Consider the following 71414-nt stretch of genomic DNA (forward strand, 5'->3'; position numbering starts at 1 on the left):
TGTAGGGTAGGGTAGGGTAGTGTAGGGTAGGGTAGGGTAGGATAAATGGAACAGAACAGAATCTAACAGAACAGATTAGATAAAAAGAACATATAATGGAATGGAATGGGACGAAGCAGAGTGAAACAGAAGGGAATGGAATGGAATGGAGTAGAACAGAATGGAATGGAACAGAGCAGAATGAAGAATAGAATTACAGAATAGAATAGAATAAAAGAATGGAATGGAATAGAATAGAATAAGAATACAATACAATACAATAGAATGGAATGGAGCGGAATGGAACGGAATGTAGAATAGAATAGAATTACAGAATGGAATAGAATAGAAAAGAATGGAATGGAGTAGAACAGAATGGAATGGAACAAAGCAGAATGTAGAATAGAATAGAACAGAATTACAGAATAGAATAATAGAATGGAATGGAATAGATAGCAATAGCAATAGCCGTTAGACTTACATACCGCTTCATAGGGCTTTCAGCCCTCTCTAAGCGGTTTACAGAGTCAGCATATCGCCCCCAACAACAATCCGGGTCCTCATTTTACCCACCTCGGAAGGATGGAAGGCTCTGAGCCAGTGAGATTTGAACCGCTGAACTGCAGAACTGCAGTCAGCTGAAGTAGCCTGCAGTGCTGCATTTAACCACTGCGCCACCTTGGCTCTATATTGTATTCTATTCTATAAGAATAGAATACAATAGAATAGAATGGAATGGAGCGGAATGCAGAATAGAATAGAATAGAATTACAGAATGGAATGGAATAGAATAGAACAGAATAATAGAGTTGGAGGAGACCTTGGAGGTCTTCTATTCCAGCACCCCTGCTCAGGTAGGAAATCCTATACCATTTCAGACAAATGGCTATCCAGCATCTTCCTAAAGACGTCCAGTATTGGAGCATCCATAACTTCTGGAGGCAACTTCTGTTCCACTGATTCATTGTTCTCACTGTCAGGAAATTTCTCCTTTGTTCTAAGTTGCTTCTCTCCCTGATTAGTTTCCACCCATTGCTTCTTCTCCTGCCCTCAGGTGCCCTGGAGAACAGCTCGACTCCCTTTTCTTTGGGGCAGCCCCTGAGGTATTGGAAGCCAAGGTGGCGCAGTGGTTAAATGCAGCACTGCAGGCTACTTCAGCTGACTGCAGTTCTGCAGTTCGGCTGTTCAAATCTCACCAGGCTCAAGGTTGACTCAGCCTTCCATCCTTCCGAGGTGGGTAAAATGAGGATCCGGATTGTTGTTGGGGGCGATATGCTGACTCTGTAAACCGCTTAGAGAGGGCTGAAAGCCCTATGAAGCGGTATATAAGTCTAACTGCTATTGCTAACCGGTAGTAAAAAAAAAAAAAAACTGAATCCCACCACTGGCCGGTTACCAAGCATCCAAAATGTAATGTTGTGATGCTGGGAAGGGTCATTGGAACTTTGAACCCGGGTCTAAAGTAGCTCTGGTAAAGTCCAGCATCAACTTTGAATAGTTGCTAAGCAACCGGTCATAGGTTAAGGACTATCTATAATCCTCCCTTTTTTTTCCCTTATAACTTTGCAAATCCTCTGTCCTTTGCTGTTATCTTGTTTTCTGTGTGAAGTTCTTGATCCTTCAGATCTTCTGTGGTTTACAGGAAAATATTTACTGGAGTTTATTACAATTTTAAGAGGAGCTTTTTTGCCCCACATTGGATGCACGATTTTGGGCCATAAATCTCAGTTGCTACTGACTCAAGACAAACTTCCAAGAAAAAAGAGGAAATTATTGTGAGAAGACTGCCCTCTGGTGGTCCTCCTAATACATGGCAGCCCCTCAAATATCCTGTGTTAGGAATGCAGGTAGTTCTCGGTTTATGACTACCACTGAGCCCAAAATGTATATTGCTTCTTGAAAAAAAGCACCTTTGGGCCAACCATGACCTGGACGGCTGAGAATCTCCATAGACATTCAGGCCCAAAATTTCTGTTGCTAAGCGAGGCAGTTGTTAAGTGAGTTTTGCCCTCTTTTACGACTTTTCTTGCCAGAGTTGTTAAGTGAATCCCTGCAGTTGTCAAATTAGTCACATGGTTGTTATGGGAATCCAGCTTCCCCATTGACTTTGCTTGTGAAGACAGTCGCGAAAATCACGTGACTCCAAGACAATGCAACCGTCATAAATGTGAGTCAGTTGTCAAGCGCCTTAATTTTTGACCAGGTGGCCACAAGGAACAGCCAGACGTCTTCTGGATGGAGGGGGGTGTCATGTGGTCACCTTTTGCAGCCTCCCCAGCTGGCTTCTGACAAGCAAGGTCAATGGGAGAAATGCTGGGTTCGGTTAACGACCATGAGTTTCACTTAACAACTGCAGTGATTCGTTTAACATCGATGGCAACAAAAAAAAGATCAGATGAAACTCTCATAACCACTATCTTGATTAAAAATGGAAGGTACCGTATTTTTCAGAGTGTAAGACGCACCAAGATTTTGAAGAGGCAAAAAAAAAGGGTTTTGCACTCTGCAGAACTCCCAAAAATGGCTTGTTTTTTCAAAAATGGACCTCTTTTTTGTCAAAAGAAGAAAGGCATGCATAGCTGGCTGCGTCACGGGCCGAATCCTGCAAGTGCCTGGGAGGGCTGAGAGGGAATATAGATAGTTTTCCACAATTGGGATATACTGTGTTTTTCGGAGTATAAGATGCACCTTTTCCCCCAAAAAAGAGGGTGAAAATCTGGGTGCGTCTTATACACTGAATGCAGCATTTTTGGCCTCACAAAACCCCACCCACTTCACAAAAATGGCCGGGGATAGCCTTTAGGAGGCTTCCAGAGTACTCCTGAGGGCTGGGGAGGGCAGAAATGAGTAAAAAACAGACTGTTTTTTGCTCGTTTTTGTCCCCCCCACCCCAAGACTCCAGGAGCACTTTGGAAGCCTCCTAAAGGCTATCCCCGGCCATTTTTGTGAAGCGGGTGGGGTTTTGTGAGGCCAAAAATGCTGCATTCAGTGTATAAGACGCACCCAGATTTTCACCCTCTTTTGGGGGGGAAAGGTGCGTCTTATACTCCGAAAAACACAGTATATCCCAATTGTGGAAAACTACCTATATTCCCTCTCAGCCTTCCCAGGCACTTGTAGGATTCGACCTGTGATGCAGCCAGCTGCATTGTCCAGTAGCACCCAACTGACCCTGTTGGTGTTTTGCATAGGGTTTTTGGGTCCATGCAGTGCAAGGGTCAGATTCCTCGTAGAGGAGGGGTGTGAAACTCAAAGCTTGCCGGATCTCATCTGTAGAATGTTTAGATCTTGCCCGCGTTGCCTCTGGCAGTGAAAATGGAGCTCGGGGAAGGGGCGGATGTGTGCCCCCAGCTCCATTTTCAGTGGCAGAGGCCTGCAGGAGGCTGTCCCGGATGAAAGTGGAGTCCAGGGCAGGCCACGCACGAGTTCCCCCTCGAGCTCCTTTTTCACTGGCAGAAGGCTAGCAAAACAATCTGAAAGCAAAACAAAAGGAGAAATGTTTCCCCTTTGGCATTCAAGCATCCAAGAAGGGTTAGATTTAGATTTATTAACATTTATTAACATAGGAAAGGAGAAAGGGAAAGAGGAAAGACAAAGGAAAAGAAGGAAAGATGGGAAGAGAGGAAGGAAGGAAAGAGGGAGGAAAGAGGGGAAGGAAGGGTTGGTTCCTCCCCTCGCGCATATGTGTATAGTGAAGGCTAATCTTTTTCCCCCTCGCGTGCCAAAAATGGGGGGAGTGCAGGGGGGTTGCGCGCGGGTGTGCCCACACCCATAATTCTATGTGCGTGACCCCTGCCCTCCCCCCACACACACTTTTGGTGCAGGATGGACCTGTTTTTCGCTCCGTGGCACGACAAAACCGCGCTAGGCTAAGCCGCGCCCAATTAAACCGCGTCGCTGATGTCATCAACAGGGCGACAACAGCGAGCGCGGAGAAAGAAGGGCACTTTAAATAGCGCTTTGAAAGCAAGCCGATTCAACTTAAGGTAAGTGTTAGGTTTAGGGTTAGGTTAAGGCTTAGGGTTAGGTTTAGGGTTAGCTTTAGGGTTAGGTTAAGGATTAGGTTTAGGGTTAGGTTTAGGGTTAGGTTTAGGGTTAGGTTTAGGGTTAGGTTTAGGGTTAGGTTTAGGGTTAGGTTTAGGGTTAGGTTTAGGGGTTAATTTTAGGTTTAGCGTTTACAGCGTGCTTCTGTCTCCGTGCTGTTGATGACGTCAGCTACACGGTTTCGTCGAGCGCGGTTTAGTCGAACGCGGTTTTGTGGTGGAACCTTTCGCTCTCCCCAGGCTCCAGGGGCTTTCTAGGAGCCGGGGAGGGCAGGCGGAAGCCTCCTGAAGGCTCTGGAGGGCGAAAAACGGCCCTACGAGCAAACCGGAAGTCACTCTCCTGAACTTCCCTACTGATATCCGACTCCAAAGGCAGCTGATAACTGTCGGACGGCCCTGGCCCCCTCTCTGCCTCCGACACAGAGCCCTCATCAGAGCCTTCCCCAGACTCCAGGACTGGCCCAGGTTTCCCCTCAGCCTCCTCACTGCCCGAATCTGCTGCCAGCTCCGTTGGCCGCTGGTGGGCCACAACAATGCCACTGTAACTTCAAACCGTCACTAAATGAACAGTTGTTAAGTCGAGGGCCTGTATTCCTTATGGGAAAAATTTGTTTGGTATTCATTGTTTTTGGTACTCATTGCTCTCCTTAAATAATAGGTTCGCTGGAAGCCCTACCTCGACTTTCACCTATTCATTCAGTGACCATTCAAACTTACAACAGCACTGAAAGAATGACTTATGACCATTATTCACACTTAGCAGCGTCCCTGCAGTCACGTGATCAAAATTCAGATGCTTGGCAACTGGCATGTACTTATGACCGTTGCAATGTCCCGGGGTCACGCGATCCCCTTTTGCAGCCTTCGTACAAGCAGGACTCACTTAACAGCCATCTTGCTTAGCAGCACAAACTTTGGGGCTCAATTGTGGTCGTAAGTCAAGGACTACCTCTGCTTGCTTGCAGAAAAACTGGTGGCAGCCAACTATGGCAATTTTACGACTTCAAGAATTTCGTACACAAGTGTTTCATGCGCACAGCCCCGTGTGAGTTCTCAGCCAGGTGTGTTACATGCATGCCTACATTTAAAAAAACAAAAACGCTTCACTTAACAGAAATCTCACTGGGAGCTGACCTGATGTCTGTAAACGAGGAATCATTTTTCTGCGAGGACTTCACAACACTCCGATTTCCCGCCGCCGTTTCCTTCCGGAAAACCTCCACCGGGCGCCGTTTTTCATCGCCGGATGCATTTTTCTTTCCTTCAGCCGGCCTTTCTAGGACCGTCTTGGTCAAGGGGTCATCTCCAGAACTGGCTGCATTTCGGATTGTTGAATCGTCTTTCTTGGCACACTGAGTGGAGGGGGAGTTGGGAGAACTGTTCTGACGAAGGTTGAGTGGACACTCCGCGAGGGCAGACAGGAGTTCGTCCCACTGTCTGGGAGTTGTGGTTTTCTCGAAGGAGTGAGCCGGAAGGACTGTAGAACTCTTAAAAGTGGCTTCCTGGCCAGATTCGGCCGGGCTGCAAATTCCAGATAGCCGCCTCTGGTGCCTTCTTTTTAAGGAATCCTGTAGGAAACACCAAAGTCTCATGGAAGGTACCAGCTCAAAACATTATGTTTGAGTACAAAAAGACAGACAGCAATTGGTTGGAGGTGTAATAAGGGTAGTGCTTCTTTAAAACATATGCTTTTAAAAGGTACGTCAGCGCAAAAGAGGTCGTGACTTGGAAGAGACATGGTAACAAGATCAGCCAATGAATAGACGTGGCAACTGCGTCAGCCAATGAGGGCTGTTTGGAAACTGAAACAGTATTTGCTGTGTGAGCAACAAGGAGACAGCAAGGAGCCTGGGCATGGCTTAGCTCTGCAGTTCTGAGTCTGTGCTGAGCTCTAAACAGGTCTGCTGCTCTGAAGTGAAACTGAAAACTGTTCTCTCCTCTGCCTGTGTCTGCTTGGATTTACTACCATATTGGAAAAACCTGCTTTTAGTATTGTATATTTACTTCAAGTGTCATATTATATATAGAGAGACTGAATGCTGCTGAATCAGTTACGTGTGTGTGCTTTCTGGATGTGATTGCTGCAGCAAACTCTGACAAGGTAGTCCTCCACTTACAACAGTTTCTTTAAAGACCGGAGTTACTAGGATACAGGTAGTCCTCAAATTACAACAGTTCATTTAATGAACTGTTCGCTAAAGTTGAAGTTACAATGGCACTGAAAAAAAGTGACTTAGGACCATTTTTGCACTTATGACGGTTGAAGCATCCCCAAGGTCACGTGATTTACATTTTGATGCTTGACAACTGGTTCATGTTTATGACGGTGGCAGTGTCCCAGGGTCACATGATCATCTTTTGTAACCTTCTGATAAGCAAAGTCAAAGGGGGAAGCTAGATTCACTTAAGGACTGGTTAGAAATTTAACGAGGGCAGTGTTTAATGTAAATGTATGGCCCCTTTTACCCAATGGATTGAAGAGAGCCAATCTGTTGTATTGTAGGGCTGGCCCAGAAACCAGGAGTTGGTGAGTTCTAGTTCTGCATTAAGCATGAAAGCTGGCTAGGTGATTTAGGGCCAATCACTGGGAGATGGTGAGTTCTAATCTCGCATTAGGGAGTAAAAGCCAACTCCTGGTGATTGGCCCAAAAATCACCCACCCGGCTTTCATACTTAAGGCAGGACTAGAACTCATAGACACCTGGTGACTGGCCCAAAGTTACCCAGCTAACCTTTGTCCCTCTGGCAGGGCTAGAATTTAGCATCTCCTTGTGTCTTGTTCCAGATCAAATCAATCTATTATAGTCAAAGACTAGCCTAAGGATAGTGGCGTACAGAAAAAAAATTAAATATAAAAAATGTAAGTATTAAATTGGATAAAACCATAAAAAAATCTAAAACAAACAAATGCGGATTAAAAACAAAAAATGGACATATAAAAAAATACGGTGAACTGGGGGGAAAAGGAGCTGATGTCGCGCAGGTACGACGTGCGATCTCGGAGCTCTGAGATTGCAGTCAGCATTTTTGCCGCTGGATGGTCCATTCGGACCTAAACCGTCCCGAAGAAATGGTGACAGGGAAGAGTATGTCTTGCTGATCTCAGGGACACCGAAAAGTCCCTGATTGATCCAAGAGAATCTCTTCTTGCTGGCGACAATAAGCATAGCCTCAAGCTGCTGAAGTCGGGACAGCTCCGCAACGGGAGGAAAGCGGAATGAGAAAGTGTGTCCATCTGGTGAGGAAATCTTATTTTTATAAAAGACTGCCCAAAAAAGATTGAACTTAAATTAAACTGGTAAAGAAAAGGAAATAAGCGGCAAAATTAAGCATTATTGGACAGTGTGTTATCTTTTTTTTTTTCCTATGGGTGGAAGTTTTGTAAACATTTTTTACTTTTCAAAGTGAAAGTATCGGATTGTTTTCTTCTATTTCTGTTTTTACCTATGGATTAAATCTTTTCCTTTATTTCTACAATACTGGTTGTGATAGATTTTTTCTTTTTATTTTGTTTCATTTAAGAATTTTGTTTCTTCTAAGCCTGAAACATAAAGAAGATATAAAAGGAATATAAAAAGGGCAGTAATCTTAGAGGGAAAAGAAGTTACACTGCCACTTGGAGGTTGGAGGTTGAGACCTGGAAACATTGCTTTTTCTTTTTTCCCTTTGATCATTTTGACCTTGCACTTCAAAGGCTTCAGCTTGTTTATAGAAGAAATAAGGAGAAGAGCATGGGTTGTTTACACAGGTGCTCTTTGGATGCTTGTTGGTAACTGGAAAGAAGTGAAAACAAAGATTTGTTTTTAAACTAGAGTGGCAGTGTTTACTAATTGGAAGGATGGCATGACATCAAAAAGAAACCATAACATTACAACAGATCAGAGACGTGCAGTCACTGGAGGCAGGGGAGGCGGGGCCTCACCAGTCTCATGAGGAAAAGGGAAGATTTTTTTTTAAATAATTAAAAAGGCCAAGGTAGTTGCTGCCAGACTCCAAGTCACAGTGACTCTGAGTCTGCTTCGTGCTAACTGTAGGGGGAGGCGAGAGAACTATGGGCCTCCTTTGCATAAGGAATTTTTCGCCTTTTAAGAGTTAAGCAAGGGTTAAGAAGCGAAAAATTCCTTATGCAAAGGAGGCACGTGATTCTATCGCCTCCTCCTGCAGAGGGCACTTTGTTTAGAGGCTTTTTAAAAACATTTAAGCAGAGTCATCCACATGGTGACTCTAGCAGCAACTATCCTAGCCTGTCTGGCCCTGGCTAGACCAAATCTTGCATTTTTGATGCAGCTGGAAGGTATGTGGGTCAGAGGGAGGGGGCAGGGGGGAAGTGTGTGTGTGTGTATGTGTGTGTGCGTTATTTTTTAAAGTGCCTTCCGGGCCGAGTGAAGCAACAACCTTCGGACAGGAAAGCATACAGCTTGTTAGAGAGGTAGTTTTTAAGGGGGGGGGGGTTTGAAACAATAGCAATCTTACAAGCTCAAAGTTGGCACATTAATACAAAGTTTCTGTACAGGCTCCAAGCCATCTTGTTTCATTTCCATATTCAACATAATCAGCTAGGAAAAGTTGTTAGATCAAATCAGAGAAAAGAACAGACTTTCTGTGGTCTGAATGGATTTGTACTTGATGAAACGCCTGTTAATAAAGGATCGTGATGTGCATTTTGAAGGCAAAACTGCTTCAGATCAGCTGCAGCTTGGGGAAAGCCAGGGCTTGTGAGTTTGCCAATCGTGTGTGTGTGTGTTTGTGTGTGTGTGTGTGTGTGTGTGTGTGTGTGTGTGTGTGTGTGTGTGGCGTCGGGAGAGACTCTGACCCTCCGACAACCTAGCTGGAAAAGGGTGGGGGGGAGTGGAAAAACAAGAAGCGGTTTGAGCCCAATCTAACGGGTTGTGGGGACGAGGAGGAGAGTCGCCTGTTCCTTTAATTTGCTCTGTTTCCTCCCCGCTCCATAATTGGCAAACCGCATCTTCACAAGCCAGGACCGCGTGGTTCTCTCAGGGAGAGAGAGGGAGAGAGGGAGAGAGAGGAGGGAGCCTTTGGAAAGGGGGCTGCTGACGCAGAAATCCTCCCTCCCATCTCTCAGGTCTCTTTCCCCACCCCATTTCATTTCATTTCATTTTATTATATTTATATGCCGCCCTTTTCCCCCGAAGGGGACTCAGGGCGGCTAACAAATCAAATCAGGGAAGGGGGGGTACAGACAAAAAATAAAAAAACGAAACATAACAATACATAATTTAAAAACACACAACAGTTATACCATTTGAAACGGGGGCAGCAGCTCTTTAGCCCCCGGCCTGTCGGAACAGCCAGATTTTAACGGCTTTGCGGAAGGCCTGAGGGTGGTGAGGGTTCGAATCTCCACGGGGAGTTTGTTCCAAAGGGTCAGAGCAGCCACAGAGAAGGCTCTCCTCCGGGTAGTCGCCAGTCGACACTGGCCGGCGGATGGAATTCGGAGGAGGCCTAATCTGTGGAATCTAATCGGTCTAGTGGAGGTGATTGGCAGCAGGCGGTCTCTCAAGTACCCAGGTCCAATACCATGAAGGGCTTTATAAGTGATGACTAGCACCTTGAAGCGTATCCGGAGACCAACAGGCAGCCAGTGCAGCTCGTGGAGGATAGGTGTTACGTGGGTGAACCGAGGTGCACCCACAATTGCTCGCGCGGCTGCATTCTGGACAAGCTGAAGTCTCCGAATGCTCTTCAAGGGCTGCCCCATGTAGAGCACGTTGCATCCATCCCTCCGCTCCCCCCAAAATCCACCCTCCGCCTTGCCAAGCTGCCGCGATGTCCTCGGAGAAAACAGGTGAAGAAGCGCCCTGGAGGCATGAGGGGGGGCAGAGTGGGAAAAAGCACGCGGGGGAGGGAATTGCACGTGTGTGCGTGTGCCACAGAAGACCCCCATCTCCATCCACCCTCTCCAAACCCGGAAGGGGGGTGGGGTAAACCAGCCGGAGTGTGCAGGGCTAGCAAAAATGCCACGCGTTAATTCCCACGCAAGTCCGGAGATGCATTGGTGAGGGAGGAGAGGAGAGAGAGCTTGCACAAGGGGAAAGAGGCGATGCTGAGTTGCAAAAGGGTGCATTTGAAGTGGGATTGGGAAGAGGGGGGCCCATCTGCTAAATGCCCCGTAAAGGGAAGGGATCGACTCTCGGTCCCGCAGACGGTTTGGGATGCAGCTACGTTGCATCTCTGCAAGGATTGCATCTCTGCAAGGATGTGCCGCACGTGGCTGTGCAGGGATGTCACCCCAGGGAAAGCGGCTTGGGGTGTGTGTATGTGGAGTGCAGGATATCGGCCAGCCGCCTCCACCCCCCTCCTCCGAAAAACCAGGATCTGCGAAATGGATAAGGCCCAACCAAGTGGGGAGGGGCGAGGGGTGTTTTGGCCAGATCTGGAGCAGGAAAGTTTTTGTGTGGTGCGAGGGGCAAAGTTGAAGTCTTTGGGAAGGGGGTGGGTTGGGGTGAGGGAGGGAGGGAAAGAAGAGCCGCGTTTTTTCTTTCTCATTCTCTCTGCCTCACCGGCCATGAAACTCACCGCACATTACTGTAACAGATTATGTTTGGAATTCAAAAATTATTAGAAACAACAGAGAGAATTGAGAAGAGATGGGAAAATATTGAAAATATAAATTGTAATGTGATAAAAGCTGATGGAAAAATGGAAGATATCCAGCAAATGGAAAAAGTGGAGGCTAGAGTCCTAAAAACCCAAGGGAAAAATGAACAGAGGCAAGATAATCGTGGATATTGACAGTGAACTGAGTGTGGTTGGAGAAGGAAAGAATGGAACAAGGAAAGGGAAGATAGATGGAAAGGTGCTTTACTCCAGATTTCAAGGTATAGAAGAAGAAAAAAAGAGAAGAATTGATGGACTTAAGGAGAGAAACTTTGACAAAAACACTACTGATAACTAAAGATAAGCTGATTAAAGAAGCTGATGGAGGATTTCGAGATTTTACAAGATATGTAACAAGCAACAAGTTGCGAAGAGAAGTCCAAACAAATTTGATTAAGGAAATAACCAGAGTAATTCCACAAATGGCAAAAGAAAAAGGACTACACTATTACGTGTATATAAGACATAGATTGAGATATGAAAATTAATAATAAAACACTAGTTAAATTTAGTTAAAATTAGAGCAATATATTAAAAATGTAGTGATAATGGATAAAGTTAGATAAATAATTGATAATGATAACAATGTATACATATGTATTGGTTTGATAAGAGGAAATTTGGTATAAATTTTAAATGGTGAAAAAAGGGGGAAAAGTAAGTTAAACTTAGTCAAACTATTGTTAAATAAGTGATTGATAATGATAATAATGTAATAATTTGTATTGAGTTGATAAAAGGGAAACTGGGTATAAATTGTAAGCAATGATTAAAAAAAGAGGTCTAAAAATTTTGTTATTAAACATAATTAATTTTTTATTTTGAATGTGTTATAAAGATACAATGTGACTGGATGATATTGAAAATAGATAAGGGAATGCCATTATGTTATTTTGTTTTAAATTTTGGAATGTTTGTAATAAAGGGACGTTAAAACAACTATAGTCATATGAAGGATGAGGTATGATGATAGCAATATATATAAATATATTTGATGTAAAATATATAACTTGATATGAATCATAGGTGATGATTGTGGAAGGGATGCACGAAAGTTCTTTGTAACCAATTGACACACTTTCTACAATTTGTAATGGAAGATGATTTTAAGGTGTTTGTGTTTATTCAAAAAATTATATATATTTATATATATTTAGTGTCACAACCCCTGGTAAGCCCCAATTATGGGAGGAAGCTAACTGCTTCCATCATCTGTCAATCGGCTCGTCACAAGAGTCCATCACGAGAGAAACCCAATATTTTTACTATTGCCTTTGTTATATTTGTGTTGTATTCGTGCTGATAAATAAATAAAGGGAGACTAGTATAGATCTATTTCAAGCTATTTAGCTTCGAATCCCAGTAAGGGTATGGCTAGCTGATGAGAGCTAAATAGCTTGAAATAGATCTATACTAGTCTCCCTTTATTTATTTATCAGCACGAATAAAACACACACACACACACACACACACACACACACATATGTGTGTGTGTGTGTGTGTGCGCGCGTGCGTGTGTGTGTGTTGCATTTGTGCTGATAAATTATATATATATATATATATACGTATGTATGTATGTATGTGTATCTGTATATCTGTATATCTGTATCTGTATCTGTATATCAGTATCTGTATCTGTATCTATATCTATATCATCTATATATCTATATCTATATCTATATCTATCCATCCATCCATCCATCCATCCATCCATCCATCCATCCATCCATCCATCCATCCGTATCTGTATCTATATCTATATCTATATCTATATCATCTATATCTATATCCTCTATCTATCTATCTATCTATCTATCTATCTATCTATCTATCTATCTATCTATCTATCTATCTATCTATCTATCTATCTATCTATATACGGCGAACTAAATCTATCTAATACAGTAACAATAACAGTAATACAGTTGGAAGGGACCCTGGGGATCATCTAGCCCAACCCCTGTCCTCACAGAAGACTGATACTATTTCTGACAGGTGGCTGTCCAGTCTCTTCTTAAAAGCCTCTATTGTGAACACGAATCAGTTTCCCAAATGTCAGAATTTTGATCAGGTGAAATTTGGGATGCCGCAATGGTTGTTATGTGGGGAAAAAATAGTCATCGTGTCCCTTTTTTTCACTTCTGTTACGACTCTGAACAGCACCTCTGAGCTATTGTTAAGTCGAGGACTTAATAAAGTTTTTAAACAAATGGATTTAAGAGGGGAGAAGATTTACAACGGCAGTGAAAATGACTATTTTTCACACTTACAACTGCACTTACAACGAACTGTTGTACGCCGAGGACTACCTGTAAAATAAAGTTTTTAAAAAAAATAGATTTAAGAGGAGGGAAGGGGGAGAAGAGGAGGAAGGAAGGAAGCGAAAGCAGTTTAGGCGAAAAGTCAAAAACCTCTTGAGGTGCGTCGGCGGAAGCGGCCATCCTTCCGTGAGATGGAAGATTAGGCTGGCCTCGCGATTTCTCCCTCGAAGTCATCCTGGACTCCGTAGACAATTCTCCCGGAATCTGTACCCCATCCAGGAGGTCGCATAGTTTCTTCTCTCCTTCGACCTGAGCATCCAACATGGTCCTGGCCTTGCCCTTCTCACTTGGCTTGTGACAATGCCTTCTGGATTGGCAGCTTACTCCCTCGTTGATCTCGTAGCTAAAAAACCCAACGACGACAAAGTTGGAAGGATCAGTGGAGAAAAAACTAATAAGCCACGCATCTCCAGAAAAGCTCAAGGCAATGAAGTTTCAAGAAAGGTTTGCTTTAGATAAAGAAATTAATTCAAAATTGTAAAGGTAACATGTGCTAGTCATTCCTGACACTAGGGGGCGGTGCTCATCTCCGTTTCAAAGCCGAAGAGCCAGCGCTGTCCGAAGACGTCTCGGTGGACATGTGGCTGGCAGGACTAAACGCCAAAGGCACACGGAACGCTGTTCCCTTCCCTATTTTTCTACTTGAATTTTTTACATGCTTTCAAACTGCTAGGTTGGCAGAAGCTGGAAGAAGTAATGGGAGCTCACTCCATTATGCGGCGCTAGGGATTTGAACCACCAAACTGCCGATCTTTCGGATTGACAAGCTCAGCGTCTTAGCCACTGAGCCTTCATGTCTCTATCAGTGGTGGGTTCCAGCTCTCGTTGTAACCGTACCGGGCTCGGTGTGCACCCCATGAAGGCGGCCAGCACACTCATGTGTACTTACTTCTCGCAATGTCTCTGCTAGCCTCCGTGATGCTCCAGCTGCTTGGGGGAGTGTTGCACAGGTGCCATGCGTGTGCGCGGAAGCCCCAAAGAGCTCAAATACAGGTAAGGAGCTCGTGCGGGCCCTCCGGAACACCATATCGGAACGGTATCTGGTGCTCCGGGCAGGCACTGGTATGCCCGTACTGGGGCATGCCGCCTGCAACTCACCACTGATCTTTATAATGAAAATTATAATTAAAATACACTCTTAAAATAACCTAACTAACACCTAACATGTGGTATTCAGGATATAAACTGTATTGAGTTATAATGTAAACACTAAATTGCCTTAAATATGACGTCTAAAATTACAGTAAAGCATCTAATAGGCATCCATGCTGGCTGAGGAATTTTGCGAGTTGAACCCCACAAGCTGTGAAGTTGCCGTAGCTGCTGGTGTACAGGTAATTCTTACAAGTGTTCACTTAGTGACCGTTCGAAGTGACAATGGTACTGAAAAAAGTGACCTATGACCATTTTTCACACTTACAAGCGTTCCAGCATCCCTGCGATGACATCATCATGATACTTGGCAACTGGCATGCACGTATGACGGTTTCTGTGTCCTGGGTCATGTGATCTGACAAGCAAAGTCAATGTGGGAAGCCAGTTTCAATTAAGAAATTTGTTACTTTTGAGCCGCGGTGGCGCAGTGGTTAGAACGCAGTACTGTAAGTTAGCTCTGCCGACTGCCAAGGGTTCGATCCTGGCCAGCTCAAGGTTGACTCAGCCTCCCATCCTTCCGAGTTGGGTAAAATGAGGACCCAGATTGTTGGGGGCAAGAGGCTGATTCTATAAACCTCTCAGAGAGGGCTATAAAGCCTTCTATCCTTCCTTCCTGTCCTCCCAGTGGTTAAAATGCAGTATTGTAGGCTAATTCTGCCCATTGCCAGCAGTTCGGTCCTGTCCAGCTCAAGGTTGACTCAGCCTTCCATCCTTCTGAGGTCGGTAAAATGGGGACTCTGATTGTTGGGGGCAAGAGCCTGACTCTATAAACCTCTTAGAGAGGGCTATAAAGCAGTGCAAAGCAGTATATAACCCCAAGTGCTAATGCTACTTTTAACAGTTGATTCGCTTAACAACTGTGCAAAAAAAGTGGAGCAAATCTCTTTTAACAACTGTCTCACTCAGCAACAGAAAGGTTGTGCTCCATTGTGGCCTGTTGACAAGTACCTACGAAAGATGTTAATTGATGTCCAACTCTATTATTAAACTATTTCTCAAAAAGATGTAGTTGCCTAGATTCTGCCTGTCAAGCAGAAGTTCAACAGGGAGAACCTCCTCTATAATAGTTGGAACAAAACTTCCACCTGTAGCTTCTCCACTTGCAAAAATTTTAAACATCAAGGTGAAAAGGGTTAGAACAGGGCTGCAATGCTACACAAACGCCTCAAGGCGGCAGTAAAGAGCCCAAGGAATCATCATTCGCGTTTGCTCAGAGAAAAAAAAATCTCTTCACTTCCCAAAGCTCTCACCATAAACAAACCAGAGCGTCCCACCTTCGGCGCTTCCCATTGGCTGCGCTGAGGAGGGTGGGGCAGGAGAGGAAATCTACTGTATTTACCCTCACGTTCTTCTGGGGAGGCACCCAGAATTCGGAGGGGAATGCGCATGCTCGGCCGAGGACTATAAATACGAAGCGCCTGAAGATGGACGCTCCATTCCGTGCCGCGCTCTGGTCGCGGCAAGAGGAGGGTGGGGAGGAGGGGCGAGCGAGGCTGCGTCAGAAAGGGGTGGGGCTGTCTCTGTTTATGAAGCTATTCCGCCTTTTTTACAAGCCTCCCTGGGTGGCTGAAACTCGAAAGGGCTTTCCTTTGCATCTTTGATGTTGTTTGTTCTTTTAATTTGCAACCGCGAGGTCGCTTTAAAAGACTTCCTTCTCTCCAAAGGGAAAGGCCCTTTGCTTGCAGAGGCAAAAAAAAAAAAAAGAAATAAAGCATGCATTTGCACTCCAGACAAAAGCCCCCAGCCCTTAAATGCTACATAATAATAAATGTGTGAATAATCATAATCACCATTTAACAGTGATACCCATTGTCATCGGGGCATTTGGCACCATGTCCATGACTTTTACAAGATAGCAATAGCAATAGCAGTGGACTTATATACCGCTTCATAGGCCTTTCAGGCCTCTCTAAGCGGTTTTACAGAGAGTCAGCATATTGCCCCCAACAATCTGGGTCCTCATTTTACCCACCTCGGAAGGATGGAAGGCTGAGTCAACCCTGAGCCGGTGAGATTTGAACCGCTGACCTTCTGATCTAGCAGTAGCCTGCAGTGCTGCATTTAACCACTGCGCCACCTTGGCTCTTATATATCCACAAATTGCAGTTTCCTGCAATAACACCAGCGGAACTGCAAAAAACTGCCCTACTCAGAACATCTTATATTTTAAGAAGATCCTTGGTTGATACCTAGGACACTGGCAGCAACCCGTATCAACCATTGGCACCAGTCAATGAAATTTGTGACACATCTTTAAATGTTCACTTGACTGAGTTTCATGCTTAATGAATAAAAGAAATAATAATAACAACAACAACAACAACACCCATTGTCATTGGGGCACTTGGCACCATGTCCAAGAATTTTACAAGATACATCAAGAAATTGCAGCTTCCTGCAATAACACCAGCGGAACTGCAAAAAACTGCCCTACTCGGAACATCTTATATTTTAAGAAGATCCTTGGCTGATAACCTAGGACGCTGGCAGCAACCCGTATCAACCATTGGCACCAGTCAATGAAATTTGTGACACATCTTTAAATGTTCACTTGACTGAGTTTCATGCTTAATGAATAAAAGACAATAATAATAATAATCGTCATTTGGAATACTACACGCCAGATATCACAGTTGTCGAAAACCGAAACGTCCAATTTCTTGACATCGCTGTACCAGGAGATGCCAGAGTTGAAGAAAAAGAACTGGGGGGAAAAAATCATGAAATACCGCAACTTGTCCATCCAAACTGCGTGATTATGAATGAAACATATAACAGTGATACCCATTGTCATCGGGGCACGTGGTACCATGTCCAAGAATACATCAACAAATTGCAGCTTCCTGCAATAACACCAGCTGCAAAAAACTGCACTACTCAGAACATTGTACGCTAAGAAGGTCCTTGGTTGATACCTAGGACATTGGCAGCAACTCGTACCAACCATTAGCACCAGTCAAATATCACCAGGCTCAGGGTTGACTCAGCCTTCCATCCATCCGAGGTGGGTAAAATGAGGACCCGGATTGTTGTTGGGGGCAATATGCTGACTCTGTAAACCGCTTAGAGAGGGCTGAAAGCCCTATGAAGCGGTATATAAGTCTAACTATTGCTATTGCTATATGTGATGCATTTTTGAATATAAATAAGGTATATAATAATTAATAATAATAATAATAATAATAAATGTGTGCATAAGTGCACCAACTTGCCTACCATCCCTGTCCTACTGTCCCCACTTACTCGTATCCATTTCCTGTATTCATAATCGTGTTTATACTTATATCTGTTATCTTATACATGCTTGACAAAATAAATAAATTAAAAATTAAAACCATGCAAGGCCATTCATAAAATACCATTCATAAACTGGGGCAGACAAACTTGGAATCTAGGACTCTCTTTTCTGTTCCCAAGGGGGTATAGCGTTCAGAAGGTGGCGTTACATAGACTTAAAATCGGAAACATTCCTCTTGGGGATTTTACCAGAAACATATAGTAAAGAAAATGTATATTTGTTTATCCATGTTATAACAGCAGCTAGGATTGTATTTGCATAAAATTGGAAAAGCGAAGAGATTCCTGGAGAGGAGAATGTGATTAGGAAAATATTAGAATGTGCAGAAATGAACAGATTTGACATTGGCAATTAAAGAGAAAGAAGAAACTGGTTATTATACTATATGGGAAGCATTTCATTGATGGTTAGAGGATAAATATAAAAATTAGAAGTTAAATTAACTGTGTTAAAATATTAGATTTAGTATAACTAAAAGAGCTAAATAAATTAAGAGGATTGTTATAGTAGGAATAGATAAAATAATAAACATGATTGCAAAATTTAATTGTTGCTGCACAAAATATTTGTACCCAGACGACACACTGGTTAATGGACTGTTTGTACTTTGTATTAAGATAAAATAAAAACTTTACCAAAAAAAAAATAAGATGGCATTATCCCCAAAACAACCCTGTAAGGTAGACTAGGCAGAAACAGAGATCTTAGAACCTCTGCTGCTGAGGGGGATCTTGAATCCAGGTCTCTCCGTAGTCTGAAAAGGCTAGAGAGGAGTTTGCTTGGAATAATGTGGGGATTCCTTTACAGTACTGGGGAAGGGTTGGACTAGAAGACCTCTATAAGGTCCCTTCCAGTCCTATGATTCCATGATCTACTGCAGGACTTATACTGGTGTTTCTCAACCTCATCACACTTAAGATGCGTGGACTTCAATTCCCAGAATTCTCCAGCCAATCATGCTGGCTGAGGAATTCTGGGAGCTGAAGGCCATGCTGCTGATTGGAGAATTCCTGGAGTGGAAGTCCACATATTTTAAACCTGCAGAAGTTGAGAAACGACATTCACATTAAGGATCAGGCGATGGATCTCAGTTCTGAGTATTTTACATGACCATCTAAGTTGTTCAGACTTAATCCGCAAAGAATGAAGTAGTTTAGAGCAATCGGTATTTGAAAAATATACCACAGGCATCGCCTTCTATCCCACCTCCCATTCCTTTCCTATAATAACAGCATCTTATAATCTTTTAATTGGCGATCACACATTTTAAGCTTCAGGAATGCCATTTCATGTATCATTAACCTTGTAGAAATAACAGAAAAAGTTCCATAGCGCATCATCTGACATTTTATTAAAACGCAGGTTTCCAGAAGTTTCTGGAAACATGCCTCTAGCTTTTCAGGGGCTGCAAAAAAAAAATGGTTTTAATACATGTCTGAATACACGTGGTCCTCGACTTACAACTGTTCATTTAGTGACCAAAGTTACAATGGGGCTGAAAAAAAGTTACTTATTTTTCATAGTTATGACTATGACAGCATCCCCATGGTCATATGATCAAAATCCAGGCGTTCGACAACTGACAGGTAGGTATGACGGTTGCAGTGTCCCGGATCACGTGATCCCCTTTTGCGACCTACTGACAAGCAAAGTCCATGGGGGGGAAGCCAGATTCACTTAACAACCGTTACTAACTTAACGACTGCAATGATTCACTTAACAACTGTGGCAAGAAAAGCCGTAAAAATGGGGCAAAACTTGCTTAACTAATTTCTCACTTAGCAACTTCAATTTTGGGCTCAATTCAGTGGTGGGTTTCAAAAATTTTTAGAACCTCTTCTGTAGGTGTGGCCTTCTTTGTGGGAGTGGCTTGCCGGCCATGCGACCGAGTGGGAGTGGCTCAGCAATCATGTCACTGGGTGGGCGTGGCCAACTTGTAAAATGTGGTGAAACTCACTTAACAACGCTCTTGCTTAGCAATCAAAATGTTGGCTCAGGAACTCTGGCATTTGAAGCACACAAGCCTTAAAGCTGTTAAGTTACAAGACCTTTGGACCCCTAACCCCTTAGAAGAAAAACCCAGGGGTGTTCAAATTTGACAGTTTTAAGACTTGTGAACTTCAACTCCCAGAATTCCTCCTCCAGTCATGTTGGCTCAGGAACTCTGGCACTGAAGTGTGCAAGTCTTAAAGCTGTCAAGTTACAAGACCCTTGCACCCCTAACCCTTTAGAAAAAAACTTCAGGGGTGTTCAAACTTGACAGCTTTAAGACCTTAAGGTTTAGATAGGACTCTCAGAGGCGGATGGGGCGATTGATGAGCCAGCCAATCTGTGAGCGGCGGGCGGGACAAGAATGGTGCGTTTGGGCAGTGGGAGGGAGCTGGAACCGGTTCTAAATGGCATGGTAGATTTGTGGAACCTCTTCTATAGAAGAGGTTAGAACTGGCAGGAACCCACCCCTGGCTCAATTGTGGTCGTAACCCAAGGACTATTTGTATGCCTGTTCTCGGGTGAACCATCTGGATACAGGAAGATATTTTTTATAGCTGGCAAAGAGGAAATGAACCATTTCTGTATCACCTAGTTTTGATTAATTTTCTCTATCCTGGACAGTCCTGTCCCTGTCGGTGAATAACCACAACAAACCACAGGTCTTTTGAAGTTTGAACGCTGTATTCTTTTGGCGTTTCAGGAGAGGAAGCAACAGATATGTTTATCTCTTACCCATCTCCGTTTCAAAGCCGAAGAGCCAGCGCTGTCCGAAGACATCTCTGTGGTCATGTGGCTGGCATGACTAAAAACCCTGAAGGCGCACGTGGAACGCTGTTGCCTTCCCACCAAAGGTGGTCCCTATTTTTCTACTTTACATTTTTTTAAGTGCAGATGTTGGGCAACTGGCATGAACTTATGACGGCTCCAGTGTTCCCAGGGTCACACGGTCCCCTTCGGCGACCTTCTGGCAAGCAAAGCCAATGGGGGAAGCCAGATTCATTTAACAACCATGAGAACTAACTCAACCATGGCAGTGCTTCACTTAACAACTGGGAAAGGAAGAATAGCAATAGCAATAGCAGTTAGACTTATATACCGCTTCATAGGGCTTTCAGCCCTCTCTAAGCGGTTTACAGAGTCAGCATATCGCCCCCACAGTCTGGGTCCTCATTTAGCAATAGCAATAGCAGTTAGACTTATATACCGCTTCATAGGGCTTTCAGCCCTCTAAGCGGTTTACAGAGTCAGCATATTGCCCCCAACAACAATCCGGGTCCTCATTTTACCCACCTCGGAAGGATGGAAGGCTGAGTCAACCCTGAGCCGGTGAGATTTGAACAGACGAACTGCAGAACTGCAGTCAGCTGAAGCAGCCTGCAGTGCTGCATTTAACCACTGTGCCACCTTGGCTCTAGTAGGGTTGGGTTGGTCAATATTTAGTTTAGAGACAACTTGGCAATACAGAATTGGAATCTGGATTTAGAAGTTTAAAATTCAAGACTAAGACGGGGAAAGCAAAGATGATGACAATCTGTTTCTGCACTCTTGCTTTTGTCCCCCTCCCCTAAAAAAAGACCTATAAGACCCAAAGCCAACCAGAAACATATTGAAATAAGTCCAGATCTCCTAGCTACCTTCTGTGCTTTGACATCATCCTCTTCTTAGTAGCTATGAGGTCAGTCAGTCAATCAATTTCCAATTCCCAAATCAAGAGATGTTTTTTTAAAATAACAGATTTCTAATTTTCTAATAATAAGAACAAAAGAAATGGGGCCAAAAACTCACTTAAAAACCATCTCACTTAGCAAAAAAACAAATTTGGGGTTTGATTGTGTTTGTAAGTCGAGGACCACCTGTACTTCCGTTTTCCAGCCCCAAAACAAAACAAAATCAGCCATTGCAGACTGTGGATTCATTTTATGGCAGCCGTGTTTGTTTAATTACCACCGTATGCACTGTATGACTTTCTCTATGCAGTTAATGACTGGTTAAGATTCAGGCTCAAATTCTGAAAAGTCATATATACCTGGGAGTTCCTTTTTTAGATCTTTCAGCTGCCGTCTGCCTTCGAGTGGCTTCCCCAGAGAGGAAATTCTTGGGAGGTAAACTCTCCGTACTTCTTGTGGGGCAGGCTTTACTTTCCAGAAACGAGGAATTTCCCAGGAAGGTTTGGTTACCCTGGAGCTCCAGGAAGTAGCTCACCATGATTTCCAGAATGGTTTTTAGAGGCGTCTCTTTGGCCTGCAGTAGAAAAAGTAAGATAAAGGGGCCGTTAGAATTAGGCTGACTCGATTTTACGGTTTGCAAAAGACAGAGAGAGTTGGAATTGGAATTTATTGCATTTATATGCCGCCCTTTTCCCCGAAGGGGACTCAGGGCGGCTCACAATCCAAGTCAGGGAAGGGGGTACAGACAAGGGATAAAAAAGATGAACATAACAATACACAATTTAAAAGCACACGACAACCATACCATTCGAGGGGGGGGGGGCAAAAGCTCTTTAGCCCCAGGCCTGTCAGAACAACCAGGTTTTAAGGACTTTGCGGAAGGCCTGGAGGGTGGTGAGGGTTCGAATCTCCATGGGGAGCTCGTTCCAGAGGGTCGGAGCAGCCACAGAGAAGGCTCTCCTCCGGGTAGTCGCCAGTTGGCATTGGCCGGCGGGTGGAATTCGGAGGAGGCCTAATCTGTGGGATCTGATTGGTCTATTAGAGACAATTGGCAGCAGGCGGTCTCTCAAGTACCCAGGTCCAATACCATGAAGGGCTTTATAAGTGACGAAGTTGATTTCTAGCCTACATGTTCTAGGCTCAAGTCTCCTGCTTTGTGATATTTTAAAACAATATTTAAATTAAAGGTTCCCCTCGCACATACAGTATATGATAGTCGTTTCCAACTCTAGGGGGCGGTGCTCATCTCCCTTTCAAAGCCGAAGAGCCAGCACTATCCAAAGAAATCTCCATGGTCATGTGGTCATGTAGGGACGCAGTGGCTAAGACGCTGAGCTTGTCTATCAGAAAGGACGACAGTTCGAATCCCTAGCACTGCATAATGGAGGGAGCTCCCGTGACGTGTCCCAGCTTGTGCCAACCTAGCAGTTCGAAAGCACGTAAAAATGCAAGTAGAAAAATAGGAACCACCTGTGGTGGGAAGGGAACAGCGTTCCATGCGCCTTTGGCGTTGAGTCATGCTGGCCACAAATATATGTACTATTAGAGCAGTGCATTTATGAGCATTTATGCATTCTTTTCTTTTCTCTCTTTCCTTTTTCCTTTCTTTTTCTCTTTCTTTCTCCCTCTTTATCTTTTTCTTTCTTTCTTCCTTCCTTCCTTCCTTCCTTCCTTCCTTCCTTCCTTCCTTCCTTCCTTCCTTCCTTCCTTCCTCATTATGTACAGGTAGTCCTTGACTTATGACCACAATTAAGCCCAAAATTTCTGTTGCTAAACGAGACACTTGTTAAGTGAATTTTGCCCCCATCTTATGACCTTTCTTGTTACAGTTGTCAAGTGAATCACTGCAGTTGACAAATTAGTGACATGGTTCTTAAGTGAATCTGGCTTCCCAATTGTCTTTTGCTTGTGAAAAGGTCACAAAAGGGGATCACATGACTCCCTGGGACACTACAACCGTCATAGATATGAACCAGTGGACAAGAGTCTGAATTTTGGTCACGTGATTATGGGGATGTTACAAAGGTTGTAACTCTGAAAAATGGCCGTAGGTCATTTTTCCCCCAGTGCTGTTGTAACTTTGAATGGTCACTATGTGAACTTTTGTAAGTTGAGGACTATCTGTACTGAATAACAGAGTCAGATCTTGAAGTTCTACTAGTCAAGCCCCCACCTCAGGCAGGAGACCTTATACCAGTGGTGGTGAACCTGTGGCACGTATGCCGGAATTGGCACGCAGAGCCATCTCTCCGGGCACCCGAGCTATCGCCCGTTGCTCTTCCGGGTTACAGTTTGCCAGCCAGCTGGTCTTCACACGGGCGGAAATAACGGAAACTGGAAGATCAGCCGCCCAGTGCGCATGCACACGACGGGAAGATGACCTTCCAGTATATGTGTGCTCACCGGCCCCCTGGTCTTCTGGATTCTGACATGCATGCATGCACAAAGATCAGCTGGGCGGTGCGCATACGCGCACCACAAACCAGAACATCTTCCTATCACAGCTGGCTGGCGCACCGGGACCCATAAAAGCATGGCCAGAATCCATGGCTCGCATGTCCAGCTTCCCTCCCTCCCTGCCCGAGCGGGCTTCTTGCCCGGCCCTGACCCTCTAGCCTGTGACACCAACGTGCATCTGTGGTCTGGAGTGCCTGCCCTTCTTGGGTGCTCCAGAATACCAGTAGTGGGGCTGCGTAGGAACTAAGTCCGTCGGAGAAATATCTGTCTGGCACCAGAGTAAGTGGCGCTCCAGCCGAGAAGCGGCCCCGCCCCCTTGGCAGAAGCGGCAGGAGGAGGGGTGCTGTGGTGGCTTGTTCTCGGTGGCGGGCTGGTGGGGGCTTCATTGACTTTTCCAGTTTCCGGTGTGCATGCGTGCTCTGGAAACCGGAAGGTTGTTTTCCCGGTGCTTGCCTGCGTGCCAGATGGCTGCTCTTCTGGTTTCCAGCACATGAAAAGGTTCACCAACCTTACACCATTTCAGGCAGTATTTTCTTAAGAGCCTCCAGTGATGGAACAGCTACAACTTTTAAAGCACCCATTGATTAATTGTCCCTGAGATCGTTAATACGCTCATCTTAAAGAAGAAACCGAAAACCCACCAATTATGTTAAGTAGTTGCTTGTGCCCCCTGCAGAGGGATTAGCCTAGATGACCTTTACAGGCCCCTTCCAATTATATAATTCTATGACTCTAGCTCGAACGGGTTTGTCCCATCAAGACTTATAACTTCCTGGAAACCTTGTGCGAAAATGCAGGAATGCCTGTCCAGTTTTTACCTTGTTTTGTTTGTATAAAGACTGGAGGTGCAAAACACTCCGGAGTTCGTTCCTGTTGTTGATGCTGAGCGCGGTACGGGGAAATTCTTCGTCCATCATGATACTTGTCTTCTTTAAGCCCTGGGTAGGAAAGAGATAATGCTATGAATCAGTATTAAAAAAATAACCTCAGTCTTCACACCGCTGGTTAACTTAGAAGTCGGTGTAATAATAATATTCAGAGAAGCTGTCGGCACTGTGTTTCTCAAGCTTCATAACTCTTAAAGAGGTTTAAGATGTGTGGACTTCAATGCCCAGAATTCCCCAGCCAGCATGCTTTAACATAGTTGACTTCAACTCCCAGAATTGCTCACCCGGCATGGTTGAAAATGCACAGTCCAATTCCCAGAATTCTCCTGCAGGGTCATTGCTGATAATTTCCGGGAATTGGAGTCCCTGTACAAGTCATAGTTGCTGAGACTGAGAAATACTGGGACCTCTTTATGGACTTTTGCTGAAAACAGGGGCAGAAATGAACGTGATTAATGGATAGGATGCTTAGAAAGAATAGAATAAGGAAAGAAGGGGGGACAATGTACCCTTTAGAGAGAAAGGGTAAGATATTAGGTTCCACCACAAAACCGCGGACGACAAAATCGCGGTCGACGAAAGCGCGTATGTGACGTCATCACAGCGCGACGAAAAAGATCGAAAAATGTAAAAATAAAGCCAAAACCTTACCCTAACCCCACAAACCTAACCCTAAACCTAACCCTTAACCTAACCCTAAACCTAACCCTAAACCTAACCCTTAACGTAACGAAAAACCTAACGCTAACCCTTAACCTAACGATAAACGTAACGCTAACGCTCTAAACCTAACCCAATTTTTCGATCTTTTTCGTCGCGTTGTGATGACGTCACATACGCGATTTCGTCGTCCGTGCTTTTGTGGAACGCGCTTTTGACGGGTCACGAGATATTAATACAATTATCACTGCTGTAAAGGCAACCGAATTTCATATTTAATGTATGACTTTATGCTCACGGTAAAAAATGACAATAAAGGTTATATCTGTATATAACCTTGAAAAAGATTCAAAGCCCTCCTTGTTCCCTCTTTTTCTTTCTTTCATTTTTCTTCTTTCTTTCTTACTTTCCTTTTTATTTATTTCCTTCCATGATTTCCTCCCTCCATCTCCCTCTCTCTCTCTTTTTTCTTCCTTTCTGTCTCTACTTATCCCTTTTCTTTTACTTCTCTAAGTTCTTTTTTCTTTTCTTTTTTCTTCTATTCTTTCTTTTTTCTTTCTTCTTTCTTTCCTTCCCTGATTTCATCCCTCCCTGCCTTGCTTCTCTTTCTTGTTCTTTCTGTCTCTACTTATCCCTTTTCTTTTACTTCTCTAAATTCTTTTTTCTTTCTTTTCTTTTCCTTTCTTTTTTCTTTCTTTCTTCCCTGACTTCCTCCCTCCCTCTTTCTTTCTTTCTCGTTCTTTCTATCTCTACTTATCCCTTTTCTTTTACTTATCTACGCTTCCTTTTTTCTTTCTTCTTTTCTTTCTTCTTTCCTTCCCTGATTTACTCCCTCTCTCTTTCTTTCTTTTTCTTTCTTTCTTTCTGTCTCTACTTATCCCTTTTACTTATCTATCCTTACCTTTTTCTTTAAATTTGTATTGTTTTTGCTCTGAAAAAAAAAACTTCTTTAACTAAAAGTTAATTGCAAACCTAATTAACAGTTTGCCTATGGAAAGGAGGAAAAATTTTCTCCGCCTTGCCAAGGTGGCGCAGTGGTTAAATGCAGCACTGCAGGCTACTGCTAGATCAGCAGTTCAGCGGTTCAAATCTCACCGGCTCAGGGTTGACTCAGCCTTCCATCCTTCCGAGGTGGGTAAAATGAGGACCCAGATTGTTGGGGGCAATATGCTGACTCTCTGTAAACCGCTTAGAGAGGGCTGAAAGCCCTATGAAGCGGTATATAAGTCTACTGCTATTGCTATTGCTATCCCCCCCAAATGTATTGTGGGAAATGTAGTCTCCGGAGGGGATCCGGGGCTCTTCTCCAGGTTGGGCACCAGAGGGAGGGGCGCCCCGAGGCTTTTTCCTCCCCCCTCCCATCCTTTTCCTCTCCCAACCCCCACTCACCTTTTTGCTCAGGAACTCTCGCACTAAAGATGCAGCCACCTCTTCCACGAAAGACGTTTCCATGGGTGGTCCTGCAGCATGCAACGAGGTCTGATTAGCAAATAAAACAAAATGCAAAATTTAAATATATATATATATATTTTCTGCTTGGTGTCTCCGCCCTCCAACCCGTCGCGGGGGCTTTGTTCAAATTGCAGCTGGCGGGCAAGGCGGTTGCATTACAGTTGGCGGGTTGTCATGGCGATGACGTCACGCGCCGGGAATTCTTTCTCCGCCTCCAGGGTGATCCCAGATGAGGATGCAGAGTGCAGACCTATCCGGGGGGGGGGGCGGGGGGGCTTAGAACGGGGAGGACCGGGGAATTCTGGGAGTTGAAGTCCACGCTTCTTGGACAAGGATGGGGGAAGTGGGAAGGAAGTTGGCGGACTGGCTGCAAGAAACAGTGCTTGCAAGTGTCTTTTTATATCGGCTTGTAAGCGATTTGATGTTTGTTTTTTTTGTAGTAAATATTTTCTTTTTTTTAAAAAAAGTTATTTTGAGAAAGAAGGGAGGGAGGAGGGAAGGAAGATAAGAGAGGAGGAATAGAGGAGGAAGGAAGGAAAGAAGGAAAGGCAGGGAAAGAGAAATAATAGAGAGGAAAGAGGAGGAAGGAAGGAATAGGAGGAGAGAAAGAGGAAGAATAGAGAAGGTGGGAGAGAAGGAAGGAAGGAAGGGAAGAAGGAAGGGCAGAGAAAGGAAGAATAGCCTGCAGGAGGAGAAGAAAAGGAAGGAAAGAAGGAAGGGCAGAGAAAGAGGAAGAATAAAGGAAGAGTAAAGAGGAGGAAGGAATAGGAGGAGAGAAAGAGGAATAATAGAGAGAGGAGGGGGAGAGGAAGGAAGGAGAGACAGGAATAATAGAGAGAGGAGGGGGAGAGGAGGAAGGAAGGAGAGACAGAGGAATAATAGAGAGAGGAGGGGGAGAGGAGGAAGGAAGGAGAGAAAGAGGAAGAATAGAGAGAGGAGGGGGAGAGGAGGAAGGAAGGAGAGAAAGAGGAAGAATAGCCTGCAGGAGGAGGAGGAAGAAAAGGAAGGAAAGAAGGAAGGGCAGAGAAAGAGGAAGAATAAAGGAAGAGTAAAGAGGAGGAAGGAATAGGAGGAGAGAAAGAGGAATAATAGAGAGAGGAGGGGAGAGGAGGAAGGAAGGAGAGACAGAGGAAGAATAGATGGAGAGTAAAGAGGAGGAAGGAAGGGGTAGGAGAGAAAGAGGAAGAATAGTGGGGAGGAGAAGAGGAATGGAGGAAAGAAGGAAGGAAGATGAGAGAGGAAGAATAGAGGAAGGGGGAGGAGAGGAAGAAGGAAGGGAGAAAGATAAGAAAAAAATAGAGGAAGGAGGGGGAGAAGAGGAAAGGAAGTAAAGATGAGAGAAAGAGGAAAAATAGAGGGAGGGGGACAAGAAGGAAGGAAGGAAGATGCATCAAAATGAAGGAAAGAGGGAAGAAATGAAGGGAAGGATGGGAAAAATGAATGAAGGACAATTAACACTATCCACAATAATGCACCCATTTGGCATTCTTCCCGCAAAAACCAGCAAATTTCTTGCACACTAAGCTAGGAATGATTAAGTCAGTTGTGCCAGATTTTACCATCTTTTTTAGCCACGGTTCTTAACCAAATCCCTGAAATCGTCAAGTTAATCGTGTGGCCATTAAGTCCGGCTTGCCCCATGACTTTGCTTGTTGGGAGCTGACTGAGGAGTCACCAGTGGCTGTGCAGTTTTTACACACCATTATAAGCTTTTCTTTCAAAAGGGAATTTCAGAAGCGTTTATGAAAACTTGCAGGGCAATGTATTCTTTATAAGGGATGCGGTAGTTCAGTGGCTAAGCTTGTCGATCAGAAAGGTCGCCAGTTCGAATCCCTCGTGCCGTGTAACAGGGTGAGCTCCTGTGACTTGTCCCAGCAGCTTCTGCCAATCTAGCAGTTTGAAAGCATGTAAAAAATGCAAGTAGAAAAATAGGAAACACCTTTGGTGGGAAGATCACAGTGTTCCGTGCGCCTTCCGGCGTTGAGTCATGCTGGCCACAAAAAATATGTACTATTAAATTAGAGCAGTGCATTTATGAGCATTTATGCATTATTTTCTCTTTCCTTTTTCATTTCTTTTTCTTTCTCCCTCTTTATCTTTCTTTTTCTTTCCCTCTTTCTTCCTTCCTTCCTTCCTCATTATGTACAGGGAGTCCTTGACTTAACGACCACAATTTAGCCCAAAATTTCTGTTGCTAAACAAGACACTTGTTAAGTGATATTTTGCCCCCTTCTTATGACCTTTCTTGTTACAGTTGTCAAGTGAATCACTGCAGTTGACAAAATTAGTGACATGGTTCTTAAGTGAATCTGGCTTCTGCAAGTAGAAAAATAGGAAACACCTTTGGTGGGAAGGTCACAGCATTCTGTGTCCCTTTAGTATTGACTCATGCCGGCCACGTGAGTACAGAGACGTTTTCAGACAACGCTGTCTCTTCGGCTTTGAAATGGAGATGAGCACCGCCCCCTAGAGTCGGGAACGACTCTAGCACATATGTGAGAGGGGAACCTTTACCTTTATATTTTTTATGAAAAATCATGATTTTCCATTGTTTAAAGAGTACAGTAGTCCTTGACGTATGACCACGATTGAGTCCAAAATTTCTGTTGCTAAGTGAGACTGCCGATTTTACAACTTTTCTTGCCACTGTTGCTAAGTGAAACACTGCAGTTGTTAAGCTAGTAACACGGTTGTAAAGTGAATCTGGCTTCCCTATTGACTCTGCTTGTCAGAAGGTCGTGAAAGGGGAATCACGTGACACTGCAACCGTCGTAAGTACGAACCAGTTGCCAAGCATCCGGATTCTGATCACGTTCAGCGTGAGGATGCTGTAACAATCATAAGCGTGAAAAACGGGCGTAAGTCACTTTTTTCAGCGCCATTGTAATCTTGGTCACTAAATGAACTGCCGTAAATTGAGGACTAGCTGTACTATTCCCAATCACAAAAGCAAATCTGGAACAAAAGAATGAAAGGCATGTAGAAATATGAAAGTTAAGATATACCTCATGAAACTGGGCATTTTTGTTGCAGTAAAATAAGGCATTTGCACCAAATCACAACTTTCTGCTTTTTCATAACAATATCTACAAGCCATTTCTATAAAGAGCCATCAATCTACTCAGTAAAACCCAAAATCAAAGTTCCATTCTTTTCCATTTCAAGCAGGAAGTTCAGAAACGGTATCTGCATGTAAATAAAAGTACTTACCGTTCAGTGGTGGGTTTCAAATTTTTTTGGAACCTACTCTGTGGGTGTGGCCTCCTTTGTGGGAGTGGCTTGCCAGCCATGTGACCTGGTGGGAGTGGCTTGCCAGCCATGTGTTTTCTCTCTCTCTCCTTCCTTTTGTCTGTCCCTTTTTCTTTTTTTCTTTCAACTCTCACTTTTTCTTTCTTTCTTTCTTTCTTTTTATTTATTTATTTATTTATTTATTTCTCTCTCTCTCTCTCTCTCTCTCTCTCTGTCAGTCTCTCTTTCTCTCTCTCTCTCTCTCTCTCTCTCTGTATCAGTGGTGGGTTTCAAAAAATTTTGGAACCGCTTCTGTAGGTGTGGCCAGACTTCCGAGTCCATTGGTGGAACCTCTTCTAACCGGTTCGGTAGATTTGATGAACCGGTTCTACCAAATAGGTGCGAACTGGCAGGAACCCACTTCTGTAACCGTTAATATTCTTTTCTTTAATCAAAATAGCCAATTTTGCCATTTGAGCCAACGCCATCAACTTCTGCAACTATTTGTCCATAGTAGAAATCAAAGTGGAACTCAATGCCACTTTTTTCTTATCTTTCCTCACTTCTCCCCCCCCCCTTCCTCCTCCTCACTGCTTTTCTATTTACTATTTTGTATCTTATAGTGTTTTTATAACACAATAAAAATGTTAAACGGATGAAACCAGGCATTTTTTTAAATTTCATTTCATTTTCATTTCAAGTGCCGTGGTAGTTAGTATTGCAAGCTAATTCTGACTGCCCACTGCCAGCAATTTGGCTGTCTCCTGACCGGGTCAAGGTCGACTCAGCCTTCCATCCTTCCGAGGTCGGTAAAATGAGGTCCCCGATTGTTGGGGGCAATAGGTTGACTCTGTAAACCGCTTAGAGCACCATGAAGCGGTGTGTAAGTGCTATTGCACTTACGGGAGGTGGGGGTGGGAGGCACTGTTTTGCAGTGGTTCTCCTCCTACCTCTCGGACAGGTCGCAGTCGGTGTTGGTCGGGGGGCAGAGATCGTCCCTGAGGCCCCTAACATGCGGGGTGCCGCAGGGTTCGGTCTTATCCCCCCTACTATTTAACATATACATGAAACCGCTGGGCGAGATCATTTGGAGGCACGGGATAAAATACCATCAATATGCGGACGATACGCAACTGTATCTGTCCCCCCGTGCCAACTCAATGAAGCGGTGGACGTGATGAACCAGGGTCTTGAGGCCGTTAAGAACTGGATGAGCGCTAACAAACTGGTACTCAACCCGGACAAGACCAAGTGGCTGTTGTGTTTCCCTCCCAACAATTTGGCCAATGTTCCAACACTTAGGCTGGGGGGTCAAATTTTATACCCCTCAGATAGGGTCCGCAACCTAGGAGTCCTCCTGTATCCACAGCTGACTTTTGACCATCAGTTGTCGGCTGTGACCAGGGGGGCATTTGCCCAGGTTCGCCTGGTCCGCCAGTTGCGGCCCTACCTAAACCGGGAGGCTCTCGCAACAGTCACTCGAGCCCTTGTGATCTCTAGGCTGGAATATTGCAATGGGCTCTACATGGGGTTGCCCTTGAAGTGCATCCGGCGACTGCAGTTAGTCCAGAATGCAGCCACGCGAGTGATAGTGGGCGCACCGCGGTTCGCCCACGTTACACCCATCCTCCGCGAGCTGCACTGGCTACCTGTCGATCTCCGGGTGCGCTTCAGGGTACTGATGACCACCTTTAAAGCACTCCATGGTAGTGGATCTGGGTACTTGAGAGACCGCCTTCTGCCGATTACCTCCCTCCGACCGATTAGATCGCACAGACTGGGCCTCCTCCGAATCCCATCCGCCAGTCAATGTCGACTGGCGACTACACGGAGGAGAGCCTTTTCTGTTGCAGCTCCGACCCTGTGGAACGACCTCCCCGTCGAGATCCGTACCCTCACCACCGTCCAGACCTTCCGCGCAGCCCTCAAGACCTGGCTCTCCCATCAGGCCTGGGGATAGGTTCCCAATTTACCCGCCCGAGTGTTGACTGTTGAATGAAAGTTGTGTTTTATTATTTTCTTCTGTTGCACATTGTTTGTCTTCTGATATTGCACCCCCTTCTCTGTGATTGTAAGCCGCCTTGAGTCCCCTCAGGGAAAAGGGCGGCCTATAAATCTTAATAAAATGTCTAAAATGTCTAAAATAAAAAAAATTGCTGGTGCTATTGCTATTTTTGAATGGCATTATAAGACAGCAAATCATACAATGTGTCAAATGCAATCAAAAGCCTTTTGGGAGTTTTCTGGTGGTTGGCAGGTTGTAGCATCTTCACCCGCGTGAAACTTTCTTGAAACTTAGGGAGACTCAAGGTTAAAACACATAAAGAATGGTTGCAGGAATTGGGTATGTCTAATTTAAAGAAAATAAGGACTAAGAGTGACATGATAGCAGTTTCCCAATACCTCGGGCTACCCCAAAGGAGTCAAAACACCTGAAGGCAGAACAAGAAGTGGTGGATGGAAGCTAATCAAGGAGAGAAGCAACCTAGAACTAAGGAGAAATTTCCAGACAGTGAGAACAATTAATAAATCAATTCCTTCAACCAAATACACGCATACCTTGCCTCTTGACTGCTTCATAACTCATAGAATTCAGCACATTTTAATGTGAACATTTTGTACTTGTTTGTCTGGTATGTGACACGGAAGCTAGAATTTCTCAGCGTCGGCTGACTCATTACCCCGCAAAAAAGGGTGATGTGTTACATGGTTGGTTTGACACTTATTATGTTTTAATGCTTATCATGCCTCCTGGAGCCAATTAATGACAAGTACTGAGATGCTAATAGACTTGGTGGCAGCTTTTCTGACCTTTCACTTGGCTTGAGATTGCTTGATAAGCTAACAATGATGACTATTTAACTTCAAATGTCATTTAAACTCAGCCATCCATCTATCATTGGCCTAATTCCTAATTCACAAATATTTTGGCATTTCCCTCATTCTTTGGCCCTTCCTTCCTTCCTCCGTCCCTCCCTGTCTTTGCTCCCTTCCCATTCCTATAAAGCTAAGGCTGCAACTAAATAATCATTGTTGTTGATGCCAAATGTTCATAGGTTATAAATTACCTGTTCCGATAGCATATTCCATTATTCCAATATATCACTCATTCCAAAACGGTAGAAAAACCACAACAGAAAATACTTGCTGATATGTTTCCAGTTTATTTATTTGGTGATGCCAGTAATACTGGAAGCGGCAGATAGGAGGGACACATCTATACCATAGCAGTATTCACTTCTAGCTTTAGACCAAGAATTCAGATTAAGTCAATAGGCAGTAAGTCAATAGGTTGGAGGGCAGAGATCGACCCCTAGGCCCCTGAATTATGGGGTGCCACAGGGTTCGGTCCTGTCCCCCCTCCTGTTCAACATTTACATGAAGCCGCTGGGTGAGATCATTCGACGGCACGGGATAAAATGTCATCAGTATGCGGACGATACACAATTGTATCTGTCTGCCCCGTGCCAACTCAGTGAAGCGGTTGACGTGATGTGTCAGTGCCTCGAGGCTGTTAGGGTCTGGATGGGGATTAACAAGCTTGCACTTAATCCGGATAAGACTGAGTGGCTGGTGTGTTTCCCTCCCACCAATTGGCCAAGTATTCCATCTCTCAGGCTGGGGGGTCAAACAGTACGCCCCTCAGACAGGGTTCGCAATTTGGGAGTCCTCCTGGACCCACAGCTGACTTTTGAACATCATTTGTCGGCTGTGACCAGGGGGACATTTGCCCAGGTTCGCCTGGTGCACCAATTGCGTCCCTACCTGAACTGGGAGGCCCTCACAACAGTCACTCGTGCCCTTGTGACCTCAAGACTGGACTACTGCAACGTGCTCTACATGGGGCAGCCCCTGAAGAGCATTCGGAGACTTCAGCTTGTCCAGAATGTAGCCGTGCGAGCGATCGTGGGTGTACCTCGGTACACCCACGTCACACCTATCCTCCGCGAGCTGCACTGGCTGCCTATTGGTCTTCGGATACGCTTCAAGGTGCTAGTCGTCACTTATAAAGCCCTTCATGGTATTGGACCTGGGTACTTGAGAGACCGCCTCTTGCCAATTACCTCCCAAAGGCCCATTAGATCCCACAGATTAGGCCTCCTCCGAATTCCATCCACTGGCCAATGCCGATTGACTACCACCCAGAGGAGGGCCTTCTCTGTGGCTGCTCCAGCCCTCTGGAACGAGCTCCCCGTGGAGATTCGGACCCTCACCATCCTCCAGGCTTTCCGCAAAGCCCTTAAAACCTGGCTGTTCCAACAGGCCTTGGGCTGATGAGTTCTTGTCCCCGCTCGAATGGTGTGGCTGTTGATTGTTTTTAAATTGTGGTATTGTTTTGTCCGTGTCTTTTTTTATCCTGTCTGTATCCCCTCCCCCCCCCCCCCGACTTGGTTTGTGAGCCGCCCTGAGTCCCTCTGGGAATAGGGCGGCATAGAAATACAATAAAATCGAAATCGGGGAAAAAAATCAGTACAATTGTTGAAAAAAATGAAATAGCACTATTAACTTGGCAAGTAGGAAACAATGTACAAAATATATTCTCCCCTCCCCCACCGCATTTTTCTATTTGCAGGAGAATATGGAATATAACATAATCACTGTGACTCAGGATTGAACGGTGGAGTCCTTTGGAGTTCTCTCCGAACTTAGTTCTTGCATGCGGATGTTTCATTATTTGACAGGGTAGTAGCATCAAGGGTAAGATAACAAAGAGAGCTTTTTCTTCCTCGCCCTGCAAAAAGCTAGTAAGGTCTGAGGCCCTGCTCAGTCACCACGCAGTACAGCCTAAAATGTACATAGAGAGCAGAGAGGAGCACCGCCAGAAGGATGATGACTCCAACCATCTTCAATATTTCTTCCCACTTTTTTCTGAAAAGGGCAGAGAAAAGAGAACAGCTTGCTAGGAGAACAATGGCTAATTCACGATGCTCCCTAGCCCTTTCATTAGCCGGGCGTTTTCGAAACTGTGTCATCTCTACTCAAACGAGCCCTGTTGCTTAAGGAATCCTCGGAACTGTCGCCCAGCTTATCTAGCGGATATCAGATGTAGTTTATCAAGGGATTCTCAAACGCCTCCCATCCTACAGGGCACCAGAGGGGAAGGTTGTAGTGGTGGGTTCTGGATCCCGGTGCAACGGGTACGGGGCAACGGAGCCAAGCGTTCACTACATGCACGCGCGCAGCGCACGCATGCTTACTTACTGCCTGCAACCCTCCAGATGCTCGGCGGAGCGTTGCGCAGGTGCCGTATACTTCGTGTGCATGCACGGATGCCCCGATCGGCTCAAATACACGTAAGGGTGGATGGGCCCTCTGGAGCACCATACTCGACCTGTACCTGATACTCCCAGCAGGCACCGGTACGCCCATACCGGAGCATACCAGTCACATCCCACCACTGGAAGGTTGGCTCCCTTCGGATATATTTGGGGGCCCACTGGGATAGGAAGTGACACATCGGGCTGCGAGGAGGCCTCAAGAGCAATAATCAGCTCATCTTCAGAAAGGGCACTTAGCATCAAGCAAGGAGTGGCACCACTCATGGGCAAAAGTGAGTTAAGGGGCAACAACACTTTCTTTTTTGATCCAGGCCTTTTAAGGGATATGTCCGACCCTTTGGAACGATCTCCCCGTGGAGATTTGTACCCTCACCACCCTCCAGACCTTCCGCGCAGCCCTCAAGATCTGGCTGTCCCGTCAGGCCTGGGGGTAAAGATTATAATTCGCCCCACCCGAATACTGAATGAATGTTGCTTATTTTTTAATTACATGTTATGTTATACGTCATTGTATGTATCCCCTCCCATATAAGTTGTTAGCCACCCTGAGTCCCCTCAGGGAAAAGGGCGGCCTATAAATAAACTTATTCTAATTCTAATGTCCATTTCCAAATACTTAGAGGGAAAGGGAGAGAAATGAAGGGAACGAAAGGGAAGAATGCTCACCTTGGGTGAATTAAATCTATCTACCGTGTCTCCTTGAAAATAAGTCAGGGTCTTATTTTCTTTTGACCCCTGAAATAAGTGATTGGCCTTATTTTCGGGGGGGTCTTGTTATTTTTGAGGTGCAGGAGGTGGCGAGCATGGTCACTTCATGGTTGCTGCTGTGTTGCAATATTTTTGGGGAGTGGGATTATTTTAGCGGATGCGCTTAAAACCCTGATTGGGCTTATTATCTGGGGAGGTCTTATTTTCTGGAAACAGGGTACAAAAACTGCCTATGTTGATTAAAATAAGACATACCTGCACCTGCATCTCTCCTTTCCCAGATTCCTCCTTACAATCTGGAAGCCATGAGGGTCAAATAACAAAACAATACGTGAATAGGTTTCCAGGCACATCTCTGACATTAATAGGTTTATTGATTATGGAGTCATTGCCTAAACTGCACGATTTGTAGGAAATAATTGGAATGCATCAGATTTTGATTAGCAAAACCCCCTCCAAGTCGCATGGGTGCCTCTCACCTAATTCATCTTTTCCAGATATATTTTCTTTCTTTTTTTAAAATAATAATAATCTGGTCCCATTTCTCCAACTAGTAAGTATTATTAAAAGTCTTAATTTTTTAAAATGCATTATTCGGAAAAGCTTGTTGCAGGGTCTGACACGGCTATTCTTCTACAGTCTCCAATAATTTTTTTGCAACTCTTTCCCAAGTAAAAGCAATATGCAAATTATATACACGCAGCTCTATTCTCTGAAATGCAAGACTTAAAATAAGAAATGCTAGATTTCGCTGATTTGCGAGCTGGCCTGTTTTACTTCTAATTCCTCAGATACGTTTTTTTGTATTATTAACCCGGTACCACTTTTCCAACAAGCAAATGTTATTAAAAGGCTAATTTTTTTTACAAAAATCTGTTATTCAGAAAAGCTGCTTCCAGACTCTTAACCCAGCTCTCCTTCTCTAATGTCCAATACTTTTTTGCAACTCTTGTGAATCTTCCCAGCTAAATACAATATGCAAATTATATACATAGAACACGATTCTCTGAAATGTGAAACTTCAAAAAAGAAATGCTAGATTTCATTTATTTGCAGAAGGACATGTGATAAACTTCAGATCCGTTCTAATTCCTCAGATACGTATCATAGTGTCTCTATAGTCAAAACGTTTTTATTTTATGATCAACCGATAATAGTTGAATTTCTCTCCACTTTCTCCCTCTCTCTAAATCAGCCTTTCTCAAGTTTTTTACCTGGAAGACACAATTTCCATAAAAATATTATATGTATAGTTGGCATTGCATGGTGCACAAAGTTTAAAAAATTTCTATATATTTTATGGACCCTGATGAAACCCTAAGCGATCCCGTTTGAGAAAGGCCGATCTAAATGATGGGCTGTGGGGCTACTGATTCTCCAGAGGGATTCAGGATGTCCTTCACAAGGTCTCTTTCCTGAGGGATGAAGCTCCAAAATACCCAGATGGAGCCATGTGAAAGTGGTGTTTCCATCACTCCTGGGGAAAAAGAGTACAGTATTTTTCAGATTATAAGACGCACCAGAGTATAAGATGCCCATTAGCTTTTGGTGAGGAAAATAAGAAAAAAGATATACTCTGCCTCTGCCTACCAGCATCCATGGTATTCATCTGGCTAGCGTCCTGTCAGTGTGTGAGAGAGTTGAGGGCTGTTGGGAAACAAACTGTATTTGCTGTGTGAGCAACAAGGAAGGAGACAGCAAGGAGCCTGGGCGTGGCTTGTTCTGTATTAAAGCTGCATGCTGTGCTGATATCTGAAACTAAAACTGAAAGTGAAACTTCTCTCCTCTGTTGAACTACCACGTTGGAAAACCTGCTTTGGGTATTGTATATTTACTTAATGTGTTATATTATATATAGAGAAGCTATTGAATCCTGATGGATCAGTTACTTGTGTGTGCTTTCTGGATGTGATTGCTGCAAAAAACTGACACATCATTGCAGCAAATAGCGAACAGCCAGATCAGCTTCAGCACATTATTACAGTCTGATTCAGCATGAGCAGCTGATTGGCGGGTGGATTGACCACAATCACCTGTTCCAAGCTGCAGGGATTGCCACAGACCATCACCTCCTCCGTGCCTCATGTTCGTTTTGACTACATTCTGTGTATAAGACACACCCAAAGTTTTACCTTCTTTAAGTGGGGGGGGGGGAGTGCGTCTTATACTCTTAAAAATACAGTAACTTCTCTTCTTAAATGAAAGGTTTCCCACCCTGATTGAGCTCTTGAGCTCAGAGTTCAAAAGACAAAGGTGCAGCATTTATCCCTGAGACTTCTGGTGTGGAATACAGGTAGTCCTTGACTTACAACAGTTCATTTAGCGACCATTCAAAGTTACATCGGCCCTGAAAAAATGACTTATGACTGTTTTTCATGATTACGAACCATCGCAGCATCCTCACAGTCATGTGATCTAAATCCAAACACTTGGCAACTGACTCGTATTTATGACGGTGGTGGTGTCCCAGGATGACGTGATCCCCCTTTTCTTTAAAAAGTCAATGAGGAAACTGGATTCACTTAACAACTGTTTTACGAATTTGACAACTGCGGTGATTCACTTAACAACGGTTGCAGGGGAGGTTGTAAAACAGGGCAAATTCACAACAAATGTTTCACTTAGTAATGTTGGGCTCAATTATGGCGGTAAGTCGAGGACTACCTGTATATCAGGCATTCTTGCTCCTCACTTTGAGCATTAATTAGTTCATCCCCTAATATAAATATTTACATTACATTAAGTAACTATTATCTATTAAGTATTTATGCTCTTCATATACCTGTTTTCCTTGAGAAGGAGTTCCTTTGGAAAGCAATTCTCTGCTCCGCACTTCAGAATCTTCCCTTCCTGTCATCTCTTTAAATATTTCCTCCCGCAGACCTTGGATAGATGTTTCCAGCCACTCCTCCACGCTCAGATGGGGTGTTTCAGGCGCCGCCTCTTGGAGGTGGTTTTGGGATATCTCAAGCCACTCCTTCACGTCTTGCTTGGATTCCTCCGGATATCCTTCCTGAACGTTTTGTATGGATTCTTGGAGCCATCCCTCCAGGTTTTTCCTAGATCCGTCCGAGGACTCTCGTCTGAGTTTTCCCAGAGATGCTTGTAGCCATCCTTGCAATCCTGTTCTGGATGCAGTAGATCCATGGTCTCTGGAATTTGCTAAAGCAACCTGGAGCCATCCACTGCTTAAGGTTTTTTCAGAGGCGGCAGATATTATCTGAAGCACTCTCTCACTGCTCTCTTCCACACTTCTTCCTTTGGAGTATTGTTCGTTCAAATCCAGGATGCCCTTAATAGAGGCTTCCAGCCACTCTTGAACATCTAGATGGGATGCCTCGGGGCCTTCCTCTTCCAGGCTGCTTACACTTGTCTGAAGCCACACTTTGACGTCTTGATTGTCTGCTTCAGAGCTTTCCCCTTCCAGGTTGTTCAAGGAATCTTGAAGCCATTCCTCTAGAACTGGTCCAGGTTCAGTAGAAGACGAGAGTTTTTCTAAGGATCTTTGAAGCCAGGGGAGTACATTGTCCACAGGTCCTTCCGAATATTGCTTCCTGAGGTTCTCTATTGATTTTTCAAGCCATTCCTTCTTTAGGCTGCTTCGAGAACCCGACCTGGACTTTTGTAGATCCTGAATGCTTTGGATAGAGGCCTCAAGCCATTCCTGAACGTCTAGATGGGGTGCTTCCGATCCTTCCTCTTCTAGGTTGTTGATAGATGTTTGAAGCCATTCTTTGACATCTTGGTTGTCTACTTTAGAACTTTCCTCTTCCAGGCTTTTCAAGGAATCTTGAAGCCATTTCTCTAGAACCGGTTTCGATTCAGTAGATGCCGAGAGGCTTTCTAACGATTTTTGGAGCCACGGCAATATACTGTCCACAGGTCCCTCTGAATATTGCTTCTTGAGGTTCTCTATTGATTTTTCAAGCCATTCTTTCTTTAGGCTGCTTCGAGACTCCGCTTCGGACTTTTGAAGGTCTTGAATGCTTTGGATAGAAGCCTCAAGCCATTCCTGCACCTTCAGAAGGGATGTTTCTGGACCTTCTTTCTGGAGTTGATTTAAGGACATATCCAGCCAATCGTTCACATCTTTCCTGGATGCTTCAGGAGATTCCTCCTGAAGATTTATCAGAGATTCTTTAAGCCATGGTTTCAGGCTGAGTCTCGATGCCTCTTTTAGGTTTTTCAAAGATTCCTGAAGCCATTCCAGGACGTTTTGAGTGGATTCTTTGGACTTTTTGGTTTTCAGGTTCTCTAGAGAAGCTTTAAATATGTTTTTCAGGGATTGAGATTTCATCTTATCCAGATTATCTTCTGGCTTTGTATCCTGTCCACTTGTTTGCCAGATACTCACAAAGCACCTTTTGTGCTCTCTATTCAGAAGTGATGTTAATTGGTCTCTGCACAATGACCTGGAGCAGTCCCTCCTCCGTTTTCTCTCTCTAGAAAAATCAGAATGTTAGATAGGCATCTGAACAAAAAACAAAATAGTCTTAGCGAACTCTAATGGAGTTAATGAGACGCATCTCTAATTGCACGTGGTGGCTCAGTGGCTAAGACACTGAGCTTGTCAATCAGAAAGGTTGGCAGTTAGGTGGTTCGAATCCCTAGTGCCACATAACTGAGTGAGCTCCCGTTACTTGTTCCAGCTTCTGCCAACCTAGCAGTTCGAAAGCACGTAAAAAATGCAAGTAGAAAAATAGGGACCAGCTTTGGCAACAGGGTTCTGTGCACCTTCGGCATTGAGTCATTCCGGCCACATGACCACAGAGACGTCTTCAGACAGCACTGGCTCTTCGGCTTTGAAACGGAGATGAGCACCGCCCCCTAGAGCCAGGAACGATTAGCACATATGTGCGAGGGGAACCTTTACCTTTACATAACTAATGAGAAGTGCTTGTTGTCAGGAAACTCTCAGTCTAAAAGAAAATCATTATTATTTTGACAGTGGAGAGGTGGAGAGTTTAAAAAACCTACCTTATACATATCTTTGGGAAAGTCCTATTCAGTTCCATGAGACTTACTTGTGTATACGGAGGATTACAACTGTAATGAATTGTAATTCATTAATTTTGTTCTCTCTTTTATCTTTCTTGTGGGAGAGGGCTATTACTTCAATATTGTGAATTTGCTGGAGTGTTGTATGTAACATTTAGATAATAAGAATGTTACATTGTCTTAAAACATCCATTGTAATTTTATCTAAATGTTCATAAGATGGAATTTATATTTAACTGTACACAAATGTGTACATAGACAAATGTCTATGGAGATTCTCAGTTGTCCAGGTCACGGCTGTCCCAAAGATGCTTTATCCAGAGGCAACTGGACTTTCTGGTTTTTCTTTGAAAATGTTTCACTTCTCGTCCAAGAAGCTTCTTCTTCAGAGCTGAAGAAAAGGCTTTTGAAAAAGCATCTTTGGAACTGTACACAAACTTTTTAGTCTTACTAAATAGGTTTGTGTATAGAGGCACAACAATAGTAATAATGTCATTATACAAACTAACATTTTTTGGATTTTTTTTTACAGAATTACGGATGTTTACATTACAACAATATTTAATAATAACTGCTCATATGTAGCCACCAGAATAATGAATTGTCAGGCTCTGGATTACGGGAAGTGATGTTTAACCTACTGCAATAATCAGCTGGATTAGTGCCTAGTAATATGAATTAAAAACAGGAATTTTTTTCTGTTGTGAGATTGTGCGGCGGATGTGAAGTTTCAATTTTATTTATTTGTTTATAGCCTGATTGTCTACAATGCGAAGAAAACTATAGGAAAAGAAGAGACAGAACTGGAAGGCAGAATTAAATGCATCATTAGTTTAGAGGCATTGCTGCAAGAAATCCAGAAGTAGCCTGCTGGATTGCACTCTAACCACTGAGATTGAGATTTGTTTTATTTATATGCCGCCAATTTCCGGGAGGGACTCAGGGCGGCGAACAACTCAAAGGGGGGAAAGGGAACACCGCAGCTCATTATAGCTCTTATGATCATGATGTTACAAGTAAAAAGGCCCTTGAAATGATATATTTGTGTAGCTGGTCTGTTTTGGCCAGTGGTCCCAAGATGAAGATCCCTAAAAGAGAGAATAGCTATGGAGGAATAGCAATAGCAGTTAGACTTATATACTGCTTCATAGGGCTTTCAGCCCTCTCTAAGCGGTTTACAGTCAGCATATTGCCCCCAACAATCTGGCTCCACATTTTAACCACCTCGGAAGGAAGGAAGGCTGAGTCAACCTTGAGCCGGTGAGATTTGAACCGCTGAACTGCAGATAACAGTCAGCTGAAGTGGCCTGCAGTACTGCACCCTAACCACTGCGCCACCTCGGCTCGGAAGATATAAGAGCAGCTAGGGGTCTGTATTAGGGGTTGATAACCACCAGACCACATACAGATGGTGGGAGAAATATCCATCTGGTTCAGTTCCAACTGGGGAGAAAGACACTGGAAACATGGAGGCTGGTTGGAAAGATAAGTTTAATGAAGCAGAACCACCAAGCACATGGTCCTGGTGCAGCTGAGCACATGGAGTTATTTACATGTTCTCTTGGGCCGTGCCCTTGAGCTTTCTGTTCCTGTGCAAGAACATGTATTCTATTGGTTGTAGTCAGACTCCCATGGGGCCATGCGGGGTCATGTTTGTCTGAATCAAGTTTGGTTGAAGCCTGGAGGGTGATCCATTGAGTCAGGTGGTGAGCTCTGCTGCTATAGATAATCTATTATCTCCTGGACAGTGGTGGATTGCCATTATTCTTACTATTGGTTCACTCATGATTGCGTGCGTGTGACACTTCTGCACATGCATAGAAGTGTCCGGGCAGGTGGGTGGAGCCTCCCGCTGCTGCTACTACTGGGCCGAACTGGGAGCAACCCACCTCTGGTCCTGGAGGGTCATGTCTTAATCCCATCACCCTGGAGTTGAAGGTCTTTTTGTCTTGTAGATAGGCCGGCCCAGTCCTGCTGGGGCTATTAACAAAGGGGGGGGGGCTGCTTTCCAAGAGAATGTTTCCCCTTTAGGGAACTATAATATTCTGCTTTTTATAATATTTCTCAAAACATTTCATTCTTCTAGGAGAGGGGTGGACCCACCATTTTGCAACATGCACATCCACTGGGAATCATGTATGCTTTCCCCACCAATGATCTGTATAAGGAGTGAAGGGGAGGTTAATTTATTTATTTAAAAATATATTTTATTTCCCTCCCAACAGTTGTTCCAGGCAATGGAATTCAACCCAGAAGATTGAATATCGTATATGTCCAGGAGAAGGAGCTAAATAGGATTTAATTTGAAAATCAGGGGGTGGGGGTGGGGGAAGAGGGGGAGTCACGATTGCTATCTATTTCAATTTCAATTTCAATTTCATAAAATTTGTATGCCGCCCACTCCCTTGGGACTCTGGGCGGCTTACAGGCAAGATTAAAAAAAAACATTTAAAAATTAAGATAAAAGATACAATTATTAAAATTACACACCATCATTCTGTCTAAGTGGGGCTGGATATTGATCAACAGCCCCAGGCCTGCCGGAACAGCCAGGTCTTGGTGGCTTTATGAAAGGCCGGGAGAGTAGTAAAGGTCCGGATCTCTACGGGTAGATCGTTCCATAGGGCCGGCGCAGCTACAGAGAAGGCCCTCTCCCGGGGGGCCGCAGCCGGCATTGTCTGGTCGACGTCACCCGGAGGAGGCCCAACCTGTGCGATCTTGTTGGTCATTGGGAGGTAAGTGGCAGGAGGCGGTCTCTCAGGTAGCCAGGTCCTAAACCCTGAAGGGCTTTAAAAGTAACGACTAGCACCTTGAAGTGCGTCCGGAGACCAATGAGGAGCCAGTGCAACTCGCGGAGGATGGGTGTAACATGGGTGTATCAATATCGCTCGCCTGGCTGCATTCTACACCAACTTCAGTCTTCGAACCTGGACCCCTTCCAGTCCGGCTTCAGACCTGGTTACAGCACAGAAACCGCTTTGGTCGCATTGACCGATGATCTCTGGAGAGCCAGGGATGGAGGCCATGCCTCCATCTTGGTTCTCCTCGACCTCTCGGCGGCTTTCGATACCATCGACCATGGTATCCTTCTGCGACGACTGCGGGAGGTGGGGGTGGGAGGCACTGTTTTACAGTGGTTCTCCTCCTACCTCTCGGACAGGTCGCAGTCGGTGTTGGTCGGGGGTCAGAGATCGACCACGAGGCCCCTATCATATGGGGTGCCGCAGGGGTCGGTCCTGTCCCCCGTACTATTTAACATCTACATGAAACCGCTGGGCGAGATCATTCGGAGGCACGGGATAAGATACCACCAATATGCGGACGATACGCAGCTGTATCTGTCCGCCCCGTGCCAACTCAATGAAGCGGTGGACGTGATGAACCGGGGTCTTGAAGCCGTTAGGGACTGGATGCGGGCTAACAAGCTTGTACTCAACCCAGAAAAGACCGAGTGGCTGTTGTGTTTCCCTCCCAAAAATTTGGCTAGTGTTCCATCGATCAGGCTGGGGGGGTCAAAATTTACACCCCTCAGACAGGGTTCGCAACTTGGGAGTCCTCCTGGATCCACAGCTGACTTTTGATCACCACCTGTCGGCTGTGACCAGGGGGGCATTTGCCCAGGTTCGCCTGGTGCGCCAGTTGCGACCCTACCTGAATCGGGAGGCTCTCACAACAGTCACTCGCGCCCTCGTGACCTCTAGGCTGGAATACTGCAACGTGCTCTACATGGGGCTGCCCTTGAAGAGCATTCGGCGGCTTCAGCTAGTCCAGAATGCGGCCGCGCGAGTGATCGTGGGTGCACCTCGGTTCGCCCACATAACACCTATCCTCCGCGAGCTGCACTGGCTACCTGTTGGCCTCCGTGTGCACTTCAAGGTGCTTCTTACTACCTATAAAGCCCTTCATGGTAGTGGATCTGCGTACTTGGGAGACCGCCTTCTGCCAATTACCTCCTCCCGACCCATAAGATCCCACAGATTAGGCCTCCTCCGAGTGCCATCTGCCAGCCAGTGTCGGCTGGCAACTACGCGGAGGAGAGCCTTTTCTGTAGCAGCTCCGACCCTCTGGAACGATCTCCCCGTGGGGATTCGTACCCTCACCACCCTTCAGACCTTCCGCACAGCCCTCAAGATCTGGCTATCCCGCCAGGCCTGGGGGTAAAGATCATAGTTTGCCCCCGCCCGAATGTTGAATGAATGTTGTTTGATCTTAACTACACACTGTATTTTTATGTTATTGTATGTCTTCCCCTCCCATAAGTTGTTAGCCGCCCTGAGTCCCCCCAGGGAAAAGGGCGGCCTATAAATAAACACAACTGAACTGAACTGAACTGAACACTCTTCAGGGGCAGCCCCATCTAGAGCGCGGTACAGTAATCCAGTCTTGAGGTGAAAAAAAATGTCTAAAAATGTCTCACCTGCTTAATTCTTTGTCAAAATATTCGCAAAGTTGCTCTTTCTCTCCTCGCATTTGGAGACCGACTCCTATAAGCTCCTTGTTCTCACATGACAACAGGTCACAAATTATCATCTTCTGGCTGCAAAATATCAAGACCTGACTAAAATTAGCCCCTTATTTTTTTTTCCCCTTGAATAATCAAACTTGTTTTAAAAAATTTAAAACATCCCCCGTTTCCCCTCAGCATTGTTCCAAGCAGTGGAGTTCAACACAGAACTATGCATAATGTACGAGCAGGAGAGGGAGCTGAAGGGAATTTAATATGAAACTCTGGAAGAGAAAGTCAGGGTTGCTATCTACAAATTTCTCACATGCTCAGTTCTTCCACAAAATGTTCACAGAGTCTCTGTTTTTCTCCACATCGTCTCACAAGCTCTTTGTTCTCACGGCTGAGCTTTTCTCTGACCAGCAAGAGATTTGAAATTATCGTCGTCTTTCTGCAAATTATGAAGATCAAAGTGAAATTAGGTCTCTTTTTTTACTTAGATCAGCTACTTCTCAAATTTAAAATAAAAATAAAAATACCTTCATGTTTGTACATGTTTATATATTGATATATTTATCTGTACAATTTAATTCAGTTTTGCCTTTTCTCTTACAACAGCCAACAATCTTTGCTAATAGGAAACATTGCTTTAATCAATTGTTGTGTGCTAGCCGATAACCCAGTGTTACCTGGGTATTTATTTATAGGGGGGGGAAATGTCCAGACCAAACATAATTTCTAAAGTTAGATTTTCACCAGAGGGAACCCGCTTGTGGATTACTGTGAAGCCGTTACCATGGCATCTCCACTGCGCTATAGTGTAGAAGCCATTTTACGGCAGTACAGTAGAAGCCAGTTTAAGGCGCAACAGGCTGTATCTTAACAGAACACACACCCCGGGCGGTGTTAGGGGTGTCTTGCCCCCACCAATATTTCTTTCCAGAGGGAAGTCATCTGTGTACCAAGTTTGATTGAAATTGCTCAAGGTAATCCAGTGTTATGCTGGAACGAACACACACACACACACAACACACACTTTTATTCATATAGATATCAGAATTCCTCAGTAAAAGTAACAAATCAGTAAATTTCCCCTGACTTCATCTATATCTCGATCGTATTGTTAAGGGATTTGATTAGCTACTTCAATATTATGGTGATGTCACTATATTTGTTGGATAATTTAAGAACAAATTAATAATTTTTACTTCAGTATTTAGCATTACTATTTATGTTACCAAGGGGTCTTTAGATGTAAACCAGAGGTGGGTTTCTCCTGGTTCACACCGGTACGCCAGAACAGGTTTGTGAAATTTAGCGTAGCTTTTGGAACCCGTTCGTTCGGTGGGACAGTACCAGAACACTCCCGTCCGCCTGCCCCCACTCACTCGCTGCCCGCCTGGTCACTGCTGGATCTCTCTCTCTCTCTCCCCGCCTCACCATGCTTGCAAAGCGTGGCACGAGGGGCAGAAGCCCCCGAACCCAGCGGGAAGCCTAAGCAAAGGAGGAGATGGGCAAAAGAAGGGGTAAACCCTAGCGAGGGCTGCCTGTCGCCAACTTAACTCCACACAGAGCGGGCTGCAGAGCGTGCCATAAGGCAGGTTGATCAGGGCAGCGTGCTGCTGCAATAAGCCGTGCTGCTACTGCTGAAGCTGTGGTGCTTACAACTTTGGTTGTAAGTCAAGGACTTCTTGTACATTTTATAACACGCGTTATAGAGAATTTAATATGAAATTCTGTGGCAGAAAGTCAGGGTTGCTATCAAAACATTTCTCACCTGTTTAGTTCTTCCTCAAACTGTTTGCCGAGTTGTTTTTTTTCTCCACATATTATCACAAGCTCCTTGTTCTCACAGTTGAGCTTCTCTTTATCCAACAACAGATTTGAAATTATTGTTGATTTCCTGTAAGTTATGAAGACACAATGAAATTACTTCCCTTATCTTTTTACTTGAATCAGCAAACCTTTTCCAATTACAAATATAAAAAAAAAATACCTTCATATATGTGTGTTTATGCATTTGTCTGTGTTTGGGTGTCTACATTGAAATTTGATGAAATTAATTTTAATCTAACTCATTTCAGTATGATCTATTTGAAACATTTAAACCTTCTCTTAGGACTTCTAGGACCGTGATGATGAACCTCTGGCACACATGCTCAAAATGGCACATGGAGCTATGTTGCCTGGCATGTGCGGCATCAGCGGTTCCTCTTCCAGGTTTCTGGTGTGCATGCGTGTGTGTGACTATCAGCTTGCCTTTCTGCATGCGGCAACTGGAAGAGCTGGTCTGTGACCATGTGCGCTGGCCAGCTAATCGGTGTGTGCACATACGCGTCAGTAACCAGAAGACTTTCCGGCCAGTGCACAAAACCGGAAGTAAATTTTTCGGGACACGCATGCTCCTTGGGCAACTCCTCTTCCTGCCTGCGGCCCAGACGAGTGTGCACATTCGCCATCACTGTCCTAGGATATTCAATCATTCAGTTTGGATTTAATCTTGTTATCAGTATCGAAACTTGATGAAATTTCTTTTAATCTTAAATTATTTCAGTATGATTTATTTGAGGAAATTGGCGTTCCTTCCTTAAAACAACCAGGAGAGTCGATCATTCAGTTTGGATTTAATGTAGTTATCAGGCTAAAAAAATGGCTGCAATTCAGTGAACTTTGGTACTTGATGGATATAAGGAATTTTAATACAAAAACGGGGGAAATTTTGGGCGACTGAAAGTGCCCCTTTGCAAGCTGAAAGTCCATCACATAAAGGCATTTATGACCATGCCATGACTTACTTAAAATCCAGGTCTTTTGTGTTCTTTAGCTCCTCTTGCAGCCACTTAATTTTCATCTGAAGGGTCTGGAAAAGTCAAAATACATCACAAGTGAAGTGTAAGTATATATGTGTGTATGTATGTTCTCCAGTGCGCTGCTTAGAGAATCCAAACGAATGGTTAATTTCGGTCTGCTTGCCTAGAGACTGAATTGAAGAAACTTGGCCACGCCTCCTCTTTCACTTGGTAGTTCAGTTTTTTCAATTCAGTCTGCCTAAAGAATCACAGTTCAATTTTTTTTTTAGATTTCTTCTTCCTTTGGATTTTCTTTGCAGCACAACAGGTATTTTTCATTTATTTTTAGTCAGTTGTGTTTATAAGGCTATGATTGCAGGCGAGCTGGTTTCCCCGGTCCACCGAAAAGAACCGCTGCAGGGAATTCCCTCCTCATGGGAGAGGAGAAGCCTATAACGGGGCATCTTTGCCTGATTGCTCAGGCAAACATTTTTGCCGCGGATTTACTGGCTTGAGGGCTGTGAGTTCGGTGCGCCGTTCTTGAGTCCCTTTTTAGCACACTTGGAGGCTTGGTTTGCCATCTTCCTGTCGCCTCCTTCTACTTTGCATTTTCTGGCAGCGGGCTGGGCCAAGAGCCATGCGTGGCTTAACCTATTGGCCACATTTTGAATTTCCCAACAGTTTATTTGGCTGCGAATCAAGCCGCTCAGTAGCGGCAGCCATTTTCTTTGCGCGAGCCTCATTGTGAGCGAGATAGGAGATCAGCGGCGTGATTATGATCTTGCTGAGACATCGCTTCTCTCGAGTTTTGGAGTGACTTTCTGTGTGCAGCTTTATTGCTGACTGTGACGCTTCTACTGAGCATCTAGGATCGCTGGGGTTCCTCGCAAGTTTGCCCTGAAATTCCCCCACTGTGTCACCTCGGCGGGCTTCCAACTTTATTATGGCAGAACGTGCCACTGGCCCAACATCTAGGGAGGGGACCTACCCTGGGAGTTTGCGCTTAGAAGCTTCCCCTTCCAGCAGAGTAGGAAGGACAGCCAGCAGGAGTGCAGCTAGCAGATCCAAGTCCAAGTCCAAATCAGCGGCAGCTGATAAGGATGCCCGTCGCAAGCATCGGGCTTTGGACAAGGTGTCCATCAAGACTACTAAGGCAGCAGGTGTTGTGTCCTTGGAGATACGACTGGCGGCTGCCGAGGGACACAGGAGAAGCCCTGATTAGATGAAATGCACCTGCCGGCTGGCGGAAAACTTACAACCCTCTCATTGGTTCCCCGCCTGACAGCCCCACATATAAATAGCTGTCAGGCGCGGCTTGCCTCTCCATTCTATTCTGTTCTATTCCAACAGCTTTGTGTTAATAAATAGTTATTAGAACCTGTTGCCTCCTCAGTCATTGCGTGCGTCTGTAGAAACTATAAAACTGGCGATGAAGGTGTTTGATTTAGACCCGACTCAAGTGCCTGATATGGCCGCCACGACTGTGTTTGCCGCTTTTCGCCCTGAGGCAGAATCCTGGGATGCGTTCCTTGAGCGCTTCGAATGTTTCCTTCAGGCTCACGATCTCACCGGGCTCTCCCTTGAACGGAAATGGCGAGTTTTGCTCAACTACTGTGGCCCCGAAATGTTCACCATGGCTCTGGCATTATCCTCGCTGACCCCAGTACACACAATGCCATGGGACTTGCTCCTCACTAAGCTAAAAACTCATTACGCTCCTACACCGTCCCGTTTCGCTCGGCGACAGTTTTTCCATAAATGTGTACAGGCTGAGGGAGAATCGATCAGCCACCACATCGCTTCCCTCAGAGTGGCTGCCATCCATTGCAAGTTCGCTGACTTGGATGAGATGCTCCTGGAACAATTCGTTTACGGCCTAAAAGATCTAAACCTCCACTGGCGAATTCTAGCCCGGTCAGAACTCTCTTTGAAAATTGCTGTGGATGAGGCTCGCACCTCCGAGATGGCCGACCAGTCCACACCAGACCTCCGCAGGTTCCACCAGGCAAATGCCTCACTTCCCCCTGCATCCTTGGTTCACTACCAACCAGATCCTGATGACTTCAAATCTGAAGTGGACCTAGCCATAGACCGCCTCAAGCTATTGACTTACAATAGTACGGCTACTCAAAAAGATGGAAGAAGCTGTCTGAACTGTGGGGGGGAAGCATTTGCATTCCACCTGCAGGTTTAAATCCGCCGTTTGCCGAAAATGTGGGAAAAAGGGACATATCACATCTGTCTGCCGTTCTGGGACTGCTGATCACTGGCCCACTGACTTTACTAACTCTCCTCGATGCACCGCTTGCCCATCCGCCACCAGGCATCAGAGTTGTTTCACATTTGGAGACTCAGAGGACACCCGTTCTGAGTCGGCCATTGACTCCGCCTCAACTCCCTTGGGAGGTCATGGTAAGCTGCACCTCCAGATCTCCTTTGAAGGCTAGCCCAGCTCCATGGAACTGGACACAGGCTCCGCAAGGTACATCATGTCTTGGGATACCTTGCACAGCCTTCTAGCTCATCTCCATCGCCACCAGCTGTGTCTGTCCACCTGCCACTTGAGAGACTATCAGGAGAACCCCATCCCTATAGTCGGCTGCAGCCTTTTCCTGATACAATATAGCAGTTTCAAGGGGTTTCTGCCCCTCATAGTCGTGCGGAACCCTCTCGCTTCCTTACTAGGACTTGATTGGTTCCGTGCTTTAGGGCTGTCTATCTCGGGTATTCATTCGACCCTACTGGGGAATGAATTCGACTCCCTGATCCAAGAATTCGCTGATGTTTTTGACCCATCCTTAGGCACTTACAAGGGCACCAATGTTCCCTCTAAACTGCGCGGGTGCGCGGCCGCGCACAAGGCAACAAAACACCGCACAGCAGTTTCCAACTGCCGCCCAGTGATTTTTGTGATACGCCTTCCACGATAATAGGAGAGGAGAGCCAGCCTGGAGACAGCAATCTGTTCTAGGTCCACAAGGCAGAAAGTAGCTGAGAAAAGGGGTGTGGGGGGTGGGAGAAGGCATGGGACGGGCTCCCAGCAGCGGCTACTCAGATTTGCCATTTGAGAGAGAGAGAGGGAGGGAGGGAGGGAGGGGGAGAATGCTAGTGTGCGTATCCCTCTTTCCTTCAGCCCAGCACTCTTGCTGGCATTCTGGCCAGGCGAGAGGGACTGCAGAGGGTCTCCTCAAGTCTAGGGCAGCGAGTCATTTGATGGGAAAATTGCCTCTTGGAAGGAATGACCCGCTTGGCTCCCGCTTCGTCTCTCCTGCCTCTTCGATTCTCCGTTCGGTCATTGGGCAGCAGATCGAAAGCGGGAGCCAAGTCAGGCCAGTCCTTCCAAGAGGCAAGTTTCCCATCGAATGACTCGCTGCCCTAGACTCGAGTAGACCCTCTGCAGTCCCTCTCATCTGGCTGGCGCAGCACCACCTCAGGGGCCGCCATTCAAATTTTGGACAGCCTATTCACCACAGACAGCCTTCCGGACATTCTGGTCTCAGATAATGGCCCTCAGTTTACATCCAAGGCTTTCCAGGCTTACTTAGCTGGCCTCGGCATTCGCCACGCTTCAGTCGCCCCATTTCACCCTGCGGGAAATGGCTTAGCCGAAAGCATTGTGCATTCGTCTAAGGAGGCTCTAAGCCGCATGAGTCCTCTGCCATGGTCCGCCAAAATTTTGACATACCTACAAGCTTGGCATTCCACGCTGTGTCCGATGTCTGGGAAAAGCGCAGCCAAGATCTTGATGGGCCGCCGACTCCACACAACATTAGATTGCTCCACCTCTCTTACTCCCGACTTTCACTTTATGGGAAGCCCCAGGTCATTCCTGGTGGGGGAGGGGGTGTTTGCCCATAACTTTGCAGGTAACCCCAAATGGCTGCCAGGACACATTATGGAGATAACGGGGCCCTGTTCTTACAGGGTCCAACTCGCTGATGGGAGACATTGGCGCTGCCATATAAACCAACTACATTGCCGCAAGACAGAGAGGGTTCCTAACCTGCCGGCCGCACCAACTCCTGTTGACTTTCCTGACGCCACCTGCCAGCCAGAAGTTCCAAAAACTACCGTAGCTAACCAAGTGTCACCCGTTGTGGCTGTCTTACTGTTTAAAGCTGGCCCAGTGTTCGGGGAAGGGCCTCCTGCCCGCGCCTCGTTGCCTATTCGACCGCACAACGAGACCGGCACTCCTCCTCGGTCGGTGGACACACCCATTGAAAGGCGATCTCAGCGCACGCACCAACGGCCAAGGTACCTATGAGATTACGTGTGCGCAATCCGGGGGGAAGGAGTGTTGTGTCCTCGGATACGACCGGCGGCTGCCGAGGTACACAGGAGAAGCCCTGATTGGATGAGATGCGCCTGCCGGCTGGCGGGAAAATTACAACCCTCTCATTGGTTCCCCGCCTGACAGCCCTACATATAAATAGCTGTCAGGCAGTGCTTGCCTCTCCATTCTGTTCTGCTCTATTCCAACAGCTTCGTGTTAATAAATAGTTATTAGGACCAGTTTGTCTCTACCCGTGAAGTTGGAGGGATTCCCCTCTCTTTCCATTCAGGGATCCCCTCCAGGGGCTGCTAGGGACTGGTCCCTGGACAAAATCCAGATGCAGGGCATCTCCGCTGAGGATGTAGGCCTAGGTCCGGGCTCAACCCTGAGCGCATCAGGCCTGAGCATGACACAACTCTCCCAAGCCTAACCCCTGAGGCTAGGCGATCTTCACCTGAAGCTACCTTCACCCCCACAGCTGCAGGGCTCTGTGGGGAGTATGGTCAGATCCTGAACCTCTCTAGGGAATTGCATGTCATTCACACATCCAGGCAGCCCTCCACCACACGGGTGTATAACACAATGTGGTTGGCATTCTGCAGGTCGAGCCAACCTCTAGGTATTACTCCCAAGAATGCCTCGGTCGCTCAGGTTCTGGAGTTTCTCCAGGATAAGGGACAGGCGCCAAACACCCTACGAAGGAACTTAGCAGTGCTCTCTACAGTACTACACGGCGGGGCCGGGTGCTCTCTGACACATCACCCCAGGGTTCATTCTTTCCTGAGAGGAGCCGCCAACCTCAGGCCACTGACAGTCCATCATTACCTGTCTTGGGAGTTGCCCATCATCCTTGAGATGTTAATATTGGCTCCATTCGAACCCATTCGATCTATCAGCCTCTGTTTTTCTGACTTTTAAAGTGGCCTTTCTCATGGCCATTACGTCAGCCAGGAGGATCTCGGAGCTGGCAGCCCTATCTATCTGTAGCGACCTCTGTACCCGCAGTGCAGCCACAATTGCGACCTGGGCCACCCAAGCTTCAATTGAGGAAATATGCAGGGCGGCAACATGGTCATTTCCATTGCCCTTCATCCAAACATTATAAACTGAACATTTATGCATCAGCTGAAGCTTCCTTCAGGGGAAGGGTGTTGCAGGTCGTTCACTCAGACTCTGGCTCCCTGGACCGGTCGACAACCAGCCCTTAGGTCAGTATGCTTAGGCATATCCCATTCCTTTGGATTCTCTAAGCAGCGCAATGGAGAAAGACCATTGACTTACCTGAACGGTGGTTCTCGGTGCGCTGCGTGAGAATCCAACCCCGCCCAAACACGCCTCGATCCAGGATCGCTCAGGTGCTTTCATCTCATGAAACTACCATGCCTTCCATTGAAAAAACTGAGCTACCGAGTGAAAGAGGAGGCATGGCCAAGTTTCTTCAATTCAGTCTCCGGAAGCAGATCGAAATTAACCCATTCCTTTGGATTCTCACGCAGCACACCGAGAACCACCGTTCAGGTAAGTCAACGGTCTATTTAAATAACATGTACTGACAGTAGTTTGTGGCGGTGCATAGCAGTGGTGAGATTCAAAAAATTTTACTACCAGAAGTAATGCCAGCAGCAATACATCCCTGCCCCGCCCCCATCTATTCTCTGCCTCCCGAGTCCCAGCTGATCGGGAGGAAATGGAGATTTTACACTATCCTTCCCCTGCCCCACCCACCATGCCACTCCCATCAAACCATGCCACGCCCACCAAGCCATGCCCACAGAACTGGTAATAAAACTTTTTGAATCCCACCACTGCCCCAAAGGTGGGTTTTTTCAAGCGGCAACTGGACTTTCTGGTTTTTCTTTGAAAACATTTTGCTTCTCATCCAAGAACCTTTTTTAGCCCAACATTTGTCTGAAATGTTATAGGATTTCCAGCTTGAGCAAAGGGTTGGACTAAAAGACCTCCAAGGTCCTTTCCAACTCTGTTATTTATGGTTAATGTATATGGTATACCTCAATCAGTCTCTTTTGTTCCATCAAATCTCTTTGTATTACAAGGTGTTCTTCCTGCAAAGTGGACAAAATACACTATTTTAAAATGACAAGCTGTCCATCAGCAATTAAAGACACTGATTTTTTTCTAACAACTTGGATAGTGGGGTAGGCAATGTTTACCATTATGTCTTCATCCTTCAATCTTAGGTGCCAACTAGTACCACTGGTATCTAAACTCTGCACACTTGCCTGGAAATACACATCACCTAATAAAAGAAGATTTATTCTGATATTGCTCTGTCTGTACTGACTCTGGAGCTGCAGTCCTTGCTGGCATCATTTATTTTCATCTCCTATTTTTTACATCCTGATGGGTTGGGAGAATTGGGCAGCCTGTTTACTATTTACTATTTTGTGGCATTGTGGGTTTTCTCAATAAAATCACTTACTCCTTAATTGGGAGGCGAGGGGGGGGGCACAATGGCTCACTAGTTAAAATGCTGGGCTCGTTAGCTGGGTTCAAGATCTGAGAGCTGCGCGACTGGGTAAGCTCCTGTTACCCCAGCTCCTGCCGACCTAGCAGTACATAAGCATGCAAATGCAAGTAGATAAATAGGTACCATTTCAGCAGGAAAGTTACTGCATTCCATAATTTAATGCTGGCCACCTAATGATGGAAGTGTCTCTCAGACTGTGCAAGGTAACTTTATCTGAGAATCAGGAGACTGGACAGAGGAAACCTTTAAACCATTACTCCTGAAATAATTATTGTTTTCCATTGCAGTCTTTTTCTCCCACAATCACAGAAGTAGAAAAGAGAAAATTTTATTTTTGGCAAGTTCATTTGCAGTCATAAAATGCACTAAGGATAAAATTACTCCAGATCTCATCAATAGTAGATCACATTGTTCCATTTTTAGACTTAGTTTCTAAAAATGAGTAAATCAGTATGATACTTTTGGTGTCAAATCCTACCAGGAAATGAAATGCAACTGATTTCAAAGGAAATTGGACAGTAAAAAATGAAAACCGGATTGCAGATCACATTCTTAATAAATTTGAATTGTTTTCTTAATTAAGAAGGCTTTCATTTATCAGATTTATGACACTTTTCACTGATCTATCTATCGGTCTGTCTATCTACCTATCTACCTAAGAGCCAAGGTGGCGCAGTGGTTAAATGCAGCACTGCAGGCTACTGCTAGATCAGCAGGTCAGCGGTTCAAATCTCACCGGCTCAGGGTTGACTCAGCCTTCCATCCTTCCGAGGTGGGTAAAATGAGGACCCAGATTGTTGGGGGCAATATGCTGACTCTCTGTAAACCGCTTAGAGAGGCCTGAAAGGCCTATGAAGCGGTATATAAGTCTACTGCTATTGCTATTGCTATTCCTACCTCATGATGTCATGAAATAGGTTATATTATTTCCTTCATTTTATCAATAAAAAATTGTTCTTGAAAGTGAATGTAGCTGGTTTAAAGCCTTCTAATAAATCCAGGATAAAACTGCAAATCCATAACCCAACTCCAAATGGGATCATTAACCATTTATTTTGGACCCAAATTCTGTGTGAAAGGCTATAGTAAGGGAATTCTCAGGTTTATGTTTAAATAAAGTCTCTTTTATAGAGTGGGCTTATAATTAAGGAATATAATAAAGACACACAAACGTAGATTCACTATTCAGTCACAGACAATGCCAGATGGTTAAAGCAGCATTTTCATCTTATTTTTGTTGGCATTTCCAAGCTTCAACTCTAAAAACAAGAAGTAGATGCAGGTCTCCTATATAAGTCCTTGACTTCTGACCACTTAAGAGAGACGTATTGCTTCATTTTACGACTTAACAGTTAAGTGATGTGTATTAAGTATGTTTTGGTCCATTTTACAGCTTTTCTTATTACAGTTGTTAAGTGAAGCAATGCAGTTGATAATTTAATAACCCCATTGTTAAATAAATACATCTGGCTTCCCCATCGGCTTTGCTTGTCCGGTCGCAAAAGGTGACCTTGGGACATAGCAATGGTAACCAAATGTTTTGGTTTGGGGTTAAAAAAATGGGTATTATTAGAATTCAGTTCTTATTAGTATATATAACAACCCTCTTCCCCTCCCCCGTGTATGGCTGTTCAGATGTCAATCGCATTGAGATATCTCTAATGCTACAGAATTAGTGAATATATCCTTATTATCTTATCATCACATTGATCTCCCTAAGAGATCATGGCAACCAGAAGTGGGAGGCATTTCTGTGGGAATGTCTGCTTTCTCAGATGCTGGCAAACCACACTGAAGAATGCAACTATCAGCATAATGATCCTTAATAATTAATAAATGTGAGACATGAGATTTGGCACGTAGGCACATTCCATCGCTTGCAACAACAAACCATGAGCTGTCCATTAAGCTTCTCAACCATAGTTTGGACTTTGTCTAGCTAATCCAATCAGTGTACTTTGATCAATGAATCAGTTTCTGCCACGGTAGCTGTATATGACAATAAAAAGGGAGCTCTCACGAGCTGTTCGGAGTGCCTTCCCATTAACCTTCTTCCTGTCTGTGCATCTTTCTTCATCGCAACAACACATTTCCTTTCTAAAAACCAGCCAGTCACGTATGAAACTCCTTTGCATTTCTTGAGAACATACGCTCAACAGATTCCCCAGGTGACAGATTGCTTACCTGGTAGCGACGTATGGTGAAACGTAAATCATGATCTCCCTCTTCCTCATGGAGCACAGGTGCGGGGGTTTCTTCCAGGTGCTTGGAAAACTGGCAGTGGCGTGATGTATAGAGCTGGAAAGCAATTACTTTAAGGATCAATAAAATATGCTGGTAAGTGTAATGAAAGGTTCAGGATTTGTAAGTTGACTCTACCACAATTACCGATAATGCCACTAATAATTAAATATTAAACAATTCATTATTGTTTTTGACCTCTTTGTTGTCAGTAGAAACTGACATATCAGAGTTATCAGATCAGATTTCCTCTGTCACTTTCCCAACAAGTAGTAAGGGGGCACCAACCAGAATTGAGATCAGATTAACTCAATGTACTCTGGAAATTAAACATCTTTGATAAATGAGGCTATATGAGGATGCTCAAACTGGTAGGTGCCTTAGCAAATAACCACAGTAACAAAAACAATGGTGAAGGGGACCACACATTTTTTTAAAAAACGTACTTTCCATTCTGGCACCTTAAGCATAGACTCTGATTTAATTTGTAAATCTGGTAATTTACAAGGTAAACCTTGATTTACAATAGTTCATTTAGTGTCATTTAGTGTTATAACAGCACTGAAAAAAGTGACTTAGCACTGTTTTTCACACGACCATTGTAGCATCTCCATGGTCACATGATCAAAATGGCCACAGATGCTTGGCAACTGACATATTTATGACATGTCATGGGGTCATGTGATCGACCTTCTGACAAGCAGAGTCAATGGGGAAGACAGGTTCACTTAGCAACTGTGTTATTAACTGTGTTGTTAACTCAATTCTCATTTGAGCCCAACAATCTTGGTTGTAAGTTGAAAACTACTTGTAAAGATAATCAATCAAGAGAATCATATTTACTTTCAATGTTAATGTTTAGGTTACCTATTACAAACCAGCGGTTCACCACGTGCATGCCCGCTCAGCACATGCCCCTTCCACGCATGCGCCCGGCCTTATGTGCATGCGCTTTGCTCATGCACACACCTTCCACCCGTTTGCCCAGCCTCAAAAATGTGCCTAAAAAGGACGGCATGGAGTCGGTGGGGGGGCACCCCACCCGCGATTTCCGCTACCAGGTCAGGTGACCTAGTCCGAACCGCCTGAACACCATCTCTGATTACAACCATATATTCTATATACCTCAACACGTCTCTTTTCTGCCACTGATGGTGTTATTTTGGGAAGTCTTAGTAGTTCTTCCTGCAACATTAACAAAATAAACTATTTTAAAAAGATAAACTTGATGTTAGCAATTAAAGACACAAATCTTTCTAACAATGATTTGTTTGGGAGGGAGGGGTTGATCTTAATCATTGTTTCTCTCTCCTCAAATCTTAAGTGACATCTGATATCGCTGGCATCTAAACTCTGGACATTTGCAAGTTTGCAAGTTTAATAACATTTATATGCCGCCCAATCCCGTAGGACTCCGGGCGGCTTACAGTACAGAAATAAGTCAAAAATAAAATACAGGGAAAGAAAAGATAGATTTAAAAACAGCACACCATACACTCCGTTCTAAATGGGGCTGGACCATATTTTGGGGTCAACAGCCCCAAGCCTGCCGGAACAGCCAGGTTTTAGTGGCTTTCCGGAAGGCCAAGAGAGTGGGAAGGGTCCGGATCTCTGCGGGTAGATCATTCCACAGGGCCGGGGCAGCTACAGAGAAGGCCCTCCCCCGAGGGGTCGTCAGCCGGCATTGTCCGGTCGACGGCACCCGGAGGCGGCCCAGCCTGTGAGATCTTATGGGTCGTTGGGAGGTATGTGGCAGGAGGCGGTCCCGCAGATATCCAGGTCCCAAGCCATGTAGGGCTTTAAAGGTATTAATCAGCACCTTGAAGCGCGTTCGGAGACCGATGGGAAGCCAGTGCAGCTCGCGGAGGATAGGTGTAACATGGGTGTATCTAGATACACCCGATGTCGCTCGCGGGGCCACATTCTGGACTAATTGTAGTCTACGAACACTCTTCAGGGACAGCCCCAAGTAAAGCGCATTATAGTAATCAAGCCTAGAGGTGACGAGAGCATGAGTGACCATTCGAAGTACCTCCCGGTCCAGGTAGGGCCGCAACTGGTGCACCAGGCGAACCTGGGCAAAAGCCCCCCTGGTCACAGCTGACAGGTGGTGTTCTAATGTCAGCTGTGAATCCAGGAGGACACCCAAGTTGCGGACCCTCTTTGAGGGGTGAAGGGTTTCACCCCCCAGGCTGAGAGATGGAATATCTGGTCCGTCCTTGGGGGGCAACATCAATAGCCACTTGGTCTTGTCTGGATTGAGTGCCAGCTTGTTTACTCCCATCCAGACCCTGACAGCCTTGAAATACACACCATTGAATAAAAGAAGTTCTATTTTGATATTCCTGTCTGTACTAGCATTTAATTCAGACTCTGTAGCTAAGTCTCTGATGGCATAATTTGTCTTTCCTCTCCTCATCTCTATTATTTTACAGACTGATGAGCTGGAGCATTAAACAGCCTGCTGTTTTGTGGCATTTTAGTCATGTCGATAAAATGATTTACTCCTTAAATTATCATTTCCCATTAAAGTTTTTTTAAACTCACAATCAACAAGTAGAACAGCATACTATAGAGCAGTGATGGCAAATGTTTTTCTTATGGTGTGCCAAAATTGCACCCGTGTGCTATTGTGCACATGCCCAATCTCCCCACCCACCTGCGCATGCGCACGACACCCCACGCATACACATGTGGGGGAAAAAACCCAGGCTCTGGAGGCTTTCCTAAAGCCTGGGGAAGGCGAAAAATCAGTTGGCCAGCGCACGCTTGCACGCAGGAGCTGACAGCTGGCGTACCACCAAATATGGCTCCATGTGCCACCTGTGGCATGTGTGCCATAGGTTCACCATTACGGCTATAGAGACTCAGAGTCTTTCTCTTATTTTTCCTCCCATTCATTTCATTTGTGCCTGAACAAATCCCTGTTGTTGCTGGTTTTTTTCAGAAGCTGTTTGGCATTGTGTCCTTCCCAGGGCTGAAAGAAGTGACTGGTCCACAGTTATCCAGCCAGTTTTATGTTGTAGGAAGTTATCACCCAGCCCTCTCCCAGAAAAATGAAATATCCTAGGAAATATTGAAAAGGCAGAATATTTCTCTGGATGTGAAAAGAAACAAACATGTTTTAAAAGACAGAATAGCTGCCTGTAGCTTCCTGCCCATCCCCACTTTGTTAATGGGCCATTAAGAAGGCCAAGCTAGTCCACTTTACATAATAAAGACTTCTCCACTTCAGCTACAGGAAAGCATGATAATATTGGCCCCAACTGACCACATGGCATCTGAGAACTCAACCAAACCTGGATTCAAAACACAGCCTGGAGAGTTGCCCCAGCATGGCCCCATGGGAGTCTGACAATCAATCAGACAGAATACGTTTCTTACACAGGAACAGGAAACAGAGTGGTGGGACTGAAAAGGTTATAAAAAGCTTAGCAAGCCCCTCCCTCAGCCCTTCTCTTCTTCTCCACCAATACTGAAGCCTGTGATCACCTTTTCTGTTCAGGACTCAAGCCATGTGGTCCTCTCCACCATTAAACCATCTTTCCAAGCAGCCTCCATGTCTCCAGTGTGTTTTTCCCCACTTGGAGCCGAACCCAGAAGGACATTTCTTTCATCAATGCCTAAAGCTAGACGAGAATTCCCAGTATCCCCATTTCCTGACAGCATGATTAAGGCAACTAACATAAGCTAAGAATGTATTTTAAAAAATTAAGCACAGAATCAAAATCTATAATGGCAAACACAAACCACAAGGAATGGATGGGCTATCTACTTGGGTGACAATAGCATTTATTGTGAGGCATGAACGAAGCATTTTCCCTACCTCTTCTTGGAGACGCTTCATAGTGTTTCTCATTCTTCGCTTGAAACTCGCTTCCATCATTCTATAACGATGATTGATGGCTAAAAGACACAATAGTAGGTGGGTGTAGGAAGTTAGCACCAATCCCTTTTCTAGGAAAATGAAATATTTTAGGAAATATTAAAAGGGCAGAATATTTCCCCTAAAAGGGAGGCAGAAACTCACACACCCCATCTTTGTCAATGGGCTATTAAGGCCTGTCTATTCTACATAACAAAGATCTACCTCCTTCAGGCAGATCCATAATAGGAATCCCAAAACCCTTTCATTACATCATCACTCAGCAAGAGTCAACCAAGCTTGGGACTCAGGACAGCCTCCAGGGGAATCTGACAACCAAGGGGTGAACTGCTAACCGCAAAGCAAACCAGTAGCAGACTTAAGAGCATTTCACCGCTGCTGATAACCAATCAGAATACAAGCTTATATTCAGAGCCCAAAAGAGGGTATAAATCTATTTATCTATCTCTCACCCACGTGCCATTTTCCCCAGGAGCTCAAATCATGTGATCCTGTCCATCAAACCATCTTTTCAAGCAGTCTCCGTGTTTCCAGTGTCTTTTTTACCCACTTGGAACTGAACCCAGATGGACATTTCTCCCAAACCATGAGAAAGTACAATAATATTAACATTTCTTTTGGAAAATCAGAATATAGGTTTTCGGAGACAGCACCCAGAATAGGGGCATAATATTTTAAATGTATTTGTCCTCCAGTTCTGAATGATCCTTCCCAAAAGGCCAGGCCAATTTATAATTTCAAGTACCGTTAAAAACATAAGCAAATAAATAATTTTCCTTCCCTAAAGGAACTAGGGGAATAGTTACAATTGATTTGGTAAATTAAAATCCAAACAATAAAACCATTGGCCCCCTAAAGCCCAGACTGTAAATAAGTGTTTTTAAATGTATTTTGTAAAGCTAGAGAGAGCAATAGCCAAAGACGACAAGAGGCTTCCAAACTCTGGGAATGATGCAGGAAAAGGCTATCTTCCACCTGCCTTATACCATCAGTCTCAAACAGCCACACAGCTTCTGGGTTTCTCCTGCAGATTTTGATGTCTGCTGAAACATTTTCTCCTGGGCAGTCAGGTTCCTCTTTACACCTCCCCAAATCAGGAAGGGAGAAATCCATCCAAGATTTCTGGACCGCATCAGACTGCCCATCCTTGTCCAGGACTTTTCACTTCCTTCTTTTGTTTTAGCTGAATATTTGGTATTTGTTTTCCAATTGATAGGCCCCCAGGAGCTCTGAGCTACTTTTCAATATCCTATAAGGGTCAGGGGAATTATTTTTTTTCATGAAAGCAGATGGGTGAGCCAAATTCACCCCGTGGATGGGAGGATTCCACCACAAAATCGCGTTCGACTAAAGGGCGCTCGACGAAACTGCGTACCTGACGTCATCACAGGGCAACAACAGCGCGGAGACAGAAGCACGCTGTAAACGCTAAACCTAAAATTAACCCCTAAACCTAACCCCCCTAAGCCTAACCCCCTAAACCTAATCCTAAACCTAACCCTTAACCTAACCCTAAACCTAACCCTTAAGCTAACCCTAACCCTAATCCTAACCCTTAATCTAACCCTAAACCTAACCCTAATCCTTAATCTAACCCTAAACCTAACCTTAACCCTTAACCTAACCCTAAACCTAACCCTAAACTAGCCCTTAAGCTAACCCTAAACCTAATCCTAACCCTTAACCTAACCCTAACCCTAACCCTTAACGTAACCTAACCCTTAACCTAACCCTAAACCTAACCCTAAACCTAACTTTTACCTTAACTTGAATCGGCTTGCTTTCAAAGCGCTATTTAAAGCGCCCTTCTTTCTCTGGGCTCGCTGTTGTCACCCTGTTGATGATGTCAGCGACGCGGTTTAATTGGGCGCGCTTTAGTCGAGCGCGGTTTTGTCGTGCCACGGGATGGGAGACATTCCTGTTTCCCCAAATGATTTTCACCAGCTAAATTAGGGGAAAGAAGCTACAACCTACATTTCCAATTGCAACAAAAGCACATCTAACCCCTACAGAATTAAACATCAAACATTTAATTGTTTGTTTGTTTTTAACTTCTATCCTGCCCATCTGTTTTAGAGCCAGATCTAGGTGGCAGACAAGATTCCTTCGGGCTGCTTTGGCCGAATAGGAAGTAACTTAGCTGCCCATGCCCCTGAACCGGTTCTATTGGTGGCGCCGTAGACACCGCCATCTTGTTTTTTGCTTCTGCGCATGCACAGAAGCCATTTTTTTTCACGATTGCAATGCACAAATAGCATGCATCGTGCTGTTGAAAGAAATGTCCTTCTGGGTTCAGCTCCAAGTGGGGAAGAAGACACTGGAGACATGGAGGCTGCTTGGAAAGATGGTTTATTGTTGGACAGGACCACATGGCTTGAGCCCTGACCAGAAAAGGTGATCACATGTTTCAATGTTGATGGAGAAGAAGAGAAGGGTTGAGGGAGGGGCTTGCTAGGCTTTTATACCCTGTTTAGTCCCACCTCTCTGTTTCCTGTTCCTGTGTAAGAAATGTATTCTGACTGGTTGTCAGACTCCCATGGTGCCATGCAGGGGGCTACTCTCTAGGCTGTGATGAGTTCTCAGTTGCCTTGTGGTCAGTTGAGTAATATCCCTTCCCCCTACAGCTGCAGTGAGGAGAAGTCTTTATTATGTAAAGTGGGCTAGCCTGGCCATCTTAATGGCCCATTAGCTGGGGATGGGCAGAAAGCTATAGGCAACTATTCTGTCTTTTGAAACATGTTTCTTTTCACATCCAGAGAAATATTCTGCCTTTTCAATATTTCCTAGGATATTTCATTTTTCTGGGAGAGGGCTGGATGATAACTTCCCACAGTGCACCCCAAGCAAGCAAGCGCCCGAAGCGCCTCCCTGAGAGAACCGGCAGTAAAAGGACCCCCCCCCCCCCCGGGTTGGGCGATACTAACATGGATCTCCTTAACTATTTGTAATGATTTATACAATCATTAAGGTTTTTACAAAGTAAGAGTCTACATTTAGGCAAGAAAAATAAAATGCACAGGTACAGTATAGGTGGCACCTTGCTCAATAGTAGTAACTGTGAGAGGGACCCTAGTGGGCAACCATTTAAATAGGAGCCAGCCGTGCGCAGCAGCTGCCAAAAAAGCCAACACAGTTCTAGGCTGCATCAGAGCCAAGGTGGCGCAGTGGTTAAATGCAGCACTGCAGGCTACTGCTAGATCAGCAGGTCAGCGGTTCAAATCTCACCGGCTCAGGGTTGACTCAGCCTTCCATCCTTCCGAGGTGGGTAAAATGAGGACCCAGATTGTTGGGGGCAATATGCTGACTCTCTGTAAACCGCTTAGAGAGGCCTGAAAGGCCTATGAAGCGGTATATAAGTCTACTGCTATTGCTATTGCTATTGCTATCAACAGAGGGATAGAATCAAGATTATGTGAAGGGTTAACTAATACCACTTTATAATGCCTTGGAAAGGCCACACCTGGAATATTGCATTCAGTTTTGGTCGCCACGATGTAGAAAAGAAGGAGTAGGTGACATGATAACGGTGTTCTGATATCTCAAGATATCAGAAACACAAAGAAGAGGGAGTCAAGCTATTCTCCAAGGCACCTGAGGGCAGGACAAGAAGCAACGGATGGAAACTAATCAAGGAGAGAAGCAACTTAGAACTGAGGAGAAATTTCCTGACAGTTAGAACAATTAATCAGTGGAAAAGAAGTTGCCTCCAGAAGTTGTGAATGCTCCAACACTGGAAGTTTTTAAGAACTGAAATGGTATAGAGTTTCCTGTCTAGGCAGGGGGTTGGACTAGAAGACCTCCAAGGTCCCTTCCAACTCTGTTATTCTATTCTATTCTATTCTATTCTATTCTATTCTATTCTATTCTATTCTATTCTATTCTATTCTATACAATTGGCTATGAATATTCCCTGTGAAGTGTCTGTAGATCCAAAAGAAGTTTCTTTTTCTCTTTCAGACCACAAAAGACACAAACAATTCCTAACACTTTTTAAAGCTAAAACTTTGGCTGTGTGGGAAAGTCTCAGCTTCTTCCCAAATGCCAACCTGTAAAGAGGCTGCTTTCTCACAGTTTAGGCAGTACCTTGTCTGTGAAGTCATAGAGGTCACAACTGTATCCATAAAATCTGCAAATATCATGGGAGGCTTCATGTAGAAAAGAAACTCAATTGTTGCTGTTCCCAGTTTTTTTCTTCCTCCAAAGTTTCATCAGAACAGGGGTCTCCGTAGTGTTCCACATCCCTTCTACAATTTATCTGCCTTGAAGATGGGGATCGGCGACCAGAGTTTTCCAGACACCCACCAAGGCATCTGCCACCCAATCTGGAATGTAAACACCAAATACGCAAAGCAAAATTTTAATAAAGACTTGGGGAGCTGCAAAGCAGAATTCCAGTCTCTGCTTCCTTTATTTCCATGAATGCTTCTATGGCCTGCAGGACCATTATTAGGAAACACAGGGTGGAGATTGCAGTTATCTCAGTGGTTTATTTAGAAGTGAGATTCCTGCTGCTTTTCCTCCTCCCCACCAAGAAGGCAAAGGACCAGAGGTGGGTTCCTACCAGTTCGCACCTATTCGGTAGAACCGGTTTGTCAAATCTACCGAACCGGTTAGAAGAGGTTCCACCAATGGACCCGGAAAGCAGGCCACACCTACAGAAGAGGTTCCAAAATTTTTTGAAACCCACCACTGGCAAGGATCTTGTAACTTGACAGCTTTAAGACTTGCATGCTTCAATGCCAGAGTTTCTGAATAGCTACTTGGACCGACCTAAGTACTAATTCATAATTTCATATCCGGTCACATGGGCGGCAAGCCACTCCCATCGGGTCACATGGGTGGCAAGCCACTCCCACAAAGGAGGCCACACCCACAGAGTAGGTTCCAAAATTTTTTTGAAACCCACCACTGCAAAGGACCCATGGCTTAGGACAGTGGCAGCGAACTTTTTCGGCACAAAGTGCCGAAAAAGGAGCATGTACACACACAGCACCGAGTCTCAAAAAGGAAGCACTTTGCACACAAGTGCACAAGCTCATCTGGGCTGCGGCCAGGAAGAGGGGCTGCCCAGGGAGCATAAGCATGCCAGAAAATGAACTTCCGGTCAGCAAGTCTTCCAGTGATTGCCGTGCATGCGCATGTGCCGATCAGCTGGCCAGCACGCATTCTCCCGCCGGAAGACAGAAGGCCAGCTCTTTCGGTTTCTGCAGGCACAAAGGCCAGCTGATGGTCACGCACACATGCGTGGAAGTAACCCAGAAGAGGAATGGGCAATGCTGTGCATGCCATGCACCTAGAGCCGAGGTGGCGCAGTGGTTGGGGTGCAGTACTGCAGGCCCACTTTAGCTGACTGTGATCTGCAGTTCAGGGGTTCAAATCTCACCGGCTCAAGGTCGACTCAGCCTTCCATCCTTCCGAGGTGGGTGAAATGAGGACCCGGATTGCGGGGGCAAGTTGCTGACTCAATTTGCTAAAAAAAACTGTAAATCGCTTAGAGAGGGCTGAAAGCCCTATGAAGCGGTATATAAGTCAAACAAACAAACAAACAAACAAACAAACAAACAAACAAACAAACATGGCTCCCTGTGCCATTTTGGGCACGCATGCCATAAGTTCATTATCACGCGCTTAGGAGACCTTCTGGGCAAAGAAGGATGGACTTGAATCTTTCCTGTTTTAAGTATTATGAACAAGCAGATTGAAAAAAAAAACAATTGGAGACCTATTCCTTCACTTGATGACAGCTTCAATGATTGTACTTGCCAGGCATTGGAAAGAAGGCTGTTGAAGAATGGATTAAATGAAATTCAGAAGGACCAGGGAATAAAAGGTTTAAGACTCAAAAAATGAAGAACATAAGGTTGAAGCCTATGCCGATGACTTAGTATTTGTTCTTGAGGACCCATTAGAATCCAGCCTGAAATTAATTCAAAAATTAGAAGAATATGGCCAAGTGGCAGGACTAAAGATCAATAAAGACAAAATAAAAATGATAACCAAGAGCATGACAAAAAAGCAAGAGGAGGAACTGGAAGTAACAACCAGAATGCAAATAACTAACAAAGTGAAATACTTGGGGATTTGGGTGTCAGCAAAATGTTCCACAATTAAAGACAATAATTATAATAAATTAGTGATGCAAATAAAGATTTAGAAAATTGGAAAAATATTCAGTTAACACTCATGGGATATATAGCGACAATTAAAATGAATATTTTACCAAGAATCTTATTCCTGTTGTAAGCTGCACCTATTAATCCGGGATTTTAAAATTGATTGAATTAGCAGAGATGGAGAAATTAATTGCTTTGATCAAAGATAATGGACTAGACAGCTTTATAAGCGCCTGGAAACCCATTGTGGACTTTTTTATGTGCCAAATACAATAATAGATAGTTACCTGAGGGATTTGAAGAACAGTATAATGTTTAGCTGAACCTGTTGTCTGCTCTTTTCTTTATTTTTTTCAGCGTGCAGCTGGGGTCGATTCTATATGTTAAATGTTAAATTTATTTGGCATTTGGATCACCTTTTGCCCTCTTTTTTTTTTTGTACAAGAATTTTTTCCCCTTCGTTGTTGTTAGTGCTGAATGTACTGAATTTAAGTATTCGTTTTGTTTTTCTTTTTGCATTTTACCTTTTATGATTGTAGGGAGTTAAAATCCATCCCTCTCTTAGAAGAATGAAATATCCTAGGAAATACTGAAAAGGCAGAATATTATATTTCCCTGAATGTGAAAAGGGAGAGAAACATGTTTTAAAGACAAAGTAGCTTCCTACCCATCCTCCTTTGTCAATGGGCCATTAAGATGTCCAAGGCAGTCTCTTTACATAATAAAGAGTTCTTCCCTTCAGCTCCAGGGTGGTGGGATTAAGGCATGATTAGCCTTTACCCAACTCCCCTCATGGCATCTGAGAACTCAACCAAATCTGGATTCAAAACACAGCCTAGAGAGTAGCCCCTACATGGCCCCATGGGAGTCTGACAAACAATCAGAATACATTTCTTACACAGAAACAGGAAACAGAGAGATGGGGCTGAATAGAGAGTATAAAGCCAGGAACTTTCAGCCCTTCTTCCTCTCTTCTTCTTCACCCAACACTGAAGCATATGATCTTCCTTTTCTGTTCAGGACTCAATCCATGTGGCCCTGTCCAACAATAAACCATCTTTCCCATATCTTTAAAGATCACTCAAATGAGAGATATAAACGAGACTGGAAAAAATGGATTGACTATACACAAAACAAATACGGGACTAAGAAATTCCAGATAGCCTATGCTTAAGATTAGGAATAATTTAAACTGCTTAAAGTTTGTGCAACAGCAAGAAGCTGAGTTCAACGCAGAGATGTTATTGACTTTCTTTTTTTAAAATTTCCTTTGCCTTGATATATTTTAGACTTTGTTTGTTAAAAAGCTACACCGTGTACGGGCTCTGGGAAGTCGGGGGGGGGTGAAGGGAGGTGGGGTCCTAGGGGGGAAGGGGGGATATATAGTATGTGCTAGATACTAAAGTAACACGATTGCACTTGTATACTGTTGCTCTTTAATTCCAGTGTAAAAATAGGACAAGCTGAATATATTAATAGATAGTAGAAATACACCGAAGGGAGGAGTAGAGGGAAAGAAGAAAGAGGGGTAGAGAGGGCGGGAGAGAGGACTGGAGGGAGGGTGAGAAGGAAGGGAGGGAGTGTATCGGGAGAGAGGCGTGGTAGAGGGGGAGGGGAAGTAGGGTAGAGGGGAATGATGGAGGGAAGATGGAAAGTTGGAGGGGGGCGGAAGAAAGAGGTGTATGGAGGGTCGAAGAGGTACATTGGGTTTCTATTTTGGGGGGTATTATTGACAAGAGGAATGGCTGTGTTTATTGTTTAATGTTCAAATGTTTTATTTTCATTTTTTCATTTTCATTTCATACAGTCACATATATACTGTGCATGATTGGGGCCATATAACATTGGGCAATAAACACAGCCATCCTTGTACTCCCCAAAATACAAAACCAATATACCACTTCAACCCTCCATACACCCTTTCTTACTCCCCCCTCCAACTTTCCTTTCTCCCCTCCAACATTCCCCTCTCCTACTTCCCCTCCCCCTCTGTCACTCCTTTCTCTCCCCCTCCTTCCGATCCTCTCTCCCACCCTCTCTACCCCTCCCTCTTCTTTCCCTCTGCTCCTCGCTTCGGTGTATTTCTACTATCTATCAATATATTCAGCTTCTTATTTCCATCTCACCCTCCTTCCGATCCTCTCTCCCACCCTCTCTACCCCTCCCTCTTCTTTCCCTCTGCTCCTCCCTTCGGTGTATTTCTACTATCTATCGATGTATTCAGCTTCTTATTTTTATACTAAAATTTAAAAAAAAAAACAGTATACAAGTGCAATCATGTTACTTTAAAATCTGGCACATACTATATTTCCCCCCTCCCCCCTCCCCCCTATGACCCCACCTCCCTTCCCCCCTCCCGACTTCCCAGAGCCCGTACACGGTATAGCTTTTTATCAAACACAGTCTAAGATGTATTAAAACCAAGAAAGTTGGGGGGGGGGAAATAATAAAGAGGGAAAAAAGGGGGGAAAAGAAAAAAGAAAGAGAAGAAAAAAAAGTCAGTAAAATCTCTGCGTTGAACTCAGCTTCTTACCATTACACAAACTTTAAGCAGTTTACATTGTTCCTAATCTTAATTGTTTGATTACCTGCAGGATTTCCCCAGAAGTTATTTGTTGATTCAACTTTTGCCTGTACTCTTCTCTAGCTAGAGGCCTTATCTCTTTATCTAAGTATCTGTCTGTTTCTAAACCCTTAATTTTGTCCCCTTTGTGCCTCCTTCCTCTATAACACAATTTAGATACATTTCAAATTTTTCTTTTGGTATCCTCTTCCAACTCTTTTCGTTTTTACCCTTGTTTCTGTCTATATATATATTTTGTATTCATCAGTTCTCCTCTCATATATGCTTTACTTACATCTCCTACAAATTCCCTGAATATACCCTTATTCATATTCAGAACAAAGTATTCAGATAGCAATTTTTTACAATCATTAATATACTTTTCATATCAAAATAAACTCCCATTCGACCTCCAAGACCTTCTTGCCAAGGTGGCGCAGTGGTTAAATGCAGCACTGCAGGCTACTGCTAGATCAGCAGTTCAGCGGTTCAAATCTCACCGGCTCAGGGTTGACTCAGCCTTCCATCCTTCCGAGGTGGGTAAAATGAGGACCCAGATTGTTGGGGGCAATATGCTGACTCTCTGTAAACCGCTTAGAGAGGGCTGAAAGCCCTATGAAGCGGTATATAAGTCTACTGCTATTGCTATTGCCTGCACTACCCTTCCCAATTCCGTCCAGACTGGGTTATGATCCAAGAGAACCCTCGCCGCAATCTTTGTCTTCTTCACCCTAGAAGATAAATCATTAGTGATCTGTATAAAATTCAAAGTTGTCCATCAAGTCTTTTTCCCTTCTAGAATTAGGTCTAATGCGATATATCTTCCAAAGGGATCTGCTTCAGTTCACTCAGCCTTAATGTCTTTTCTTAAGTATACAACTATACCATTTTTCTTTTGCGTAGCAGAGGTCACAAAATATTGACCAAGTTCGAGGTTGAACAGATATTTTGGATCAGTTAATTTAATATGAATTTCTTGCAGACAAGTTATATCATTCTTGAACTATTTGAAATAGTAAAATATTTTCTTTCTCTTCTGTAAAGAGTTCAGACATAACTCCTTGATCAGTGGCCGATGATTATTGAGGTTGTTGCAATCTGCCTTGTTTGCCTTTATTGTTTAATGTTATATGGCCCCGGTTCTGTACAGTATATGTGTGACTGTGAGAAAATGAAAATGGAAAATAAAACTATCTATGGAAAAAATAAATAAATAAATAAACCATCTTTCCAAGCAGCCTCCATGTCTCCAGTGTCTTCTTCCCTACTTGGAGCCTAACCCAGAAGGACATTTCTTTCAACATTTGGCACCGCAGATGGGATGGACCGGGACATTTCCTCCCAACATGATAAAATATAGCGAAACAGAATATCTGCTCTCATTAACCTTCATGTTAAATGTCTTAGAGAACTCGTGACCCATTGAATCTTCCCTTCAGAGCTGTTTCCTTACCGAGATCCTCGGGGCCTTTGCAAGGACAGACGCCTTCACTCCCGAAGCTGGCCTGCACTCAGAGATGTCCCCTCTTGAGTGACAGTATATATGGCACAGTCCAATGACAGCACAGGGCATGTTTCATGACATTTTGTATTATGACATGGTCTTTGATCTAGTTGAGGACATATGGTGGATGTGCACTCCCAGATCCCACCAGTGGTGTTGTTGAAAGAAATGTCCTTCTGGGTTCAGCTCCAAGTGGGGAAAAAGACACTGGAGACATGGAGGCTGCTTGGAAAGATGGTTTATTGTTGGACAGGGCACATGGCTTGAGCCCTGAACAGAAAAGGGGATCACATGTTTCAATGTTGATGGAGAAGAAGAGAAGGGCTGAGGGAGGGGCTTGCTAGGCTTTTATACCCTGTTCAGTCCCACCT

General features: G+C 44.7%; 2 protein-coding genes across 3 annotated transcripts; both read right to left on the minus strand.

Moving 5' to 3' along the window:
• Positions 1-5109: 5109 nt before the first annotated feature.
• On the minus strand, positions 5110-26629 carry LOC148045757 (putative ubiquitin carboxyl-terminal hydrolase MINDY-4). Of its 2 annotated transcripts, XM_087711816.1 has the most exons (6): positions 26467-26629; positions 24349-24468; positions 21433-21647; positions 14382-14471; positions 13052-13304; positions 5110-5590 (listed from the first exon to the last, which is right to left on the minus strand). In XM_087711816.1, exons 1-6 carry the CDS (start codon positions 26527-26529, stop codon positions 5126-5128), a joined length of 1206 nt encoding a protein of 401 aa, XP_087567942.1. In that variant the 5' UTR covers positions 26530-26629; the 3' UTR covers positions 5110-5125. The 2 variants fall into 2 exon arrangements, with proteins under 2 accessions (XP_087567942.1, XP_087567944.1); XM_087711818.1 differs by lacking the exon at positions 14382-14471.
• Positions 26630-34499: 7870 nt separating this feature from the next.
• LOC148045758 (uncharacterized) lies at positions 34500-49115 on the minus strand. The gene is made up of 6 exons (XM_087712232.1): positions 48964-49115; positions 48517-48626; positions 46964-47093; positions 38527-40186; positions 37778-37847; positions 34500-34657 (listed from the first exon to the last, which is right to left on the minus strand). Exons 1-6 carry the CDS (start codon positions 49113-49115, stop codon positions 34500-34502), a joined length of 2280 nt encoding a protein of 759 aa, XP_087568358.1.
• Between the last annotated feature and the right edge of the window lie 22299 nt (positions 49116-71414).

The sequence above is a fragment of the Thamnophis sirtalis genome, unplaced genomic scaffold (genome assembly GCF_051295495.1).
Source record: "Thamnophis sirtalis isolate CommonGarterSnake01/CBP01778 unplaced genomic scaffold, rThaSir2_p1.2 scaffold_4, whole genome shotgun sequence".
Classification (NCBI taxonomy): Eukaryota; Metazoa; Chordata; class Lepidosauria; order Squamata; family Natricidae; genus Thamnophis; species Thamnophis sirtalis.

What these genes read in the sequence shown, in the direction of transcription:
- LOC148045758 (XM_087712232.1), bottom strand. Translation starts at nt 49,115, where the DNA reads ATGGACACCTTGTCCAAAGCCCGATGCTTGCGACGGGCATCCTTATCA. An exon ending in TTTGAGGAAGAACTAAACAG is followed by an intron (nt 40,187 to 46,963) that starts GTGAGAAATGTT and finishes TGATTTTTCTAG; the next exon opens with AGAGAGAAAACGGAGGAGGG. An exon ending in ATCCCTGCAGCTTGGAACAG is followed by an intron (nt 34,658 to 37,777) that starts GTGATTGTGGTC and finishes TTGTTCTCCTAG; the next exon opens with CAAGCTGTTCTCTTTTCTCT.
- LOC148045757 (XM_087711816.1), bottom strand. Translation starts at nt 26,529, where the DNA reads ATGGAAACGTCTTTCGTGGAAGAGGTGGCTGCATCTTTAGTGCGAGAG. An exon ending in GAGAGTTCCTGAGCAAAAAG is followed by an intron (nt 24,469 to 26,466) that starts GTGAGTGGGGGT and finishes TTTCCTACCCAG; the next exon opens with GGCTTAAAGAAGACAAGTAT. An exon ending in CCGCCGACGCACCTCAAGAG is followed by an intron (nt 5,591 to 13,051) that starts GTTTTTGACTTT and finishes TGTTTCCTACAG; the next exon opens with GATTCCTTAAAAAGAAGGCA.